General features: G+C 33.5%; 2 protein-coding genes across 2 annotated transcripts; one reads left to right on the top strand and one right to left on the bottom strand.

Moving 5' to 3' along the window:
* Positions 1-25,510: 25,510 nt before the first annotated feature.
* LOC145640167 (protein neprosin-like) lies at positions 25,511-32,655 on the top strand. Its single transcript, XM_081691487.1, has 7 exons — positions 25,511-26,228; positions 26,529-26,615; positions 26,717-26,932; positions 28,803-28,967; positions 29,396-29,449; positions 29,901-30,047; positions 31,929-32,655. The coding sequence occupies exons 1-7, from the start codon at positions 25,836-25,838 to the stop codon at positions 32,304-32,306; spliced, it is 1,440 nt and encodes a 479-aa protein (XP_081547613.1). The 5' UTR covers positions 25,511-25,835; the 3' UTR covers positions 32,307-32,655.
* Positions 32,656-38,226: 5,571 nt separating this feature from the next.
* On the bottom strand, positions 38,227-43,218 carry LOC145641283 (large ribosomal subunit protein mL101 (rPPR4)-like). The gene is made up of 2 exons (XM_081692265.1): positions 42,861-43,218; positions 38,227-39,606 (listed from the first exon to the last, which is right to left on the bottom strand). The coding sequence occupies exons 1-2, from the start codon at positions 43,086-43,088 to the stop codon at positions 38,362-38,364; spliced, it is 1,473 nt and encodes a 490-aa protein (XP_081548391.1). The 5' UTR covers positions 43,089-43,218; the 3' UTR covers positions 38,227-38,361.
* Positions 43,219-72,089: the final 28,871 nt, after the last annotated feature.

Below are 72,089 nucleotides of genomic sequence, written 5' to 3'. Positions count from 1 at the left end.
AGCGTTCTCTGAAGTTGAGCTTACTATTGATGATTCTGGTTATGAGATTTTTAGTATTCATAGTAAGTTATGGGTTAAAGGATACATGTGATATGATAAAAGACGTAAATTACTCGTTCTGTCTCAGATTACTTACATCTAATGTGTACGATTTTCTCATTTTTTTAGAATGATAGTTAGATGTAGCTTGAGATCGTAATAGATTTTACGTCAATTAGTGTTACATTGCAAGTTTGTATGATGTCCATTTATCCTGGACAAGTTATAAATGTTGTTAGATGTAATTTAACTTTTTGGTTACAAATTGGAAGCTATTATAATCAAATCTATAAATGGCTTATTTTAGAATAATGGATTACTGATATAAAATGGGTCACTTAAATATATAACAGGCCCTATAATTCAGCCCAATGTTATTCTATTTACATGGCCTGGGCTACAATAGTCGGCTGGTCGTCAGTTTTATTTGCAATTGGGTTATGTTCTGGGAGAGCTGGGTCCATGAAACCCACTTATCTATCTCCCTTCCACTTTCATGATATCACCTATTTTCATATTTCATCTACTTAACCAAAATATAAGTGGCAAATTATTTATTACGGAGTGCATATCATTCTTTTTTTTTTTTTTGGGAAACGAATCAAGCAAAATGTATTAATCAAGGGGGAGTACATATTACCCTTTTTTTAGGGAAACGCATCAAGCAAAATATATTAATCAAGGGACAAATCGTCCGAAATTTTTCATATTGCATGTACTTAACCAAAACATAAGTGGCAAATTGTTTATTTCATATCACTTGTTCATAACTTATCTTTACGATTACTGTTTACACACAAATTAAAATAAAAATAGTGTGTTATATGAACAATAATTAGTATGTAATTACACTATGGATTATGTAATATGTACAAAAATGTGTTAAGATCAAAACGGATAAGTAAATTAAAATTTTATCGTAAATATTAGCCTATCTTTTATACAGTGAAATTAAAAATATTTTCACATTAGATAGCGAGGAATTCAAATCCTAATACACTCTAACAAGTGTAAAGTCCTAGGCTTTTAAAGGGTCATGGGCATCTAAGGAAGGAGTATAAGAAGGCCTTATGTATACGGCAAAATAAGAAAATCATCATATCAAATATCAATGTAGCAAGTATATCCAAAAACTACTCGTTAATTTTATTTTTTTTAAAAGAAAAAAAAATGTTTATGAAATTAAATTGTTAAGAGTACTTGCAAGTATATAAGATTTTTATTTCAAGGTTTGGTCATAATTATTGGTAGCTATAAACAATAATAAATGTGAATGAAGGCGCACAAGAGAATGATGATGTTTGTGAGAAAAGCCATGATGAAAAAATAACGTAGAGAACGTAACCATGTTCATGTCATATTGTCATGTACATAAAATAAGTAACAAAATCATGATCACACTTGATCATTTTACCTTTAATTTGGCATGGCACCTCATTTTATCATATGTTGCCTAAAGCGTGCCACATATAAACCCCCAAATTAAATTAAATTAAATTAGTTAAAATTTACAAGCACTATTAGCATCTTTTCACCTTGATTAATTATGTGTTTGTACTATTAACCAGGTTGATTTCTTCTTGGATTTTGTGATAATGATTGTAACAAACTGAATTTCGGTAATAGTATTACGACAATGCATGCTGGCTAATAGATTAATTACACACGTCATTATTAATTATTTTCTTTTTTTGGCAGGTTTTATTCTTTTTTCTTGTTGTATTACTTATATACTTTTTTAGTTTACAGTTGAATAATAAATTCGATAAAATAAAATATACAGAAATAGTATTATTAGTGTAAAAATAAAAGGTTTACTCATTACTACAACAATATTTTATGTTAGATAATTAAAAGGAAATTGATTGTAATTATTATACAAGTATTATTTAAGAGCACAAGAAGAAAAAAAATTAATATGAAAGTCACACAAATGATGGCATTGATTTTAATTAGGCTGAAGCATATAACTAAAAAGCTGAAATTGCTTTGTTTGACACAATTATGGTTGCACATTGCCATATTCCTTGAATGAAGCTACTTTTTGCCATATCCCTCGTTTTTTTTATACCTTCTTTCTCATTGCCTTTACAATAGATTCTTTGTGATTTTATTATATGGTACACACATAAAGTTATAATTTAGTTGATGATTCCAGTTTTTGAAGCACAAGATTGATTCACTAAAATTAAAAACTCTCCAAGAAAAAAGTTTCTAATAAAAGGGTGAAAGGATAATCTTGGCTTGGTTAGTATCACTCTACCTATTATTAAGATTCAATGATAAATTTTGGCATAGTGTGTTTGCAATTGTTATAGTGGAACACAAAGAGTAAATATATGTAGATATAATATTTTTTTTTTTTTTTTTTTTGGTCAATGATTGACACACCTGAGACTTTATTACTCCGTATATCTATAATAAAACATAGATACACCACATTTACATATTTACCCTCTATGTTTTGCCAATAAATTATGATCATTAAGCTTTTCATTTGGTGTGCTTATAGTGGATACTAATGATAGACTTTTCACTACATTGGTGAAATAAGAAGCAAATAAAGTCATTTATATATCTATAGATTGGTGTTAATTAGTTTATATTTTCTTCTATATATGCGTTCCCCTTTTTTTACCCTTTGAAAGGTTTTAGTGATGATCGGATAAAAAGATGTTGATAAACTAATTAACTAGAAGGCTTTTTGGAGGACACCAAGAACCAAGTAAAAGGACAATGATGTTTGTGATTGTAACTAGGAATTTGTCTCTAATACTTAATCAAGATGTTGGCCAACAAACTACAAGCTAAGTTTTATTGTTCAACTATATGTGGTTTAAAAGACAAGTATATGATGACTATGTAGCTAGCTTATGACATCTTTGAAATGTGCATGTCAAATTTTAAGGAACAAGCAAGTCAACTTGAGAAAAATTGACTTTATGGAATACTACCCAAAGATAGTAGCCGACATCAAGCATAATGAGCCAACAAGGACTTAGTGTTCTTAATCCTTAGGCCCGTTTTGTAAATCGGAAGATAAATTAAGGTAACGGAGATAAATTTACATCTAAATTTGTAGGAGAAACTTTGTTAAAAAAATAAATAAATAAATTAAAAATAAAAATTATAGGATAACAATTAATGTTAAATCCCGTATGTGGTAGACTGGTAGACGTGGTAGTCGCCTGGTCTCTTTTTCTTCACAGTTTTTCATTACTCAGTACTCCGTATTATCTATTACTGTTTGGAAGCTTGTATTGGATCGATGGTTGAGGATGATATTGAATTAATATAAACATTATATTAGAATATAACTTTGCTTATCAAATTACACTTTGATTTATTCTTCTTATTGCTATTTATAAAATCGGCTACCTTATAGATTATTGTCAAAAGGAGAGAGAGAGAGAGAGAGAGAGAGAGAGAGAGAGAGAGAGAGAGAGAGAGAGAGAGAGAGAGAGAGAGATTGTTGGTGTCATGGTGTGTATATTATTAATTGTGTTAGAATTTTAATAAGGGATTGACCTAATAAGTCGTTAGAAACTAGACCTCAAAATTTGAATGTGAGAAAATATAACTTTTCTCTATTGATTGGATGTGAATAGCATAATTGAAACTCCAAAAATTAAAAAAGAAATTACTAACCTTCCCTCAAGATTATGTGCTTTTTATCTTCTTAGTAAAATCATCTTTAGTGATCTTTATTTCTAAATAGTGGAGTCCTTTTTTCCACATGATGGTTAAAGTTTGAAATTTTCTCTATCAAGTTAGTCAAAGAATTACTCGATGCCTAAGTGACTATAAAATCGATTGGATGCTAGTACTTCAATCCCTTCAATTCATTTAGATCTATTTAGTTGCACCATAATACCACTGTAACATACTTTATAACAAATAGAGGTAGTATATATAACAGATTAAAAATTAAGGAGTAATTGGTAAATTGTAAAATGTATGGATGATAATTATAAGATTGTTACGAGTAATATCATAAAATAATTACAATAAAATTTGTTTTCAAGTGACTTAGTCCTGCTTATTTTACTTTACTTTACAAAATTAATATTTATAAAAATAATTTCTAAAAAATTTCATTTCAATAAAAATAATTTTAGTTCAGCAAAAATAATTTCACTTCAGTTAAATTAATTCCAGGTTAGCAAAAATATTAATTTTAGTTCAGCAAAAATAAGGTCAAGTGATCAAGATTTTTTAAGGCTTTAGTCAAAGAGGAAACAAATTAATGTGTGTCACGGGCAATACTGCATGTCCAAATATTCACATAAATACTGATTAATTAGAACAATGAGTCTAATATTTAGACAGCATGCAGCCACTAAATACTTGGTAGACACAATCAAACAACAGCAGAAAATCCGTTAGTAAATGGGCATGAAACAATATTTGTTACCCAAAAACTTCCTTTGTGGGATCATTTGTAATGATGAATGAGTTTGTGTGACCAAATTCTTTTTGACTTTGAATTGATTTCCAATTGACTAGTTTTCTTTATAGTCATCTCACTCGCAAGTCACTACTCACTAATGTCTAAATCAAGTTAAAAATGCTAAAATTGTTGTAGTTGCTAAATCAAATCATAGAACATGGGTGTTCCATTTTTGTGGGACTCTCTTTATCACGCTCCAAGGATAGAGAACCTATTCATAACCATAACTAGTCTTGCCTAGACAAGTTTTAATATCTAATGATGTTTATTTTGATTTTGATGCTTGAATTAACAAGCTAATTACTATATGTTGTTAAAGTTAGATACTTATGCTAGAAACATCGATAAATACGAGGTTAACGAGAGACTACACACACTTTGAAAGATTGGAGTATAAACTCGTTCATTCATTATTTGGATATGGTTTATATTATTGTAGTTGAATCGGAATGAACTAAATTCAACTTGTAAATATGACCCATCTTTTACTTCACCTTTACTTATACTTTCAAGTGGAATGAGTACATTAGTGGAATGAAATTAGGTTATCTAACATGTCACGAATTTTCATATAAAATAATTTTTAATTTGAGCAATCATCAAATAAATTTCCAAGCAAAAGTTTATAAATTTAAACAGACAACAATCAATTTTGATCATTATTGAATCATCAAAGATCGAACCATCAACTAGTGTCAGTATTTGTTGTTAAAATGCAAAAATATTTATTCTTTAACAAAGAACAACATTATATACACATATTTTCATCATTCATTGACAATGTACTAGCTCCGTACATCGTCCACATGTAGACAAATCTAAGTTTTACTAATTTAGAGGAATAGGTTACGAAATTAAGCTATAATAATGACTTAGATACTTAAAAGTTACCCAAAATAGAAACTGATTGGTCTCAAAAAGAGGCCCGGACAATAACCAATGGACCTCACTTAATGACCGATCAACATAAACCCATTTTAAATGTTCATATGGCAAATAAATTTAAGGTATATTACGGTTCAATATTTAATTAACAAAAATTAGCTCATTTTACAAATTGAAAATTAAATCCAAGACATTACAAATCAGGAAAAAAAATTAGCTACTAATTCGGTTTTTTTTTATTATTATTATTGCAATTAAATCATTACCATAGTAAAAAGGTAAAAACACAAAGCTAATTAGTAATTACCCCTCTTTGGAGCGTGATATGTCATCAAATCAATGAAGCAAAACAACACAATGTTGCTGGTGTCACAAAATAAGCAAGAAGGTTGATTTCAGATGCTATGCTGACAAAAAGCCCACAAACCAAGTGGACCCATTTTACAGTTTTATGTTGGTTTAACTTCACTTGAATCCAAATAAACCACTTTTTAGCTTTCCATATCATTATTATTCAAACCAAATCTAAGCCGCTTTAATCAACAACAATAACATAAAAGAATATTGTAACAAAAGAAAAAGCATATACTATAATCCATGAGTTAAAAGAAACTTTAATAGAAAAGAATTGTATAATTAAATTTTTATTCATAAGCTCTTCTTTTAGTCAATGCGGCAAAACAGGATTCAAATTACATCCAACATAACACCACAAATCCACAATTATGCCTATTTGTGCATTATTATGCTCAATAGTAATCCTATATTTATAATCATACCTACTAAGTATGAATTATATTGATATTATCTTTTCATTTTTTTAAAAATCTTTAAGTATAAATGTTCTTTCTTATGTATGAATGAGTCATCCATATCATATCATATAACTAATATATAAAGCTAAACTTCTAACCAGACCACGAGATAGTCTCATTAGATTCGATAACCTAATTTCAAATTCAAGCCATTAATTAATAAAATATATAACCTTAGTCATATTTAGCGAATGATATATCGAAACTTGATTGTAAAAACTTACAAAATCCTGAAACCATTTGGAAAATTCATGTGAAAACTTGCTCCAAATATCATGTAGGTCAATACCAGGATATTTTTGCATCATCGACTCTTCAAACTTCCTATAAACCTTAAAACGTTAATTATCTAGCAAATTGCATAAAATAACTACCAATTATAGAAATTTGTACCTTTCATATCCTCCTAATAACACCCCACAATTGGAAAGAACATAGTGGTGTGCATGCTTGACTTCTTTCGAATCTAAAAACCTTGTTTGGACACCTTTGCCACGACCTTTGCTAAATTGGAATAATTCTGGTATAGTTGAATCTAGATCATCATCATCAACAACATTGCGTCCTAGATCTCTAGATTTCGTATCAACATGAGGTTGAAAGTAATAAGAACAAAAGTTAGAAATCTCTTCTGCAAGATAAGCCTTGCAAATCGAGCCTTCCACTCGTGCCTTATTACCAATTTTCTTCTTCAGATGATTAAGAAATCTACAAAATAAGTTAAATTGACTCATTCACATGTAAAATTATAAATTATATAGAAGAAACTTGAAAACAATGGAGTGGATTAGGAAAATGTATATTACCTATCAAATGGATACATCCATCTGTATTGCACAGGACCACCCACTTTTACTTCATGTGGCAAATGAACGGGTAAATGCTCCATTGAATTGAAAAATGCAGGTGGGAATATTTTCTCCAACTTGCATAAGATTTCTGGAATGTTTTTTTCTAAACGAGTCACATCATCAACTTTAATAGTGTAAGAGCATAGATCGCGAAAAAATTGGCTGATTTCAGTGACTGCTTTCCAAACATTATCAGGAAGAAGTTCTCTCATTGCAACGGGCAACAACCTTTCCATGAACACATGACAATCATGGCTTTTCATTCCATGTATCTTACAGGCTTGCAAATCCACACATCTACAAAAATCAGAAGCATATCCATCTGGAAACTTAAGATCTTTTATCCATTCACACAACACTCTACGTTGTGCTTTATCAAGAGTGTATGGTGCTTTTGGGAAGATCAAGCTCCCATCATCAGATTCAATAGGCTCTAAGCTACTCCGCTTACAATATCGCTGAACATCTAGGCGAGCCTTATCTGTATCAACTGCGGTATCTTTCACATTCATTATTGTGTGGATGAGTTGATCAAAAAAATTCTTTTCAATGTGCATAACATCTAAATTATGTCGAATCAACAAATCTTTCCAATAAGGAAGCTCCCAAAAGATGCTTTGCTTATGCCACCCTGTCTTAACCTTTTTTTATTTTGTCGAACGGATTTTTGGATCAATGGACTTTGGAATCTCCTTAACCTGCTCCCATAGTTGATGGCCCGTCAATATTGGAGGAGGCAATCGAGTTTCTGCTCTTTTTTTGAAAAAAGCAGTGCGGTTTTTTCTATAAGGATGTGTAGGTGGGAGAAATTGACGGTGACTATCAAACCATGATACTTTAGAGCCGTTGTCTAGCCAAAAAGATCTATGCTTGTCCATGCAGTATGGACAAGCCATCTTTCCCGATGTAGTCCAACCAGATAACATCCCAAACGTAGGAAAGTCACTAACCGTTCATAAAAGGGCAGCTCGTAACTTGAAATTTTGCTTTGTGGATACATCATATGTCATTGTACCTACTTCCCATAAAGATTTCAGTTCGTCAATCAAGGGTTGCATGTACACATCCAAGTTCCCTTTTGGGTTTTTAGGACCCGGAATGAGCAAGGATAAAAACATAAACGGCTTCTTCATACATAACCATGGAGGCAAGTTATATGGGGTAACAATTACTGGCCAACAAGAATATTGCCTTCCAAATTTTCCATGTGCTGAGAAACCATCTGTGCATAGACCCAATCTAACATTACGGGGCTCACTTGCAAAATCCTTGTATGTGTTATCAAGATGTTTCCATGCTTCACTATCACTTGGATGGGCGAGTGTTCCACTTACCCTAGGATTTTGTGAATGCCACTGCATTTCATGTGCAAGGTCTTTAGTCGCATAGAGCCTTTGCAACCTTGGCGCGATCGGGAAGTAGAATAACACTTTGGCCGGCACACATTTTCCACGAGAAGTCTTCTTATAATGCTCCCCCCCACCCCCCACCCCCCCCCCCCCCCCCCCCGCGCATTTCAAACACTTTTCAAGGTAAGCTTTATCCTTCCAAAATAACATGCATCCTTTAGGGCATGCATGTATCTTCTCATGAGGAAGTTCAAGGCCCTTTACCACCTTTTTAGTGTCTTAGTACGTCTTGGACATTGAATTCTCATCAGGAATTACTTCACTAATGAGCGATGAAATACTATCGACACATCTATGGGGCAAGTTGTATTCACACTTCAAGCTCGTAATCCTTGAAGCCATCTCTAAAACAGATAATTGACTTCCTTCATACAATGGTTTTTGTGCGGCCGCTAACATCTCAAAAAACTTCTTAACTTGAGGATTAGGTTCTTCTTCAACATTCCGAATATCTTCATGCATTGGATCACCATCAACTTGACCAAATGCATCAATAATCATGTCAACATACGGATCCGATGGCTCATCAGATGCTTTTAAAGAATCAAAATCCTCTCCATGACAAACCCATTCATAGTAGTCATTAAGAAATCCTTTTTTATACAAATGCTCTCTTACGCTTTCAACATCTAAAAAAGGAACATTTTTACACTTTGAACAAGGGCATCTGATCTTTGAAGATTCTTGAAAATCACGGTGTTGTTTAGCAAACTCAATAATCCCTCGCACGCCAATTGTGAACTCTTTTTTTAGTAGTCGACCTTCTAATCTCTCATACATCCATTTTCGATTCAATTTCTCCATGATCCTAACTGCTAAACGACATTGTTAATCATACACACATATGTAATATAGTCTTCTTATATATGTATTTATTCTTATTATATATGTTACTTAGTTATTTAGGCAATTACTTAGAAGACAAAAGAAAGATAAGCAAGAAAAGGTGCAGCTGTTAAGTCATATAGTGTATACACAATCCTTTTTCTTTATTTTTGAAACAATGGAAAAAGAAGTGTTCCATATTTATTGGGTGGGACAACATAAATATAGAGAAACCAAAAAAAGAAACTTAATAGGAACAAAAAAAAAAAAAAAAAAAAAAAGAAACATATGCTTATAGTGAAACAAGCAGAACAAAACTATGATAGGTACAACTCAATATATTTTACCAACTCTGGGAACAAAATTTCAGAACTGCGGAAACTACATACATCAAAATATGAAGCAGCATAAATATGAGAATAGGATATCTAGTGTTAAGGAAAAATATTAGAAAAATAATCTAAAAATATTATATAAGGTTTTAAGTCAGTTTTTGTCAAGTGGTACAGCTGGAAAATCTGAAAACATGGTATGCTAGTAAGGAGTTGACAGTGTCTTTTCTAATTACATTTTTGAGTTTCAACATGTTTCTATACAGGTCTACTCTTTTAAATAAAAATCATGAGAAATATATATATTTCTATAACTATTATACTACGTACTTACACCTCATTTTTTGTTGATCTCTCTCTCTCACTCTCAAAAAAAAAAATCTCCAATGGAGAATTTGGTAACATGGGCACGCTAAAATCACTTGATATGATAAATTATTATCTGAGAAACACATATTTAAACTGATGCCCCGTCTGTTTTGCTGATGATATAATTTGACTATGTGAAGCACTACAATCAAAGGTGGACATTTCATTTTCAATCTCACACTCAAATCTATGGTGTAGGACCATTAATTATGAGTAAATTCAAGTCAGATTCATATACAATTACATAGAAAGCTAAAGCAAAGGACCATGAACACAAATTACAAATTGTATGATTTATAGCCTTGCATACAAAGATTGTCAGCATGACTTATCACTTATCAGTCACACACAACAGATTTAGCAATGAAATATCCACCATAATTCGCAGACCAATTACAAAATTTCATCCAACAAATTCATATTTACAAAAGAATTAGCAGCAGGGCCAATATTCAGATTGTTAAGGGTTTGGTTATTGTTGACAAAAATCAAAATATATTCCCAAATTCCCAAATAAAATTGGGAAAATTGCAAAAAAACAGTTTCTATTTCACGAGAAGGAACATGATGAGTGACATTTATGTCACTCTTAGGAAGTATTTTTAGAGTCATTTTCGCGTTTATTTTATCTTATTTTCCCTTTCTTTCTCTTGTTTTCTCTTAATAACATTTCTTGTTTATTTGGTAATTTTGTCGTGTTTTAGTTCTTTTCGTAGTTTTTATTAGAATTAGTTTATTTTCGTATTTTATTTGCTTTTGATTTGTTATATTTCGTTCTTTATTTTTCCTTGAAAGTATATTATTTATTTTAATTAGTTTTGAGTCTATTTTATTTCACTTTCTTTACTTGTATAGTTTTTGTTTAGTTTTTATTAGTTTTAAGTTTATTTTGTTATTTATTTGATTTTATTTACTTGTATAGTTTTATTTAATTTTTATTAGTTTAGTGTTATTTCTCTTTTTCTATTTCACTTTATTTTATTCCTAATTTATTTATTTCATTTTTATTTGTCTTGATTTCTCCTCGGTTTTGTGTTTAGGGTCCCGGGTTTCATGTCAAGTGAGTTCGGAGATCGGGGACAAGTGAAAGTGTGTGCAATTCTTTACTTTGATGGCTGCTGCCCACCTCTTATCCATCACCCCACCTTGTTAACCTCCACCACACCAATTCCCCTGCTCCCTCTCGCACACAGCAGCCCACCAAAACCTTGCTGCAACTACCAACCACATCAGCCCACCAAAACCAATCAACATCCCCTACTCCCTCTCCTTCACTCACGCATCAAGCCATCAACCACCACGCATTCCAGCCTTACCACCAACAACACCACACACACCAACACCAACCACCGCCAAAACCGCCAGCATCTCCTAAAACTAATTAGCCACGCACTTCTCAGCCCACCAATTTCATCCATCATCCACCAGAGCAACCCCAACTGCTACAGCAACAGCAGCCGCACCACCACAGCCCAAACCAGCCACGCAATCACACCTCAATTCTACCACCATCACCCAATTGCAGCCGCACCACCACCTTCACGAGCAGCCGCAACAACAACCCAATTATCCCCTGCTCCAATTCACCTCGCAACAGCCCCTGCTCACCCTCACCAACACCAGCAGCCACCCAAACCAAACCAAAATCACCACAGCAGCCCCTCACCAACACCACCGTCAACAACCAGCAACAATTAAGCAATTCGGCCCCTCAATTAAGCAAAATTTACTCACAATTTGCATAATCATTAACCAAATTTCACGAAATAAGGTTAGTCCAATTGCGCAAAAAACCAGCCACACATGATTCAATTATTCGTTACCAAGAAAAACTAAAGTAGCTCGATTGAAATTTCAGAAAAGGATCCAAATAAGCCTTAATTAAGCACACATAATTGCACCCAAATCTCGACAAAACGGAATTCTAGCACCACGATTTCACTAATCAAAAGCATGAGTAAAAACCTAATATATCAAAAGCAAAATTAAGCTTATGAATTAGAAAACAAACCTTAAATTGATGATCAGTGGAGAACGTAAACTGCACTACAATAGAGATTCAGCACACGAAAATAGCGATAAATTTGATATTTTTTTATGAAGAGCAGTAAAGAGAAGAGTATGTAAAGAGAAATAGCGATAAACTGCACTACAATAAGGAGTTATAGTTCTTTTTTTTTTTTTTTTTTTGGCGGCAACAACTTTATTATACTAAGGGTTTTCTTTAATTCTTTCTTAATAAATTAAAAAAAAGTAGCGACAACCGTGTTAGTTGCAATAGTAGTGCAATTTTTAGAAAAAAAATGATTTCAAAATTATTAACACTGGCAACTACAATTTAGTCGCAAATTATTATAAGAGTGTCGTAAATTAGCGACTGCATAGCAACTATTATAAAATCGGTTGCAATTTTTTGCGACTACTCGTCTATTTCAGTTGCAAAAATACTTTTAGCGACTGATTATTATGGTAGTCGCAAAAATCAGTCGCTAATTAGTGACCGCATAGCAACTACTGCAAAATCGGTTGCAAAATTTGCAACTACTCGTCTTTTTCAGTCGCAAAAATATTTTTTGCGACTAATTATTATGGTAGTCGCAAAAATCAGTTGCTAATTTCCCTTTTTCTTGTAGTGCCTTAGTCACACCTTGAGATGCCAAGTTGGTGATTGGAACCATCGGTTGTAACTTTTTATTACCGATGCAATAGAATTTAAAAATAGTTATGTAATTGAACTAAAATCATTATATTATGGAGACTTTATAGACCTATTGGTAGGCTTGCTATGGTTCCAAACCACTTCATATAACTTTAGGGGACGCACTACACATTCAATCACTGTACATTTGGAAAAGAATTACGAAGTTGGTTCAAAAGCGAGAATTGTAGTCTTTAGTGACCTTGACAAATTTCAAGCTTGGACCTACATTTGTGATTTATATTTTAAGTAAGATAAAAAATACTCTTGTGAATATATGTTTAAAGTCGTCTCATTATATACTTATTGAGTATCAATTATAATTTATACTAAATTTAAAATTATATGGAAGAATTCATCAAAGTTAATTTTCTACATTGCTTGGCAAATGTGCGTGTCAACCAAATTGGGGCATTTATTTTCAGAAAGAGGGACTAATATCAACCCAATTTGAATATATATATATATTTTTTTTATCTAAAATCATCAATAATAATATAGATTTATTCCCATGGTATACATGAAAAATTAGGTAAATAGAATAGGGCTAAGACCTTGTTCGACAAAACAAAGTATGAGAGTAATTGTTACAATAGTTGTCAATAAATTTTAGTTGGAAGAGATATATCTGATTAAAAGTAAGGGCATGTTCATATTTACTTATTTTCAGTTCAGTTCAGTTCAGCTCCAATCAGTTCAGTTCAGTTCAGCTCCAATCAGTTCAGTTCAGCTCAGTTCAGTAAATATGAACAGGCCCTAAGTGTTCAATAAAGTAGAAATTGATTAGTTGTCGAAAAAATCAAGAGCTAATTTTAATTTTCTAAGGTTAAGATACAATACAAGATATTATTTTCTTCTAAAAAAAATTACTTCGACCACTGAACACTACCCCCACCATTACATTGTCACATACTTAATTTTTTATTAAATTAAACAAACCATAAAAAGCTACTTAAAAAAATAGTTTTGAACATGTCCTAAGTAAACACACCCAGGCCACTCGGATGCCTTAATGACTCTATCTCACAAAGCTCTCACTTTTTATTTCATTTTTTTCGTAATATCTAATCACTTCTATGTCATTACAAATCTGTAAAATTTAATTGAAAATATATTAATTTGGTATTATTTTAATTATAACGATACATAAGATTTGCTTTGCCTAGTTTATCCATCCACACATAAGGTTAAAAACCATGAATTAATTAAATAGTTAGAACTTAGAAGAAAATAACAAATTACGGCCATACGCATGCATGGGCATAAGGGCATTATGTTGCATATATTCATGCAGGCATAGTAACGCTCTATAAAATAACAAAACACATACGCATGCCAAAAATAATCGCATGCTTTGGCCCCTACACTAAACAGTTTTTTTTTTTTTTAAAACACAAAAACAAAAACAAAATTAAGAAAAATTATTTACCTTTCTTATTTCCTGGAAAACGACAATTCAAAAGTCTGAAAAATTATGTTGCTTGTTAATCGGCAATTATGAAGTGAAAATACCTTAATATCTATTGATTTCGTTTCAAGTTCCTTATGTTTATATCGTTGTCATTCTAGTCAGCATATATGTAATAGAGCATTAGGCAAGAAGCAGCAAGTAGGATTAACATAGTTTTTTGATCAATTAGTCGATATGAATATAATACTTAGAAGTCACATTATATATATATTTTTTAGGTCACATTATATATATATTTTTTAATTTTTTTTTTTAAAGTGGGGGGACAAACTGTCCCCCCTTGTCCTACCCTAGTGACTCCACCGACGGAACCCTTGCCTTCACCACCGGAACACCACAACAATTGTCGAAGTGCCGAAAATCAAGCCCCACCACCACCCTAACCCACTGCCGGAAAAAACCACTCCTAATTCCACCCTCAGCCCTGCCTAGATCCAATTGCGACCCACCCCTTGCTGGTGACGTGAAACCACAAACCTTAAACCAGCGAAAAAAGATTGTTGGTGGCTAGTGTGGTTTCGACGGAGATTGGGAAAAGAAGGTGGTGGTAGCGTCCTTTCCTTTTCTTTGGTGTAGGGATCTCGGTTTCGACGATGAAGGAGGGGTTATGGTAGGTGGAGGTGATGGCCGGTGATTTTGCCGGTGAAGGAAGGGGTTTCGACGGCAGTGGAGTCACGGACGCCAGTGGTGGGCTGGTGGCTGGGTTAGGGTTTTTATTTATTTATTTATTCATCTTTTTTTAACATTAATGACTTAATTTGACACGTGTTTATCGTGGGTTCTTCCATAAAAAAAATCCGTTAGATGGTGGTGAAATCCAATTTTTTTGTTTTTTTTTGTAGTGTTTCACTCCCTGCATTTTTTTAATCGCATCACTTTCCTTTTATGGGTGTCTTTTTTTTTTTTTTAAATGCATCACTTTTATATTTGGTTACTTTATACTATTTTATCATTTCTCTCTCTTACCTTAAAGCCCAGTCAAATTATTTTATCATTTCTCTCTCTTTTATGGTTCCCACTTAAATAATAAAAATATTTTCCCTCTCTCACATACATGCTTTCTCTTTCATTGTCCCATCTTAATTACTTTTACTATAATAATTTATTTACCTACTCACAATATTATATTACTTTCCTAAAACTTCGTGCATCCTAAAGTAATGAAAATAAAAAAAAAATAAAAATAAAAAAAAAACGGAGGGAGTATTAAAAGATCGAAATTTTGTGGTGTTATAATCCAATTTTTGAGAAATTTGTGGTGTTATTTTATTATTCTTTAAAATTTGTTGAAACTTTTGTAGAGATTTGATGCGCACAATAAACTCGCTGCCCATGGCATTGCCTTTCTACCTTGTGTATCCTGCACTATTGAAATGATCAGCCAATGAGCTTAATATGTTAATGATGAGCCTAAAGTATTTGATATTACTCCCCTAACCATTTTGTTAAAGAAAAGCTACGAGATTTATATGAATCTGTGAAAACGATAATTAATTGAAGGTAGAGGTGTCAAATCGAGTATTCAAGTCGGATCATGTCAGGTTTCATGTCATATTCAAGTTGGATCATGTTAGGTTTTATGGACTTTCAAGTCAGGTTTTGGTTAGGTTGGTTCAAGTTTGATTCAAGTTATAACAAGCGTTATACCCTTTCAATTGCAATTCGAGTTTGACTTTATACCTTTTCGGCTGCATTTCAAGTTCGATTCGAGTTAATTTTGGTTTGGTTTCCGTTTGATATGCGTCAAGTCGGGTTAAAGGCAAGTTTATTTAAAGCAAGAAAATTTGGGTCAGATGAACTTTAGGTGGTCAAGTCATTCTTAGACTCAAGTCAAATTTGAGTCAGATTGGATCATAACAAGTTTTGATAGATTGAATCACAATCAAGAGAGGTCATTCTTATGCTCGGATCAAATGCCTTGGATTGAGTCAAGTTAAGTTTGGTTTGCTAGAACCCAATAACAAAACAAAACACCACGAGTCGGATCTGGTCACTATGGTTCAGGTAGGCAGTAGGTTGTATTAGGTTATTATTGTTTTAAAATTTTATCAGAGTGTTATTTCGGGTTCAGATTATTATTAGGTCATGTTAAATCGGTTATTAGTTGGTTAATATCCATTTGGTTCAGCAACAAGTTGTGATAGGTTATATTCAATTTCAGGTTCAAATTAGATTTGGATCATTGTCAAGCTAAGTTAGGTTCAATCGGTTTTTAGTTAATATCAAGTTGACTACAAATTCTGTTTTAGGTCAGAAATTATCAAGATAATTAATTGTCAATTAATGTCAAGAGTCCATTTCAGTTCAGGTTACATGTCATTGTTTTCAGTCTTTTCACCTATGAGTAAGATATATATACAGATCATTGTCGTTATTTCAGAACGGGTTTTCATGTCAGGTCAGATTTTGACACCTCTTGCGGAGGGTGTAACTATAAGGCCCGTCATAGCTCATAAAAACAAGCATGTTAAAGCCTCAACATGTTACACAAAATACCCATACCAAACTTGTCACCTTTAATGATTCTACATACTATGATCCGAATATTCAATGATTCTACGTACGATCCGAATGATCATCAAGGCATCAACCCATCTAGCTCTACGTATTTCTTTGAACCACGCACCACAACACCATCTACATGTATTAGAGGTGATAAAAAATCGGGCCGAGCCGGGTCTTAACACAATTTCTCTTGCCCAAACCCGTAAAAAAGTAGCGGGCTTCTCGGGCCAAAACGGGCTTTTTCGAGCTTTTCGGGCCGGGTTCAGGCTTTTAAACTAAAAATGCATTTTTATGCTTACCCAAACTCGCCCTATTTTCGGGCCGAGCTAGCGGGTCGGGCCAATGTTGATCACCTCTGACATGTATGTAACTAGATCAATGCCTTGTATTTTTCAACTCTAGAAAAGTTACATAAGATCCAAGCAGCGGCAAAGCGTCAATTAAAAAGAGGAAGGTAAGAAGATCGATCCTACTGTACGCAATATGGGTACTAAAATACATTCCCGGCTAAATAATTAAAATATCGGACGTAAGCTTGAATCAATTCTGGAAGAGAAATATTTTTGTTAAATTATTAATTAGTGTATACTAAGTCATCCACCCCTCCACGCTGTTCAAGCTATAAAACAATTCCTAGATAGATGTTGAATATCTTTAGTTTGTTTGCGTCAAAGGTTGCAAAGGCCATTTTGAATCAAAACACCCTAACTTTTGACATGTCTTAACACAAACCTAAATTTTCATTGGATTCACACATATACTTAGGGCCTGTTCTCTTACGTTGAAATTCAGTTCAGTTCAGCTTAGTTCAGTTTAGTTCAGTTCAGTTCAGCTCAGTTCAGCTCAGTTCAGTTCAGTTCAGTTCAGTTCAACTCCTAATTTCCTTCTCTTATAAAATATTCATTTCAGTTCAGTTCAGTTCAGTTCAGCTGAGTTCAGTAAATGAGAACAGGCCCTTAGATTGATGATATCTAGATAATAGAATTCAAATAGGTTAAACTATACCTCATATTAAAGAGATTTAGATAAGATGCATGTTAAAAGAAATCTATAACTATTAAAAGTGAGAACTTGACAAGTTGAAAACTCCTTAGTAATAGTGTGATGACAATTTTGCCCCTCAAAAAGTACAATTACTATTTTACCCTTATTAAGTTAGCTGGTGATCTGTTTGCTCCTTTTCTTTTGCTTTTTTGCTTGTTGGTGATCTGTTCCCCACCCTTTCTCTCTGCCAAAATGCTTAGCTGGTGTTTTGTTACCTATTGATCACTTTTCCCCTCTCCCCTTAGTCTTTACCCCAGATTCTCAGTCTTTACCTCAGATTTCAATCTCTTTCCTCAAGGTGAGTTCTTTGATTTTCTCTTAATTAACGAATTGTAATTCTTGTAAAATTTTGATCTATTTCAATAATTTTCGCTTTTGATTTTATGCTCGATTTTGCTTTTGTTAAATTCGTTGTTTCTTCCAATTTTCATTTTTGATTTTCATGTTTGAGTATTGATTTCGCTGAATTGTAGCTACGTGACTTTCTTATCTTTTTTCTCCATTGAAGCAACTTCCAAGCCTTTTCCGTTCCTCCATTAAAGCAAATTCTGAGCTTTCCCCTTTACTGAAGCAGCTTACAAGGTCTAATAAAAATAAATAAATAAATAAAAAGCAGCTTACAAGGTAATGTGATTTTGATTTTCAATCATCAATTTTCCATTTTAAAATCGGATTTACTCTTTGTGAATTATTATCAGATTTACTTCGATCTAATTTTGAGAAAAAAATGGAAACCAATTTTATTAATTTTTGTGGGTTGAATATTATAGGGTTCAATCTGATCGAAAATTAATGTCGGGATCTCTTGATCGATTTGCTCACTTGCATTCTGGGTATGTCAAATTCTGATTTTATATACTCCATTGAAGCATACTCTCAGTTTCCCAAGTGGCTAATGTTCTTTCTCCTCCATTGAAGCAAATTCAGAGGTGATTTTAATTGCGGTTTTTGGCTTTCTCTCCTCCAGTGAAACAAATTCAGAGGTAAGATTTTCTTTTTTTTTTGTAATTATTTTTTAAATTTAGGTTTGGATTGTTTCAAATTGATTCTAAATTTTGTTGATTTTATTTTTATTGGATTTGGAGCTGGTTATGTTGGTTGGATCGGGAATTTGATCTTAAAATTATTGGGTTTTTATGTTTTAGGGTTTGATGATTTGAGAGTTTTTGGTGAAATGTGGCTTTTGATTTTCGCATTTTCTTTTGATTGATTGGTTTATACTCGGTTATTTGGGTTATACTATTGAATTATGTATAGTCAATTTGGGGTTTTCGCTTCTGTTTTCATTGTTTAAAATTGATTCTAATTGATTGAATTTGGAGCTGGTTAAATTGTTTGGATCGGAATTTGATCTTGAGATTATTAGTTTTTATGTTTTAGGATCTGATGTTAGTTTTTATGTTTTAGGATCTGATGTTTTAGGAGTTTCTGATGAAATGTGGTTTTTGATCTTTTCGTTTGCATCTGAATGATTTACTCTCGATTTTTTTTGGTTATAATGTTGAATTCTGTGTTTTTATTGTTTTTTTTAGTTGAAATTGGATATCTAGGAATTTGGTAATTGGCTTGAGTTTTGTTTTTATGGACAGATTTCTGGGCAATATAAGGCAGCTGCAAATATGTCGTCCTCTACATCCATGCACCCATGCTAATTCACCCCTTAAGTTCAGGAAACCTGAACCTTTTAGCAGTACGGAAGACCCTTATGTGGGGAATAATTTCAAGCGTTAATCCCCTAGCTTGAACCCCACTGTGATCATACACTAAAGTACGGTGGCGTCCAAAAGGGAAGAAGATAGAGCAAAAGAGTCGCCAACAAGTTTTTAGGAACTTGTAAACCGATCACAGGGTGACGGTTACACCCCTTAACGATCCAAGAGATCGTCAACTCCATAAGGTCTTGAACCAAATAAGGGTTCGGGGATGAAGGTACAAATCCAACCTAAAAGAGATTGAACCTGCCCTAATAATAGGCCTCTACTTTATTCTGATCGTATTCATGTGCGCTTTCTGACTAACATGCAATCAATAGGATTAACCCTAAACCTGTTTATCTATGTTGGTTGAATTTAATGCACAAATAAAACTATTATTGGCGATCACTTGAATTATAATCATATTAACCCTAAACAAGATTATTAATTATCTTATTAAGCGTGATTACAAGTACAAATTCCCTTTAAACATGCATAAAAGGTGTGATCAAGCAATAATAATAAATATCAAGCAACATAATAATAATAATCATAATAACAATAACAAATTATAATTAAAATAATGATAATAATCATGTTAAAGCATAACATTAATAGCAAGATCCTAGGCATGATACTAACAAGATTAATAACAAACCCTAGCATGTCACTAAGCAATAAAAATCAAATCTTTAACCCTAACATGATACTAACAATCATAAACATTAGGAAGAACATAGAAGACATCGTAACAATCATATTTAATATTAAAGTTACCCTAGACGTGATACTAGGAATCATAATAAAAACCTAAGCATGATTTCTACATAATAACATCAATAAAAACCATTAAAGCACTTACTTGGATGCCTCGTACCTCTTTCTGATAACAAAATACACGTGTTAGTAACTTCAAGGAAAATAATAAACAAACAATTAATTTAAATAATTGAAAAAGAGATTTGGGACCAAACCCTCATAAATTAAACCTTTCACGTCTAGGGCGAAGACAACTTCAAATATGGCTAGGTGTTTCTAGATCTAATGAATGCGGAATTTTGTATTTGAGAAAAGCTAGTTTAGAAGAAGAGAGAGAGAGAGTAATCAAGAAAATCTTGATGAGAGTTGGTGGATTGTAGATGAAAACTGGTTCTCGAAAACGGAGTTTTTAATACGTTATTTATAGAGAAAATCAGCCAAAAAGATAAAATATCAAAACAGAGTCTGGCGCACAAAAAACCGAACCAGCGCCAACGCTGGCTATTGGCGCCTAGCGCCAGGCGCTACAGCTGGCGTTTGGCGCTGATTTGGAAAATTACGCGTTTTCTTAAAATCAGATAAAAATTACCGTACAGGAGGATAAAATCGTATTTCCCTCAAAAATGCTCTTTGATTTTAATTAAAACTCTGAAAAGTCAACAAAAGTCAATTTATCAATGCTAATTGAATTAGGAATGAAAAGAACCTTCTAGAAGAATCTAGAAGACTAAAACCATTCCTAATTGCATTAGGAATGATAAATCATATTAGGCCCTCCCCTAGATCATTGGGCCGCATATAAGGCTCAAACCGAGCTCAGTTTGGTAAATTGGCCATAACTTGCTCAATATTCATCGAAATCGGACTTATAATATATCGTTGGAAAGCTCTTGTCAAGCCCCATCCAACTACATTACCATTGGACCCATATCATGGACCAACCAAACTGGATTGGCTGTTTTCTTAAAATAAGTTTTCAAAAACAGAGAGAAGAGAAAAGAAATTAAAACTATCCGCAACACTAGACTTTCCACACTTTCGCTTCATTCGATTATGATTCGACGTGAAAGGTACTCATCACCGGGTTTGGTTTTGGGGAGACACAAATGGGTGTCTCACCTTATCACTCTCGGTCTTTTGAGGAAGGCCATCTCCATCTCTCTTGAGTTGAGGAAGCCTACAAATAACTTTTCGACATTACTCGCATTGGAGCGGCTTCTGGGTTTTCACTGCTCCATTGAAGTAGCTTTTGAGGTAAGTATAAATTATGTAAAAAATTATACTACATATATGTGGTTGATTCTTGTCAACTACGTTCTTTTGTTTGGTCTCACCTGCAATCTATGCTGTAATTCCTTTTTAACTTATTATATATATATTTTTTTTTTTTGAATAGTTTTTAACTTATAATTTAGTATTGCCTTATTAATAGGTAGTGGCGCTTGGAGGTGGCTCATTTGGTACAACTATGGCCGCTCATGTTGCAAATAGAAAAGCAGAAATGGAAGTCAGTATGCTCGTGCGTGATCCTCATGAGAAACCATCTCAATTGGTAAAGCCTTGGCTTGATTCGCTCAAAGACTTGGCTCTCCACGGGAGTATTTTGTATTTAACCTTTTCATGGTTTCATTGCAGTAAATACTTTCCAAATCATAAGCTACTAGAAAATCTTATTGCCACAACTGATGCCAAATCTGCTCTGCAAGGTGCTGATTTCTGCCTTCATGCTGTGTCAGTGCAGGTTTCCAATCTTATATCCATTAGTTTGTTATTTTCTTAGTAAACTTGTATGCCGCGTGCAGTTGTGTTTGATTGAAGAGTGAGAATGCATGGTTTTATTTCTGTTGTGCACATGTGGCCTAATCGGCTTTTGTGTTTCAATCATACAAGTTCCAATACGAGAAACTAGGAAAGCATTAATGAAATATAAATCATCCACCAAAGTTGATCAGTAAAAATCCAAGTTTTTGAAAAAAAAAAATCATTTATGATTATGATGCTTGACTTAGTAGTATCGAGCCTTAGTTATTTATTTATTATCCTCGAGGGTGTGGTGTTGGGTGAAGAGCAAGTTTTGTGTATATTGCCTCTCATGGAAATAATTCAGTGAGAATTAGTAAAGGTTTTAGCGGTACCATGCTCATAAAATCATCTAAAAAACCAGTCACCCTAAATTGTACTCCCTTCGTTCAGAACTAATACACATACTATTTTAGATTTTTGAGTTGCCCGTTATATATAGTCAGATTTTCCATTTTTAGTAATGGTTTATGCCACTACTTCAATTCAAGCGACAGAAAAATTAGACTCAACAACACAATACTTATATTGGGTCCTTTTGTAAAATCATGATCATAATATTGAGGGGTTGGGAGTCTTGGGACAACATGACACCTTGTTCATTGCTTGCAACGCTTCTCATTTGAACTTGCCAGAATGCCAGCGAGTCTCTCGAATTGGTTTTGAAAACATTTAAACCCGTCTCCTCACTTTCCATCATCTATGGATGTGCACCAAAAATAGCAACAATAATGATCTACTTGGGCTTGTTTTAGTGATTGCAGTTTATCTTCATTGTCAGTTGTCTGTAATTACTGAGTTTATTGCAGGTCGAGGAAGTATGAAGCCCGTGAGCTGAATTTTTTTGTTGAAGTCTATTTTCTTCCTGGGGCAAAGATCTTTGTGATTCCATTGTAGTTCTGCTCCTTGCTCCAGAATTTTTACTCGTAAGTGCAGTGAACATATTGATACAGTTACCAGCTTAATTAATTAGAGAGAAACTCAGGAACCTACGGCGATGTATAAATCAAATTTAAAGTAGAAGACATTGCAGAGTTTTATAGTGTTGAAATATCCAATTGTATACCCATTTATGTATCATTTAAATAAGAGATTCTTAAATAATAGTTGCAATGCAATGATCAATCTTTTGGATTAGTTTACTGCAAACTGGTTAGTATGTGTTTTTTTCCTGATTATTATTACTGTACTATGTGAACAATGCTCTTTTTTACTATAAAAAGCTCCTAACCAAACACCCCCTTAAAGTTAAACTATTCGTCAGTTTTCATTGCCAATAAAGGTTTATATTCTATGATAGCAAACTTAAGTGTATAGCTGGCAATCCTTACATTAATCATGTATTTTATTATTTTTGTATGTAGAAAGAGCTACGAAGTTCAATGATGTACATGAGATTTAATCTCATGATTTTACTCATATTTGTATTCTATCATTTTGGAATTTTAGTTACGTTTAATAATGGAAGAGATAGAAAAAAAAAAGATATAGGGACAACAGAATTGCAAGAGAGTTGAAAGAGAAATAAAGAGAGTGATGAATAGAGAATAGGAGTTCGGTCAGGGGTTATTTGAGTAATTCGGTAAGGGTTACTTAAAGAGTTTGGTCAGGGTTACTCGGTTAGTGGTTACTTGAGGGTTCATTCAGGGGTTACTTGAAGAATTACTCAGTCTGGGGTTAGTTGGTAAGAGATTACTTAAGATAGAGAAGGAGAGGAAAGGGAGATGGAGAGAAAGGGAAAGGGAGGTAGAGAAACAAGGGCCAAAATCGAAAAAATCATTGAAAGAGAGAAAGGGAACTAGGAAAGTGAAGGGTTTGAAAAGAGAGACAAAGAGGGGCTAAGAGATAGGGCAGACCGAAAGATAGAGATACCAGTTCAAAAGAGATAAGGGGTAGGATAGAAGAAGGGATAAAGGCCTAAAGAAAAAAAAAATCAGCAAAATGGGAGATAGAAATATGGGTTATGAATGAAAGAGGATGAGATAGAGAGAGGCTAAAATAAAAAAAAAAGGGACAGGAGAAATGCAAGGGGGTTGGAAGAGAAATAAATAGAGTGATAAATAGGGAATAAAACTAAGAGAAAAGGATAGAGAAAGAGTATATGATAACAAATTCCCATATTTTTTACACCTATGTACTTATCTTATATTTCTACCCATTCGAATTGAAAAACCCCTACGTGCACATCGTCTTTTTTATCAGGCAATTGGCCTAATACCATAAACGATCAACAAGAATGCACTATAATTATAATACACATTATAAATTATTGCTACATAAAATACTACAATATTATTAATCTATTTATAATCATAACATTATATTTGTGAATGCAACACACAATATGTCAATATACAACAAATTAATTACGCAAAGTGCCAAATTAAACTTTTCCGATTCACCATATGAAGCGCGCGCATCGCGCGCGTGGAGCTCGAAAACTAGTTATGATAAACATAAAAAGTCAAATAGAACGAAGCTTTAATTTAACCTAGTGAGATTGTTGGAGAAATTAAACAAACTCTTGTGATGTACTGATATACAACTTTGATGAACAATTGCAAAGACCAATTGTCATGTTATGATGCACTATGTATACAAGTTGACCACACACAACCACACAATTAAGTTCAACAAGCTCAATAAACCTAACACCAATAACCTATTACTTTCTATACTTTCTATGTTCTTTTTAACTTGACCTGTTTCTTTTATCACGATTGTCAATGCACAACATTAATGATCAATATTTTTAATTCTCCATAAGTAAAAATTATAAAAGTATATATTATGATATTACTTATTGAGATGAATTTAAAAATATCCCACATGGATATGTTTTTTCTTACACATAATTCACAAAAGACGGTCAAAGGAGGGGTAATAAATAATGTAAAAGTCAAAGCGGGTCAAGTAAAAAAAGAACGGAGGAAGTAAAACATAAATACATATCTCGAACTCCCAAAATTATACATGAACTCCTCCATTATCACCATCTCGATCTATATTTACTAGTTTTGTGCAAAATTATCCAAATCTAGATGGCAAATACAAAAAACCAATTTTTAGGAATGACTAACAAAGTGGGATAACTTTGTTTTCTAGTGCTAAAAAACCATATTAAACCCTGTTAACACTAAAGATAATTTACTAGATTAGAGAGGATGACACAAAGAACATCTAGGGAAGTGAGAAAGAAACCTCCCTTAAAGCAAAACAGCCCAACTTTAGAACCTCAGAAAATCTCAGTGTAATTCCTATTTGTCTTCAAGACCCAAGCAAAGAATAACACCAACAAAATTAAAAATAAAAATAAAAAACCAAAATATTTCTTAGATTAGGACCATATTGTAATTGCCTATAAAAATAACCACAAAAAAGCTAAAGTTTTGCAGTCTATGTATTGGAGACTGGAAACATAACCCCACGCCCCATTCTCTCTCCTCTTATGTTTAATCATAAATCAAAATCATAATGTTTAGATTTCATAAAAACTTTATATTATAAATTAATTTTAATTAAAATATAACATGTTTTGATCATAACACCCCATTGTATTAATACCTCCAACCCATCTCCACATGGGTTATTCAACAATATAAACCCAACCCAAATTTTCATTGGATTCATACCATTTTTAATTAACCCAACTCATATTTTCTCTCTCCTAAAATCAAGAAAGTAGTGCAGTTATTATAGAGTACAGAAGCAGTAGAATAGAAGCAAGTATTCATTTTGTTTGTCATTTTAGCCATTCTAAACCTTGGAAATAGTGTTTTAAAGATTGTCATTAAAACCCCCCAAAAAAATTAAATTTATATTACCCAAAATATACATATTCTTGTTTATATATTTATAAACTATTTCTTGGTGTCATATATTATGAAATATGGTTGTAGAACCAAAGAGAAATAAACAAGGAAGCCAAGAAGAAGAAGAAAAGGAAGGTTTCTTGTACCATTATACAAGAAGAAGACAACATAAATGTGGACAAAATATGAGAAAAAGCAAAGATTATAGTAATATTTCTTCAATGGGTGTTATGGAATATAGTTGCTGTTTGTTGAAGATTTCCTCAATCATTCCCATTGTTGGTGTAATGTTGCTACTTGTTTGTTCTTCTCTGATTTCCCCTGTTTTATCGACCTCGGAAACCGGCATTGCCAATGATAAACCAAGAAATTATACTCAGAATTTTCGCCCTGGTGAGGAAGCTCAGAAGTTAAAAAGAGTCAGACAACATCTCAAGAGGATCAACAAAACTCCAATTAAAACTATTCAAGTATTTTCTCTTTTTCCTTCTCTCTGTTTTCCCCTGTTTTTTGTTGGAATGATATTGCATTTATGTCATTTTTCAACTTTGCTTAAATAGTTTGTATCATCAAACTTTCTATTTTTAAACTATCCATTTCTTTGCTATGTTAGAGATAAAACTGTGAACAACTGAACATTCAAATTCAGCTGTCGCATTACTAGTTCAAATTACACTATCAACGTGACAACTAATATCGAATCCTTGCAAATACTACTAGCATGGTATTATATGCATTATTAACATTTTTTGTTTTGGATTTGGTGACAGAGTGTAGATGGGGATCTTATAGATTGTGTATTAGCACATCAACAACCAGCATTTGATCATCCAATGTTAAGAGGTCAAAAGCCATTGGTAAGTTTCATCATTTTTGGAAAAATAATCAATATGACTTTATATTATTGTCATTGTTAATTTTATGATTAATATGTTAATATTATGAAAAATGTTTGCAGGAACCACCAGAGAAGCCAAAAGGGCATGAAAGAGAAGGGAAAATATATGAAGAAAGTTTCCAATTATGGCATGTAACAGGTGAAGCATGTCCAGAAGGAACAATTCCAATTAGAAGAACAAATGAAGAAGAAGTGATGAGAGTTAGCTCTGTTAGAAGATTTGGAAGAAAACCCAGAAAATTTGTTAGAAGAGATTCTACTGGTTCTGACCATGAGGTAATTTTTATTTTTCTTTTTAATTATAAATGGTCTTGATCCCCTCCAAAAATATTTGAAAATTTATATAGAAACCATAAAAAAAAAAAAATGTATTTTGAATTAATTTTACTTATTAATAAAAGTACTCTCTCGGTCTCTCTAAGTTCTTCCTAAATTGATCATTTTTATGAGAGAATCACCGTCCAAATGTTAGAGGGAATTTTTCTTCTAATTTTAATGTTCGAGTTTGTTAACTGTTAGGAATATATGGAAAATACTATATTCCTAACATTAACAAATAACATTAGAGAAATATAGAAGTATAAAGGGTATCTCCTGAATTTCGTAATGTTTTTGGAGAAATATAGAAGTATAAAGGGTATCTCCTGAATTTCGTAATGTTTTTGTTAATATCATTTATGAGTAATTGAATAGAATTTAGGATTACTAAAAAAATTAGGGGAAAGAAAAGACATAGTGCTCAAGTTTGTCCATCATTATCACCACAAGGGTCATAGTGAACACAAGGCAAAGGGGTCAAAAGACACTGGAAAAGAGCTTATTAAAGTTTGTTATTGTCCCACTTTTTTTTCTATGAAGAATTTAAATTATTTCTTAAAAAAAAAAAATCGTAATCCCTATTTCATTGATTTAGCCTTGCAAGCTAAGATTACAATGTACTAGCAATAATTTTGATTTCATAGATTGGAATTCAAATTTCATAATTATTTTTTTCATAATGTTAGTCACTCGAGAAAAGAAAACAAACAAAATCATTAACGTTTCACAATGTCTAGTGTCTATAACCTCTACTCCTCTAGGAAATAAGCGATTAAAATTAGTTTAAGAGGTGCTAAAAGAAATTTTGTTATATTTTCCTCAATGATGAAAATTAGTGTACCTAACAATAATACATATAACACGAACATTGCAATCATTTTATCCGGTATAAAAAGACTAATTCGTTTTTCGCCTTTTTATAAAAAGAATCATTTCATAACCATTCATGAAAAAATACTCCAAAAAGTAAAGTGTTTTAATCATTCCAACATCTTTTTATACGTAAATAAACACAAATAATTTACAATAGAAATTTACATAAGGTATCATTCAGAAAAAACACACAAAAAATTACTATCTGATTTTCGTTTACAAATAAATGAGGGTGTTGACTATTGAACCATGTCGTCATATCAAAATTAATTTACCAACCCTCCCAAAAAAAAAAAAAAAAAAAAAAAAAAAGTAAAAATGAAAAAGAGGAAAAACTTAAATGTGAATCAGAAATGTTGGTAAGACAGGATTTGAGCAAACTGAGTGACTTGATTTTTTATGACTGAAAAAACGAAAGGAGAAAATTTATGATAGTTGGTTGTTCTTTAATTTCAACTCATTTAATTTTTAGACAGGTTGCTTCTTGTAGTAACTCCTCACTCTCATGATTTTCTTCATTTAGTTTGCTTTCATATATTTGTCCCTTGTATAATGACTTCAAATCCATTGCCTTGATGACATTTTCTGCAACTTCATCCATCATTATATACCATGCTTTCAAGATCAACTGTATAATATACACATACTTCCCCGTCTCCAAAAGTTTTCTACTCCGTAAGGTTTAGATACTGTTGACTGTTTCACAAAAAAGTCAAAACAAAAAAAACTTTTAAGGTCGTTTTTTATTTAGATATAGTATATGTATATACATTATTTAGTCGTATGAATTTCCGTTTAGATAGAATTCCACGTATTCAAATTAATCAGGTTTGGCTAAGCGTAGCCCTTAAAAACGACTAAATTGATATAACGTCGTGTGATAACTAACTTTGAATGACACGTGATTTAGTAACAATTAATGTACTGAACATCTAATTGTTGTGTGATTAAACAGCATGCAGTGGGATATGTATCTGGACAACAATATTATGGAGCAAAAGCAAGTATAAATGTGTGGTCTCCTAGAGTGGCTAACCCCTATGAATTTAGCTTATCTCAAATGTGGGTCATTTCTGGTTCATTTGGTGATGATCTTAATACAATTGAAGCTGGTTGGCAGGTATATATGTTATTTATTTCCTTCATTTTAATTTCATGACTTGTTTTTTGATTAAATGTATTTTATTCAGGGTATTGATATAAATATTAGTGAAGGTAAAGGCTAACGAACGCCCCATAGATGTTGGATAAGCTAACTAAAAGTAAAAGATTAAATTAAAATGAACATTAATTACACCTATCCACGCGTGATTTTGTCATGCTTTCCTAAGTATCATTTTAGGCAATATTTTAAATGCTTATCCAACGCCCTGAAAACATTCGTTAATTAATAATCACTTCAAAATTAAATTGACATTATTTGAAGTTGGCAAGTAGTGTTATTATGGAAATTTATTGCTGACTACTTCACATCCAACTACCTTCCAATTACTAAATAGGGGGTCAACAACATTCGTGGCTAAAACTATGTATTGAATTCTGTTTCAGGTTAGCCCCGAGCTCTATGGTGACAATTATCCTAGGTTCTTTACTTATTGGACGGTAAGTCACATACTCAAATTACCCTTTTTTCATCTACTCGTTTTATTTTATGTTTTATAAAGAAACTCATTCAGTAAATAACATTTTTACATTTCTAAATTTACATACAGTGTTGAATTTTGTGGACCAAAAGACCAACACGATGAATGGTTTTTGTTTTTCTTCTTGTGCTAGTTATGACAGAACTTGAAAATTAAATTATTAAATCCTATCAACATATAATGTGACACTCTATTTAATTTGATAGAGAATATATATACGAATATATTAATATTCTTGCGATATTATTTTTGTTTTAGTGTATATAAGAGTAGATTATTATCGTATTAATTGTACATATCTCTAGTAGAATGGAATGTGCACCTTATAAATGTTACATTAATGAGAATACCCTAATCGAGGAGAATTATGTTACATAATCTTACACTGATGCCTGTAATTGATATGGCAGAGCGATGCGTACCAAGCCACCGGATGCTACAACTTGTTATGCTCAGGATTTGTTCAAACTAATAGTAAGATTGCAATTGGAGCTGCAATTTCACCAACATCTTCATACAAAGGAGGACAATTTGACATTAGCTTGCTAATATGGAAGGTAATCAACTTTATCATGATTTTTTAAACGCTATAGGAGAAATATTTAAATAGAAATCCCCAATTAAATTAGCTTTTTAGTTCCAAATCTTTGCAAAAAATAAGGTAATTAAGGAATTGTGCTTTCGACAAAGATACCACAATTAACAATTAAAATCTATTTCCAACTTTTAAAAATTGTGACAATTTTTCTCCGTCATTCTGAAATGTACATGAATGGAGGGAGTAATTGAAATATGAAGTACATCATAACATGAATAGGAAAAAGTTGGCAAAATGAATGAACAAGGACCACAATGATGCTAGTCATGAAAATGCCATAAAAACTTCTCATTGAAGGCTAAGAGTTTACTCATTTGCTAGGCTTTGTTAGACATAAGGCACAAACAAACATGCCTAAAAGCACCAATTATACTTTAGGAAAGAATCAGGATTTATATAACTTTACTTACTCTTCATGGAAACATCATCAAATCTTCCTACCTAAAAATTCTTTTATTACATCTTTGTTTCGAATTTATATTGCATGCGTGCACTAGATTAAGTTAGTGCTTTCTTAATTTTTTTTATTTTTTTTTAAAAAAAAATATACATATAGATTAGAAAAAATATTTTAAATAATTATTTTGTTTTTTATAAAAAAAAAAAAAAAGAAAAAACTATGATACACTTTGTCCCTTGTGTTTTTTTTTCAACTTTGCAAGATTCTATTCTCTTTCTTCTTTTGTACATGGAAAGTTAACAAACGAATAATACTTGTATAGAAAGTCATCAAAATTACTTTATTTTGAATATTAGATGAAGAAATTGTGAAATGGATTGATGGTAAGACTTTCTTAAATAAAATTATGGATGATTTTGCTATTCTATTATTTGAACATTCAATAATTAATAACAGTAAGATGTTTACAGTTATTAAGTTACTGAGTCCAACAATATACATAAACTATTATAATCCTCAATTTGATGTAAAATTTGACTAAATGTAGGTGAAAAAGTTAGGATCGAGAAGGGTCATTTAATAGTTGGAACATTTTATAATTTAACATACTTTAGTTAGAATTATTTTATAATTATCACTAATAGTTCAAGTTATTATTTTCCTCAAAAAAAAAAAAAAAAAAAAAGAGTTCAAGTTATTATCGTTGTATGTAGTTTTTCAAAATCTTATAGAACAAAAGTATATAATAAATAATAAATTTATAAAATGGAATTGATGTGGTACCACAAAACTATGTAAAGATTCTTCATTCTTGTACAAGTATTTCTTAGTATATTAGAAGAAAAAATGTCACAAATATGAGAAAGAATTAATTATCAAACACTTTGGTTTGTAAAATTTTCAAATACACGACTATATGTTTTACCGTTGTAAATACAATTTGTTTATGCTTAATTATTACTTTAATGAACATAGTGTCTGAGTTCGAGGCCTTAACCATATCAACTTAAATTAATTATAGTATAATCTAGCAACTTAGTTTGTACGGCTAAATCACTTCTATGTTTTCCCGCATCAATTTCGCCTAGTTGTTGCTACCATGCACATGGGTTAGATCTATATATAAGATCATGCATATAACTTTTCTCTTAATATTTACATGTAAAGCATTACATATACATCAATGCATATAAGTAAATCACTATAATAGAATCCACTAGTGTACGAGTATTCCGATTATGAATAAGAAACTAAGAATGAAAATCTCACAATAAAAAACATTAGGTGATTGAAAAATACATGCAGGACAATGCCACACGTCATTTATTATTGCTATTTAGGGATATAACGTTATTATATGTGTTATCTCTGGAGTTATGTTTTAACATATTTTTGACTTAACGAACATTGTAACCCATTTTGTTATCTCTTCTTTTTCAGGATCCTAAACACGGAAACTGGTGGCTTGAATTTGGATCCGGGGTGTTAGTCGGGTATTGGCCCTCATTTTTGTTCACCCACCTAAGAGACCATGCAAGTATGGTACAATTTGGAGGGGAAATAGTGAATTCAAGGACAGGAGGTTTCCACACTTCAACTCAAATGGGAAGTGGTCATTTTTCAGGGGAAGGCTTTGGAAAAGCATCCTATTTTCGGAATTTGCAAATAGTAGATTGGGGTAATAGTTTAATTCCATTATCCAATCTCAAAGTTTTGGCTGATCATCCAAATTGTTATGATATTAGAGGTGGTATTAATAATGTTTGGGGTAATTATTTTTATTATGGAGGGCCTGGAAGAAATGTTAGATGTCCCTAACAAAATTTTCAATCACAAATATTTTTTTTTTTTTTTTTTGGGTGCCTTTATCTTGGGGTTTGGTCAAAATTGTGCATGGGGTTTGGGCTATTCTATAGGTTTTTTTTTTTTTTTTTTTTTTTTTTTTTTTTAAGAAAAGTTTTGGTCCGTAATTAGGTTAATAGGTGATCCATTAATCACACTGCTTTTAGGAAGCCTTTGTATAAATTTTATTGCGGAAGAAAGGAAAAAAAAGTGAATATAATATGGTTTGTCCTTCTTTATTTATCGTCTTTGTTCCTTCTTTTCTTTTTTGTTTGTTTGTTTGATATACGAAGTATATACATTTTATTTATTTTTTCTTAAAAATAGTCTATTTATTAACGGAAAATAAAACTAACACGTAGAACATATTTTAGTGATATAGAATGACACGTAATTTTTTGAGCTATGTGGAGTTTTTTTTAAAGAAAATGTGAAGTATTGGTGATAATCCGATAGAAAAGGCTGAAAAAGATAATCGATCATTGATGATGCGATGTGATCTTGTGGCAAAGTACTTGAATGGCATGAATTCTAATAATATCATATTGGCCAAACACAATTATTACAAGTACTTCAATTGCTAGGACATGCTTCTTTGAGTACTTGGAAACGTGAGATTATATGCTGTTTATATTTTGAATAATTATTTTTTCTAAAGAAATTAAATCATGATTTACAAGCAAATTACTCATGATGTATACAAAATTTAGAGTGATCCAATATAAAAGCTAGCCAGGTATTATTAACAAAAAAAAAAAAAAAAAAAAAAAAAAAAAAAAAAAAAAAAAAAAAACTAAATTCTACCTCTAGTTATCGCTTATTATCCTACAAAATTCTTTGATTGATTATGATTAAATTAATATTAATAATATATAACTTTGCATATGTCCTTTCTTATATGCAATATGTGCTAATTGAATCTAAATTCTTTGGTTTATAATATTTCAGTAGTGTATCACTCATATCTATTGGTAAGTTGATACTTGTATAAGGCCATATACTGCGTATTTTATGAGTTTAATTGAACAATTGTGGTCACAACTAATTGTACATAGTACTTCATATGAAGTAAATTTTTATTGTAAACAAAATGTATGGAATGTGGTCTAATCTATTATCATAGATAAATAGATTAAGTTCATTATTGTATATACGCGATCCATTCAATTATATTAATTAGCTTTAATCAAGTAAATAAGGAATTTATTCATAATTTCATGACTATCCAAATGTAAACACAAAAATAAGTTAGTGCTCATATGTTAATTATATGTTATATATAAATGCCGTTCAAAAAAAAAAAAAAAATGTTATATATAAATGGACATTGAGACATTGATAGTCGTGCATCAATTTACACGTATAATACTTATTTGTAATCCTTATAGAGTCTTTTGTTTTTTGTTTTTAATGTATTACTTTGACTTTTGCACTATTCACATACTATGGATGTTGACTTAATTTTTTCACCTTTATAAAATTAAAATAGATATTATTATATAACATATCATTAGATTAGTCATGTGCCTAGTTTCATAATATAATTTTGTTACAATTTTTACTAATATCTAATTAAAGATATTAATGGTCAAAGTTGTGTCTCAACAAATATACCGATGTATTTTTTTTTTTTTAAAAAAAAGAGTAATAGTTATGGAATAACAAACCATGTCAAAAGGTCATAAAGTAGTCCACTTTCAATCCCAATAGCACAAGATTGTCTATTTTTGACACACCATAGCAACTACCCCAACAATAACTCTTAGTATCGTGATGTTGGCCTGCTGGTTACGGTGTAGAGTATGAACAACCTTTTTTTAATTTTTTTTTTTTTGACGAGTTGATTGTTTCTATTTATGATGTGTCAATTCAAGTCCTTTTCAACATAAAGATGACAATAAAGGCATGAATATACCCTAATTAAATCGATAATGGTTTAAATTCTCTACTCGGTCTCTTAGAATAATCTCAAAAATACGTACAATCCAGCTAACAATCTTAAGCGGTTTGTTCTCTTCAGCTTAATTTCGGTTCAATTCAGTTCAGCTCCAATCAGTTCAGTTCAATTCATAATTTTCTTTTCTCATAAACAATTCAATTTAGTTCAGTTCAGCTCCAATCAGTTCAGTTCAGCTCTAATCAGAAGATTCAGAACAGATTGTAAGCTAGCTAGTTTCCTGTTTCACCTAATCGAAAGGCCTTAATTAATAACTAATTGTGCTTGCTAATTAAGTAAATAAATACTTGGACAAGATAATTGCAAGTGACAAAGGGTGTAATTAAAGAGAGGTGTAATGAATGCGAAGTACTCCATAGTATTAATTAATTGGGAGGCATTTTGGCAGCAAAATTATCGGACTTTCATGATGAATATTAGTGATCACAACTGGACTACGAGGAATGATACACAGAACAAATTAAATGATATAATAAGCCTTCAATTTAAGTCAAATTTGGTACGCCACGTGTATAGAATTAAATGTCTCCCATGAAACTGAATCATTACTTAGGAAAAGGACACTATACATACATAAACTAGAGGAAGCATTAGATTTTACACATAAATTTCGATCTGGTAGATGTATAAGATATATTTGATTAATTGAGTACAATAAACAAAATGAATTAAGAAAATTTTGATTAATGAATCGGACAAAATAAAGGCTCATATTAAATCAATGTCATTGCTTGTGTTACTAAGGGCTTGTTCTATTCAGCTTAATTTCAGTTAAGTTCAATTCAGTTTAGCTCCAATCAGTTCAGTTCAGTTTCTAATTTCTTTCTCTCATAAAATATTCATTTCGCCTGGCCACTATTCAGATCAGTTCAACACCTATCAGTTCAGTTAAGTTTAGTTTAGTTCAGCTCATTTCAATTTATCAAAACAGACCCTAATTACTACTCCGTATATGCTATTGAGTTAAAAAAATGAATATATTTTAATACAAAGTACAATTAATCAGCACACAACTTCGATCAACCCCCTGCAAGGTCACCATTGAGTTGAATGAAACAAATAAAACCTATACATCGAGCCTTAGCTATATATTAGCATAAATTTTTGATAAGTTTGTTGGTCTTCTAACATAGTATTAGAACCATGTGGGAAGAATTAAAAATCAAGGGTCCAAATCTCATCCTTGATCCACCCTCCTTTTAATTAAGTAGAATATTTACCATTAGTTACTAGTTTAACAAAGATTCAAAGTATGTATGTAATTAACTGAAGTCACGAGTCAAATTAGTTGGTCAACTTGTTTTCCTGCATTTTTTTTTTACTCAAAGTTGTAATAAATTCATTCCAAGAATTTTTAGATTTAGGGTCAAAATTCTGTGGGTTAAGTTAACCTAGCTTCTAGTCTTTAGGTGAAATTAAATCTTATTGAACTCTAAATATAATTTAATAGATCTTTTTGTATGTAGTTAAAATTATGAGATACACATATTATATACTCCCAATCAAAATAATTAGTTTAGTGCGGAGTACATACAACTTCTTAACTTCTTTTCAATAAAACTTAACTGTCGAGTTCCCATAAAAACACCGGTCTTTAATAGAGTAATCATAGTCTGGTAATAATATACTGATGCTCAGTTGACCTTAAATGAAAGTTGTACATTAAAATTACAAATCCTTTTTCATTATATTTTTTTTCATCATTTGCCTAAATCAAGGGAACCAATCATGTAATTTCCACTTTATTTTCTTGAAAAAACAGGAAATTGGAAGCATCTTTTCCCACTTCCAATAGCAAAATCAAGAGGTCGAGTATGAAATCAAAGCACAAATATACTACTTATTACCATATGTACATTATCACTCACGACAACATCAAAGAAACTGACCCAACTTCGTAGCTTCAACGGCAAGTTGTTTTTGATAAGATTTATTTATTTATTATTAAGGGTGTAAAGTCAAACTTGTTACAAAATTATTAAAAAATGAAAAGAGAATTATCTAATGATTTTGACTTGGATTTTAAGCGACTACATCGGATCATGTAGGAGTATCTATTGAATTGTAATTAAAAACAATTAGACAAACAAAGCCTAAATTAATGCATAGCATGGGGATCGGAAGTTACGGTGTTGCTTAAGTATATATGTACGTGCTATTTTGAAGCGTAACTTCCGGTTGTTATGTTGACTGTTGGCATTGGATCGAGATTGATGTTATCTTTAGTCGAGTTTAATCCAATCCATCAACGGACAAGAGTGTTTTTCTGTATACAATTAATCGAGTATTATATTTTGTGTATGGTAAAACAATGTATGATTGATTGTGCGGTTACTATTCTCTATATAAATGATATTTTGTGTATGGTAATATGGGAATTGTATTTGCGTCAATTGAAGTTGTGATTACTAGAAAATGGGAGTTTATGAGCTAAACTAGCTCAACTACAAAGCAATTTGGAGTGATGTGGCAATCACAAATGTTTTACACTGCTTGGTTTGATTAAGATGGGTCTGGATAATTATTACTACGTATTTGGGCCATGATTTTCCATGTATCATATTTTGAAAAAGTCCACTAGTTGACTTAGACCATGAATGTTACTAGCAATTGCATTACTTAGTACTGACAGAATTTTCCACAATGTAATCAGACGAAAATACCACCAAAAAAAATAAAAAATAAAAAATGTTTGGTTTTAGAGATACAATTACATCATTCTTAGTCATAAATGATACCATGACCATAGGATATTGCTTTCCTCATTTATCTCACTAGCTTAATATCTAGTTCTCCATATGTCAAATAGTTTGTAATAACATGCCTTTGTATTAGCCTATATAGGGTTCGAGATGAGCCTCGGCTTAGGAGCCTGTAAGGGGAGTACCTCCACCTGACCTCAATCGAGCCCAAGGCACACACTTGGCCATAGTGGTTCTCCTCAATCGAGCCCAAGACACGTGCTTGCCTTGGCAATGCTACGACCCATAACTTAAATCTCGGATTACTCAAAATCTACTAATCTGTTCGATTTTGTAGATGCTATGCTTTCTTGTTATTGTGAAGTGAAATTTGCCATTATAATGATTCGTTAACCCACCAATATATTCTAACCTCACTGGTGGGGTGTATTCGGCAGTGCTTTTAACATTATCCATTATTTCCTTCTATGATGTATGTATTCCATTTATGTCTACCATGATACTTCTCAACCAGTGAGCTTCCTCTGCGGCTCTGCCATTGTCAAAACAGTCGATATTTCTGCTATTATACTACAATTCTATACTTTGCTGACCAAGAACATGATACACAAAATTGTAAATACGTAGTAGAATAATTTATGCTACATGCACAACTGGAGAAATTACACTTTTTATTCATGTTTGTAAAGAGCTAGAGATGGAACAAGCGTTGAGATCGAGTCGAATTTTAAATCATATGAGGTGATGAGTTGTTCCGGTTGGATCAAGCAACATTCAATTCTATTTTCAATTACTTGTAGCTCATTATGACAAATTCAATCAGTAGTCATACTTTTCAACATCAAATCAACTTCAATTTCAATTCGAGTATAGAATTAAGTCATGCAATTTTAGATACAGATCACGATAGCGACAGGGAACTTGGTCCAAATCAGTTTTTTGAGGTGTAAGATGACTAAGATGAATATAGATAACTTTATTTCAACAATATGTCGGAAAATGAATTACCAAAAATTCACTCACAAAATCCCAGGACCTAAAGATACAGTTACATAAATATTCTCAGGCATACTAAGTTGCAAGTATCAATATCAATCAGTGAACCAGAGAGTTCGGCCATCAGCGTACATGCTACGCAAAATTCCATTCATCTCACATGATGCAGACTGCAGAGCCAACAACAAAATGTAAAGAATATACCTGCTGAACTGCTGATAAACAAATTTGGGAACAACGATTTTGCGCAAACACATCCAAGAGAGAATTAGCCACAAAAACAGGCCATATCCATTATTGAAACAACAGTTGGCATAATAGCTATCAACTAGCCAAAATTTGTAAGAGCAAGAATTACAGGTGAAAAAAGGGAGACTCATTCAACGGTAATTGCCTCAAGCAACTTCTTACTTGCCTCATTCACCTCTACATTTTCCATCTTCAATCGGCGATGCAGAGAAGGACTAGTCTTTCCAGCGGCTGCATATGTTCTTATCAATGATTCATATGCTTCTGCCCCCAAGTTATCCACAGCATTTCTCACAAGCTCCAGAAAACTTTCAGCCCCATCAACATCCTTATTTTGTTCAAAGAGCTGCATCATTGCATTGATTATTTCTACAGGTGGAACCCACTTAGTCCCATCTCCCCTTCCGTTGCTTATTGCATTTTCAACACAATCAACTGCTGGCTTAGTTTCCCCTTTCTTCAAATGATAATCCAGAAAGATCTCCCAAGTTTTAGCATTAGGTTTAGCCCCTCTACTTCCAGCACACTCTTTGAGCTTTTGAGCCTTTTCTAACAAACCATCTTTGACGTAAGCTCCAATGAGTGCATTTGTTATACGAATATCATAAAGTGTACAGCCAGATTCCCATTCCTTGAAGCATTTCTCAGCACCTGGTATATCTTTCAAGTTGACCAAAACCTGAATCATATTCAAGTAAGCAATATTTGGAGTTTGAGGAAAGGCAAGCCTTAAAGAGCGCCAAACACGATAAACCTCAACCAAATTCCCAGTTCTACCATATAGAGTAATGAGAAATTGGTATGGTGAGAGTGCTTTTGAAGTGTTCCGCTTCTCAAGCTCCTTAAGAGCATTCTCAGCCTTGTCCGACATCCCAGCATCAACATAAATTGATGCTAGATTGCTGTATGTTGTCCAATCTTCGGCCACGCGTCCATCCCGCTTCATCTCATCCAAAACTCTCTCAACTCCATCAATGTCATTGGAAGCTGCTAAAGCTCTCATCCAGACATTATACGTGTATACTTGTAGCATAATATTAGAGGCCTTCATTTCTTGTGCCAGAGCAGGTACTCTTTCAGGCTGACCATTTTTTGTGTACATAGTCATCAGGCTGTTGTAAGACATGGCTGTAATAGGCAGACCGAGTTCCTTCATCTTCTCCATAAGTGCTTCAGCTTTATCAGAGTTCAAATCCTTGCAGTAGCAATTAAGAAGGGCACCATAACACTCTATGTATTTTGATGATTCAGGAAGATCAACAAAATAATTCTCAGCGGCAATAATGCCGTGAGTCTTGGCAATAAGATCAAGGTGGATAGCTTGGTCACTTAATGTCATGTTCATGCCCCTACTAGCCATAGTGTCTGAGAGCTGCATAAAGGTAAACCACGTCAATTTACTACCATAGAACCGTGGAGAATTGTGATGAGAAAACAAAATCGGAAAGGTAAAAGATTTGGAAGAAAGGATCAGCACTCATTACCAGTAACAAGAAAGCATGCAATTACAACTATGCTATCATTAGATGAGCTTATAATATTCCTATAATGTTATAGGCTGGGTTGCATGCATGATTAGATAGTCATAAACTTGGTTTTAAAAAGGGCGCCTCTGGTGCGCCTCACTCCCTGGGAAATGGGCTTTAGCTAGGTGAGGCTCAGTCACCTACGGAAGGCGCGCGCCTCGTGCGCCTCAAAGTGCCTTTGGTAAGGCGCGCCTTTGCGCCTCTAGGAAAATAACTAAGATTTAAGTTATAAATTGAAGAATGATGGACATTTTTTCAATTCAGACTACCTTAGCTTTAAATATATCATTACTTAATTTATTATGAATCTTTTCAATTGGTATTAAGTACTATCAAAGTAAAAAATAATTTGAAATAAATATATAAATACATGCGCCTTGCATACGAAAGGTGCGCGCCTTGCATACGAAAGGTGCGCGCCTTGCGCCTTGCGCCTAGGCTGCAAGGACCATTTGCGCCTTGCGCTTTTTAAAACTAAGGTCATAAATATACTACTGTCTATTAGTATACTTAAAAATCTTTTTTTTTTTTTTTTTTTTTTTTTTGAATACTTCATAATCATATCAATATATAATGTTATTCAAAAAAGTAATTATAAAAGAAGAATACTAACAAATGAACTTATGAATTCTGGAGTAAGATGAGTGAATAAATCTTTGTTAGAACCTAATTTAACTAAAGGATTCCATTACATAATGTTCCATCAATATTTTATTGCTTATATATCCTGCAAATTATTAAGCTCTCCACCAAATGATAAGAGCTTTTGATTATAGTATATGTGAGACAGAGGAAGGACAGGAGACTATGAGAGCAATCATGGCAGTAGAAAAAGTTACGCAGAGCACGTAATGGAAATTTGAATGCAAAAAGAAATATCTATTAACACAAAAATGTAAAAATTAAACAATATTCCAAAGGTATTTGAGAATGCTATAACGAATGGGTGATTCACAGGATACCAAAAGACAGCTCCAAGTCAACAAATGACAACACCAAAGCCTTGATTTAGAAATCTAATAGACTTAAGAAGGTCTAGAAAACAGAAGAGCGGGGTAGTAACAGCAAGTAGGGGTGAGCAAATCGGGTACTCGGTCAAAATTTTACGACCCGAACTTGGAATTGGTTGGAACCGGGTCCTAAAATTCGGATCCGGAATTGAAATTGGTTCAACAGGGTCCTAAAATTTAGGAATTGGTATTAGAACCACCGGGTACCGTTTCCGGGTACCCACTTATGTATGTAATTGTTAAAATATAATACAAATTACAATTCTTATTTTAGTTAGGTTCATTTTTAGCGTTTAATACTTATATTTATATATGCATTAAACTATTTGTATTTATGTTAGCTATTAATAATACTTTTTTAATTTACAAATTAGATACATTCAACATATTTTTATTATTTAAAATTTATTTAGTTTAGCATATATTAGGTAACCGGGTACCCAACCGGTTCCAGTTTCAAAAAGTTTAGAATTAGAATTGGTTATAACCGGGTTCTTAATTTATTACCTGGAATTGGATCCGGACCCGCCGGTTCCTAACCGGTTCCGGTTCCAATTCCGGATTTTTGCTCACCATATCCTGAGGGTAAAAAGGGAGAAGCGCATCAATTTCATCTACAGTTCTTCCACTGCAGTGGGATGTTTTCTTTTCAAGGATAGCACTTTGCATACTAGAACCAAAGTTACTCTAAACTAACTCTATTATTGTTAATTTTAGCCATAGGTTCTTGTAAACTGATTCTTTTATGTGTTTAAAACTTTTGTATTCCTAATTTCTTATATTAGTTTTCTAACATGATATTATCTAGTTCACATTACAGCCTTATATATTTATTAGATTCCAATTGCACACAGAAATCAAACTCTATAAAATCCAGGTCATTTTAGAGTACTATACAGGAATATACAGATTTATGAGGTACAAGGGTTCAAGGGCATCCAAGGAAAAAGGAAAACCGTACTGGACTATCCTACACAGAGTTCCAAAGGTTTTGCCTCTTAAAGGACCAAAGACCGGAGATCAATATTTAAGATTGTCTAATTCCGAATACCAAAACTTTTAGCGCCACATACTTTGTACGGAGTATAAAATTAAGAGTCCATTTGGACACAGAACTGTTAACATGTAAAGATTGTTGAGGAGAAAACCCCTTGTTCACAAAATATACAAGTAAAAACCATAGTCCCCAAAATTGTAAACAATTCAGCATTAATTATGAATTAGCATTCATCTCAATCACTCCAAAATTGTAATCAATCCAGCAATAGTTATGAATTAGCATTCGGCATTGGTAATGAATTAGCAATAACTTTGCAAAAGCGCTACATCATAGGGAAACATTAACCACAAATATCCAAGCAATGCACTTTGTTAAGTAAATAATCACGATAATTCGAAACCAGACTATCTTCAAATCCCCAACGCCTTCTGCACCTCATAAATATGTAAAAAGTACCTAATCCAAATAGACCCCAAACTTTAGGGGTAAACCAAAAGTCGATCACTACAGTCTACCACTCGAATAACTATGGGTGGCCGTAACAAGGCAATGCTCAATATCCCTACATTAGGTTCTACCTTCTATGTTACTTGTGCTAGAAATCGCATATACGTAGTAATACATTCTGCCTCCCATTTCCGAGAAGAAAGGGCAGCAACTATTCGGCTTCTAAGCAACAAATCCAAGACACCAAACGAACATAAACTATGAATTCTCAGCTTCGGCATAACCTCCCCCTACCCTCTTCTCAAAACCAACAAAGTGTCTTCAAGGTCAGTAACTACAGCCACCCAAGCTCCCACATGACTAATGCAACGCAACGATCAATCAACAAATCATTCATCAACTGTTTGCATTATTAACTATACATAACTATACACAAACTGGAGCTTAACAATAAAAAACTTTCAAAATTAAAAAAAAAAAAAAAAAAAAAAAAAACCCTACCCATTTGCATTAATCTTCTGAACACTCACATATTCAATTAAAAAACAAGCCCCAAAAATGCACAAATTAAGCTGAAAAACAATCAGAACAAACCCAAAAAAAAAAAAAAAAAAAAAGAGGAGAGAGAGAAAAAACGAAAGACCTTAAGAGCAGCATAATAATGCTTGCGTTGTCGAAGCTTCTTAATGGTATCACCAACTTCCCATTTGTAAACTTTCTTACGACTTTTGAGGAACTCATTCAATTGATGACGAACACTAACTTCATCTCCGCCATCTTTAAACAGTCTACGATATAAAGCTTCTTCTACGTATCTCTTTGATCTGTTTGCAATGTTCTTCGTCTTCCCTTTCAATGAAATCGACGCCATTTTTCCCCAGATTTTCGAATCGGAAGAAATTGGGGAAATTGGGTTTAATTAAGTTAGGGTTTAGGGGTTTTCGGTCAGTTTGTGAAGTAGAACTATTTCATTTTAGTCAATTGAGAGAGAATGGGGTAACATTGGGCCTATAACATGTCCGTCTGAAGTAATGGATTCATCAACAAAGTTGGGCTGAAATTATATGTTGGCTGATTCGAATTAAATCTTTATTATGTACTCCATCCGTTCCTTTTGATAGTCATTTATGTCATTTTTTGTGACCCAAAATATTAGTCACATTTGCTTTTTTCAAGTATCATTAAAATTATTATTTTTTTACCAAAATTCTCTCCCATTTGCAAAAAAATTTGTGCAAATTTAACTTTCTCATGTACTTTAATTGCTTTCTCTCTCTACTTTTTTGCATACCCAATGTAAACTTACTTTTTCAATGTACTCTTGTTACTTCTTATTTATGTTTATTAATTCCCATGATTTTCTACCAAGAGTGACTATCAAAAGGGGACAGAGGGAGTAGTAATGTAGTATATAAATTATACTACGTATTTAGGTTTTCCTAAAAAAAAAAATATTGTACTACGTATAAATTATATTTAGTGTGAAAAGTTTTACCTACACCTGATAGCTGACACCTCCCGACAGGGAACACTGCCTGCAAACACTGCCTGCACCTCCCACCTTCCGCTTGTGCCCTTCCCCTATCCTTTTCATCTACGAATTTCTCGTAAATTTCTATAATATGTCCATTTCTGTATTGATAAATGTTCATTTTTATATCATTATATATTCATTTATTTAATAATGAATATTCAGTTCAAATTAATAAGTGCCTCAATTTTATTTTTAGAATCAATAAATAAATAACATAATACTAAAAGTGAATCTGGCATGACTCTTAGCAAGCTCTAATTAAAAAAAAAAATTGCCACTTTTACTTTTTTTTTTAATTACAACTCTTCATAAATATTAATTTATAATTCTTTCAATTTGGTAACTTTATAGGAAGTACTACGTATATTCTATATGCATTCATAATGTTAGTGGGTTGGTAGGAGAAAGAAATAATGAAATAGTAGTATATCCTTACTATATAAAGAAAATATTGTGATTATAGTCTACTCTTTCTCTATATTAAGGGTCTGTTCTCATTGACTGAACTCAGCTGAACTGAAATGAACTGAACTAAACTGAGTTGAAATGAACTGAATTGAGCTGAACTGAATTGAACTGAAATGAATATTTTATAAGAGAAGGAAATTAGGAGCAGAACTGAACTGAATTGAACTGAATTTCAACGTAAGAGAACAGGCCCTAAGGGTATCACTTTTCAACTATTCTGTACTATACGCCTATACAACCATTTTTTAAGTGCATTACATTCTTTTTTTGAACATCTTCTCTTATTATTTTTTTTTAGTGTTTTAATTATTTCTCTTATCTCACATTTCTTATTTTTTTTTTTTTACAAACTATTACTAGTGCCTCACTATTTCTTTTATACGTATTATATTATTTTATATTCACAACATACCTAGCTTACACACTATTTTAAGGAAATCTTAATTTGCATATAACCACCTTTTAAATATTTTTTTAGCAAAAAAAAATGTTTATTTTTTCATATAACCACCTTTTTAAACAGTTATTGCAAAAGCCCACCAATTTCAAAAATTTTGTTGCAACCTACCACATGTTCAATGTAAACAATTGGTGGATTTGGCTAAAAATGGTGGTAAGTTGCAACAAAAAATTTAAAATTAATAGCCTTTGCATCATATTTTTAAAAGGTGGTTGAAAAAAAAAAAAAAAAAAAAAGTTTGCTCAAGCAAATTATTTAGCCTGAGAATAAACATGTCAAGAAGAGGGACTGATATATTAATAAATTAACTTTAAAATGCTAATTAAGAAATTAAGGCTCATTTAAATCACAAGCTAGTAGCTAATCATTGGTACATAACTAGCTAAAAAATATCAACTTTTAATCATAAGCTAATTTGCTAATTAGCTTACCATAAGGCTAAAAAGGCCTAACTGATGATCAGTGGCGGAGCCACTATAGGTCCTGGTAGGGCACGTGCCCTACCAGATTTTTTTTCTAAAAAAAAATTACTAAAAATGTATTTAAAAAAATACAAAGTATATTATTTTATAAAAACTTCCAGTAGCCTAGTGGTTGGAAACTTGGAACATCGAGCATTACTTTGTTTACCCAAGGTCACGGGTTCTAATCCTTACATTATTTTTTTTTATTTTCTTAGTGTCCTTATTTTTTTTCTGGCTTATTGTCCTATTGTAGAACGTAGATGTGTCTTGAATTTTTATTATTATTTTTTTGAAATTTTTTTTTAAGAGCATGATAAAAGTGTTTTAGTAGTAGGTGCCCTACCATTGTTAAAATCTTGGCTCCGCCACTGCTGATGATATACTTCATAAGTATAATAAATTATAATATAGTGGGTCGTATGATAGTGATATTATATCAAACATATAAATAAATCACAGATTGATTAATTTTAATATATATATGTGCGCCAATTATATAATTATAGGTGATTCTTTACTTTTTACGTCCTTATACAAACTTTTTTTTTATCAAAGAATCATCAAAGAATCGGATAGATTTCATTTTTTTTGTCAAAAAATGACAAGCTTCACAAAAATGGGATAACGTACTAACGTTGTTACTTCTTACTAGGGGTGTCAATTCGGATGATCGGATCGGGTCTAGGAATTCTAGCACTTTGTTTCACTCTCTATTTTGTTTTACCAAATTACAGTTATTGCTACTCCTACTTCGTATTCCCTCGGTTTTTAAATACTACGTATTTGCTCTATTTCTACTTTTTACGCTATTCATTTATCCTACTTTGACTAATTTTTCTGATTTATACTTTGACTACTTGTGGATACTTGTTGGAATTGTCTCAATGAATAGATTATTAAATTTCAAGGGTGGGCCAGACCTCAAGGCCCAATGAAGCAGTATTCCAGCATTTTAGGCCCTCGTCCTCAACATGCGTATGCAGCGTCACAACAGTCCTATGTCCCGACCGATATAGAATCGGCAATGCACACCATGACATTGAGCCAACCCGATCCTTCGTGGTATATGGACACCGGTGCAACCTCGCACATGACATCCTCAAATGGTAATCTCTCGTCTTATTTTAATTTGAGCAATCATCCTAACGGTATTGTTGTTGGTAGTGGTCATACTATTCCAATTCGTGGTTGTGGTCATACTACATTGCCTTCCCCGGACCCTCCTTTATCTCTTAATAATGTCCTTCATGCACTCAAACTCATTAAAAATTCAATTTCTGTTAGCAAATTCATAACTGATAATTGTGTGCACTACTAAAATTCGGCCAAATTGCGACCATTTATTTACGACCGCCATAAAAACAGTCGCAAACGTTGCAATTTGCGACCGTTTTTCAAACGGTAGTAAAATTACGACCATTTTTCAAACGGTCGCAAAATTGCGACCGTTTTTGCCCACGGTCGCAAGAGTATTTAAACAATTTTTTTTAAAAAAAAATCATGTGAAAATAATTGTAAAAGAAAAATAATCTATTACGACCGTGTAAAGCGGTCGCAAATTTCACAAATTGCGACCGTTTTATAAAGCGGTCGAAAATTTCACAAATTGCGACCGTTTATAAAACGGTCGCAAATATAAAAAATTGCGACCGTTTCTAAACGGTCGCATGCAAATACCAAAAAAGCGGTCGCAAAAGGGCTAATATTTTTGTAAAAAAAATAGGGTATAAAAGGATACCCCCATTCACCCAAACCCTAACCGTCTCTTCACTCACGTCGTTCTTCTACTTTTTCTTTCATTCTCTTCTCGTTCCTTTCTCTCTCCTCTTTCCTTATCTTTCTGTTTCCTTTTTCCTTTTCTCACGCTCCTCCATCTCTCTTATCATTTCTTAGCTTTCTCTTTCCTTTCTTCTTCTTAAGTCTCTTTGCCTCCATTAACCGACGCTTGCACCACTATTTCCTCCATTTTCGGTCTCTTTTTCTACTTCATTTTTTCTTTTTCTATGAATTTTCATCAACAAAGTATATCGGGTGTTCGGATTTTCGTCAACAAATGAACAATTATGGTGTTTATGGTCAAATTGGACCATAAAAATTCCAGATATGGAGTTTTTTATGGTCCAATTTGACCATATAAACTCAAAAATGAAGAAATATGAGGAAAGGTTTGTGTTTTACTTCATTTTTTATTCGATTTTCCATGTTTATTTTTATACAAATTTTGTTTGATTTTATTTTCGATTTTTGTTTTGAGTTTTTGTTCGATTTTGTTGATTTTGGGTTTAATTTTTAGTTTAGTTGATTTTGTTTGATTTTGCGAACTTTGTTCATATTTGGTTAGAATTTTGTTAACTTTGTGATTGATTTCGAATATTCCTTGATTTTGTTAATTATTTCGGTTAATTTGTTTAAATTTTCGCCGATTTTATTCGTGTTTTGTTGATTTGTTCATGTCTTCATTGATTTTGTTCGTGTTTTGTTGATTTGTTCATATTTTCGTTGATTTTTTTCGTGTTTTGTTGATTTTGTTCATATTTTTCGTTAATTTTATTCGTGTTTGTTGATTTTGTTCAAATTTTTGTGAAGTATAGTTTGATTTTCGTTAATTTTTGATAATTTTGTGGGGGTTTTAGGGTTTTTTTTTATAAAATCAAATGTTTTGGGTTGGCGGCGATGCTTGGTAAAGGCTGTTTAGGCAGGGTGATGGTGGTGGGTTAGGTGGAAAGTGGCGGTGGGGCTGGCTTCGAAATACAGTCAGTGAGTGTTTTTATTTCTTTTTTTTAATTAATCAAAACAATTTGCGACCGCCAGAAGCAGTCGCTATTTTCCAGAATTGCAACCGCCTAAACAAACGGTCGTAATTAATTTAATTTGCACCGCCAAAACCAGTCGCTATTTCCCAGAATTGCGACCGCCTGAATGGTCGTAATTATATTAATTTGCGACGATTCCTCATACGGTCGTTGAAAATACTGAAAACGGTCGCAATTTTAATTGAGACCGTCAACCAGTCGTAATTTTTTCGTTTTGCGACCAAAGGAATAACGACCACCACATTACGACCGTTGACGGTCGTAATCACTTTTTGCGACCGTTGTTGCTATTTTCTACGACCGTCAGAGGCGGTCGCAATTCGGCTTAATTTTAGTAGTGGTGTCTGTTGAGTTTGACCCTTATGGTTTCTCTGTGAAGAATTATCGGACGAGGATGCCAATAATGAGATGTGATAGTAAAGGGGACCTTTATCCACTCACTAGCATTTTTTCAAGTTCTACTCCATCCACCTTTACTGATTTAGCTTCAACCTTATGGCATGATCGTTTGGGACATCCGGGTTCTTCTATTTTAAAGGCACTTTGTAGTAATAAAAACATTGAATGTAATCACACTCCTAGTTCTCGTGTTTGTCATTCTTGTGTACTTGGAAAACATATCAAATTGCCTTTTATGTCATCTCAATCTACTACTTCTATGCCGTTTGATATTGTTCATAGTGATCTTTGGACATCTCCTATTTTAAGTTCTTCAGGTCATCGTTATTATATGCTTGTTTTGGATGATTATTCTAAATTTTTATGGACTTTTCCCTTAGCTACAAAGTCGGATGTTTTTAGTCATATTTCACATTTCCAAGCATTAATTCGCAACCAATTTGAATCGGCAATTAAAACATTTCAATGTGATAATGGGAGAGAGTATGATAATGGACCTTTTTGGGCATTATGTGAGTCTAATGGCATGTCTTTTCGTTTTCATATCCTCATACGTCTTCACAAAATGGAAAGGCCGAGAGAAAGATAAGATCCTTGAATAATATTATTCGCACCCTTCTTGCTCATGCTTCTTTACTTCCGTCATTTTGGCACCATGCCTTACAAATGGCAACATATCTACATAATATTCTACCAAGTAAATTGCTAGAATATAAGTCCCCTCTCCAAGTTCTTTACTAAAAGGAACCTTTGTACTCTCATTTGTGTGTTTTTAGGTGTTTGCGTTACCCCTTGTTTCCCTCTACTACCATTAACAAATTACAACCTCGTTCTACACCTTGTGTTTTTTGGGGTATCCACCGAATCATAGGGGTTACAAATGTTATGACTTTTCATCTAATAAAATTATAATTAGTCGGCATGTTATATTTGATGAGAGTAGTTTTCCTTTTGCTAAGTTGTATAGCCCCCTTCCCATGCATATGACTTCTTGGAAAATGGTCTTAATTAGTTCATATGTTATTCACCATCTAACCTCTTCTGGACAGCCCAATTTGGCAAATCCATCCACCCAGCCCAATTCGGACTCTCCCACTCCAAATGGGCCACCAAATTCTCCTACTCTTGGCAGCCCACTTCCCTCCTCTCCACCGAATTCTCCAACACAAAGCAGCCCACTTCTCTCTTCTTTTCCTACCCCATGCGTGCAACCTACTGTTAGGCAGAATAGGAGTCACTTGGACCGTGGGCCTGTTGTAGGGAATAATTTCAAGCCTTTAAAATCCCACTAGCTCGAACCCCACTGTGATCATACATTAAAGTACGGTGGCGTCCAAAAGGGAAGAATATAGAGCAAAAGAGTCGCCAACAAGTTTTTTAAGGAACTTGTAAACCGTTCACGAGGTGAAGGTTACACCCCTTAACGATCCAAGAGATCGTCAACTCCATAAGGTCATGAACCAAATAAGGGTTCGGGGATGATGGTACAAATCCAACCTAAAAGAGATTGAACCTTCCCTAATAATAGGCCTCTACTTTATTCTGCTCGTATTCATGTGCGCTTTCTGATTAACATGCAATCAATAGGATTAACCCTAAACCTGTTTATCTATGTTGGTTGAATTTAATGCACAAACAAACTATTATTGGCGATCACTTGAAATATAATCATATTAACCCTAACAAGATTATTAATATCTTATTAAGCACGATTACAAGTACCAATTCCCTTTAAGCATGCATAAAAGGCGTGATCAAGCAATAAAGAATAAATATTGTATCAAGCAACATAATCAATAACAATAAATATCATGAATAATAATTATAAATAAAATAATCATGACAATCATAAATCATAATTAAAATAATAATAACAATATTCATAATCATGTTAAAGCATAATAAAAATAGCAAGATCCTAGGCATGATACTAACAAGATTAATAACAAACCCTAGCATGTCACTAAGTAATAAAAATCAAACCTTTAACCCTAACATGATACTAACATGAATAAATATTAGGAAGAGAATAAAAGGCATCATAGCAATCATATTTAATATTAAAAATACCCTAGACATGATACTAGAAACATCATAGTAACAATATAAACATGATATCTACATCATAAATCAATAAAATCAATTAAAGTACTTACTTGTATGCCTCGTACCTCTTTCTAATAACAAAATACACACGTTAGTAACTTCAAGGAAAATAATAATCAAAACAATTAAATTAAATAATCGAAATAGAGATTTGGGACCAAACCCTCAGAAATTAAAACCTTTCACGTCTAGGGCGAAGGCAACTTCGAATATGGCTAGGTGTTTCTAGATCTTGCGAATGCGGAATTTTGTATGAAAAAGCAAGAAAGAATGAATGCTAAAGAAAGAATGTTTTTAATTAAGAATTGATGAATGAAAACTTGTGAATGAAGAGAGTTGGTGAATGAAAGATGTAGATGATGAAGATAGTTGGTGTATGAAAACGGAGTTTTAATACGATATTTATAGAGAAAATCAGCCAAAAAAGATAATTTAACAAAACAGAGTATGAAGATCGCAAAACAGCATTGGCGCCAACCCTGGCTAACTGGCGCTAGGCACCAGTGGCTAGCGCCAGGCGCCAATGGCTAGCGTCTGGCGCCAAGCCTGGTTCCAGGCGCCAAGGCCTGGGGTTGGACGCCAAACTGGATTTCAACGCGTTTTCGAAAATCTGATAAATTTACCGTACTGGAAGATAAAATAATATAATTCCTTCGAAAATGCTATTTGATCTTGATTAAAACTCTGAAAAGTCCTAATCGAATTAGGAATGAAAAGAACCTTATAGAAGATTCTAGAAGACTAAAACCATTCCTAATTCCATTAGGAATGAAAAATCATATTAGGCCCTCCTCTAGATCATTGGGCCGTACATAAAGCTCAAACCGGGCCCAGTTTAGTAAATTGGCCATAACTTCCTCAATATTCATCGGAATTGGGCTTATAATATATCGTTGGAAAGGTTTTTGCAAACCCCATCCAGCTACACAACTATTGGACCCATATCATGGACCAACCAAACTGGATTAGCTGTTTTCTTAAAATAAAGTTTTCAAAATCAGGGAGAAGAGAAAAGAAATAAAACTTTCCGCAACACTAGACCTTTCCACACTTTCGTTTCATTCGATTATGACTCGACGTGAAAGGTACTCATCACCGGGTTTGGTTTTGGGGAGACACAAATGGGTGTCTACAGAAGCCCCCACTTTGACTGAGTTTGGAGCAACGCAAGTTTCGAAAACAAAAGTCAAAGTATCGATAGAGACGGAGAATGATTCAGAACGTTCTGCGATCCTAAATCACTCTTGTAACGCCGATACCTGCAAAACTAGCATTAGTTAAACAGATAAAAGAGTTAAGAAACGCGTATCTTGCACCGTCGAGCACACGTCTCTAAAAGTAACCGATTGCAGCTACTTCTGTTGTTTTGATGACCTCCTACAAGCTAGAGAATGCCATCCCGCTTGAAAACCGCTACGCCCGTAACTGCTTCCAAATTAGAAGATTGCTTCGCCTGAAACTATCCTCTCCGCTATGATAATATTCCACGTCCAAGGGAACATCATCGAAGATTATTCCTCTTGAAACAATCCCCATCCGCATTGATAATATTCCACGTCCAAGGGAACATCATCGAAGATTATTCCTCTTGAAACAATCCCCACCCGCATTGATAATATTCCACGTCCAAGGGAATACTATCGAAAATTATTTATCTTGAAATAATTCTCATCCGCATTATGATCATCTTCCATGCCTAAGGGAATATGATCGAAGACAACTTCGCCCGAAATTACCTTCAGTTGTTTGTGACAACTTTCCACAATCCAGGGAACGCCACCTTGCTGTTTTGATGTTCACTCGTCTCTGAACAAAGAGCTTCTTCTTGATATGTTCACGCGCCTCTAAACGAAGAGCTTGATAATAGGATGCCCACGCGTCTCTGAGCAAAAGAGCTTGAAAAGGATTGTCCACGCGTCTCTGAACAAAAGAGCTTGATTGATATTCCCATGCGTCTCTGGAGCAAAAGAGCTTGAAAATGATTGTCCACGCGTCTCTGAACAAAAGAGCTTCTAATGGAAATGATCACGCGTCTCTGAACAATAGAGCTTCGGTGCTTGAATGTTTGTTGCGATAATGTTCTGAAGAAAAATTTCCGAAGACCAACGTTTGTCGATTTCTAAAGCTCACCTGAACTTTGCTTTCGCTAAAACCAGTATGTCGGTGTCTCCGTGATTAGGCGCTTTAAGCTAAGTGAGACGATCTTTCATCAGGTCGACCCCTTATTGTGATTGTAATCAAACTGACTACTTAATCATGTCAAATTGCTTATAGGGGCTAACTAGCGTACCAAGGAACCCGAAATTGCTGTATGAAGTCGAAATCACCTTTCTGAGAGGCTTCGAGCTCTGTCGTTGCTGAGATATTTCTGGCGCCAGGCGCTGGAGTAGGGTCTTCCCTGTTCTGCTGCACCTGTATTTATTTTTGACTATAGAACTTTGCCAATTTATTTAGCCATATTAGGGTTGACCTAAGGTTTAATGTTGCTTGACTCAATAACTTGACACGACTCAAGGTATAAACTTGACTCGTTGATCGACTGACTCGAGGTTGACTCGACTCAAAGTGAAATGACACATGTGTTAGACTCAAATCAAAGTGATATGACATGACATGACTCAATGTGTACATGAATCGTGTGTGCATTGTAATGTGATCGTGCGACTCGAAAAAATGCAAAAAAGCAAAAAAATTCCGTCAATTTTGTGGAGGGTACCGAATTTCTCCCGAAAAGGAAAGACGCAAAAAAGAAAATCAAAAGTTTGAATATGCATGTTGAATGAGCTTAGTCAAATGTTGTTTGATACTATCTCTCAAGGTTCAAGGATTAATTCATCCTAGGCTATCTCAACTGTTGACTCCATGATGAAAGTATTTGGGTAACTTAGGCACGGAGGCTAAGCACTTCATACTTCTATGTAATGACAATTATGAGTGATGAGTGATGTGACAAGGCATGCTTCATCATTATGTTAAGATTTCGTGACAAAGGGTTCCTAAGGGAAATATATTTGGTCATGTATACGTGATGTGTGTGATAGTGACACTAAAGTTAGGCCGCAAGAGCTAAGTGTGTGAAAAGATATTATTTATTAAAAGAGTCAAATGGTGGTGACTCTTAAGCTAGATAAGCTAATGATGTAGGGATCAAGCCCCCAAGTCTAGCTCTAAATGAATAGGGATGAGCACAGGGGATCCCTTGATATGATCATGGTGTAAGTGTGTGAATGTGAATATGAATGCATGTTTATTACGGCCGCACCTCGATGTGAGGTTGCCTACGTATCCGTTAGGAATCAGGCCGAACGTAGCTCTAGCCAAACCTCGCACAAGTGTGTATACCTCAAAAAGGTCTTTTTAAGGGTTGTAACGTGGTTAGGCTAAAGGCTGAAGAAGAAGGGGATAAAGGCTCAAGACCCTAGATAAGCCCCCAAGGTGTGCAACCTTGCTTTTTGAATCTTTGTATTTTTATACTTGAGTTTCTACTCTTTGTTTTAGCTCTCTTTGCTTTAGCATTTATTTTTATAAGTGTGAGCAATCTCGATCATGCGGTCTATCACTCACTTGGCATTCATGTTTCTCAGGCACGGTACCGAGCACTCGATAAGAGACGCAATCTGAGACGTGTTCTTATCGAAGATATTTTCATATCAAAGACATTGGAACACTTGCCCTTTTGTACACTTTTATTTATATTTGCTTTTGCTTATTTTTAATTTTTTTGATTCACTCAAGCTTAGAATTGCATAAGTTACACACCATCCCATCCCAAGGTTAGGTAAATGTAGGTTGAAAAAAAGAAAGGTCTATCGTTAGACGAGGCTCAAAGTGGTTTATGAAGAAAGGATTTGTAAATTAGAAAGGCGAAAGAAGATATGATGTGGCTACAAGGGGTGCCTCAAATCATTGGTATACCTTGTGCTTAGCTCGACATGGATTTTTTTTTTTTTTTTTTTTTTTTTTTTTTTTGCAACGCAATGTGATGATCATATGCAAGGAAATAAATGCTCATTTTTATTAAAAGAAAATAAATAAAGAATCTACAAAAATTAATCTAAGGGAAAAGAAAGGTGTCTATGCTAGACTTATTGGGGAAAGGAAAAAATGAAAAAGAAATAGAAAAAAAGGTCATGAAATCTTCTCATTGCAGCTCGCCTCTTGTCTTGTGTTGTTCGCTTCATCATCACCCGGTCTTCTCGCTAGCTAGAGGCAATGGGATCTTGTTTGCTTCTATGAGATCTTGAATGAGGTTTTGAAACCTGTAGCATTCGTCAGTGGTATGACCGTTTCCTCGATGGTACTTGCAATAGGAATTTGAATTCCATCTCGAAGATCGATTTTCTGGTGTTGGATCCTCGGTAGGGCCAATAGGTTTGATTAATCCTCGATCATAGAGACGATCGAAAGCAGCATTGTAAGTCATTCCAATGGGTGTAAACTCTCACCTGGGTTTTCTTTTAGATCCTTGATTATCTATGGCTAAGACATCATTATGATCAAAGGTACTAACATTATTACTGGAGTGGGCGTTTTCGGAAAAAGAAGGATTGTCGTTCTTCTTTCCTTTCCAGCCACCGTGGTTACTATTGTTAGTAGCTTTTTGCTTTGCGAGGTCATCTTCGTTTTCAATACCTATGTCATAGACGGCTTTGAAGGTATTCAAGTTGTGTTGATATTTTAAGTTCTTTGAATACTTTTCTTGGAGATTCTTGACAAACATTCTCACAGACTCCTTTTCGGTGGGGACCTCAATCATCTTGGCGGAAGTTTCTCTCCATTTATTAAAGAAAGAAGTAAAGCCTTCATTCTCTTTTTGTCTTAGCATCTCAAGTTGTCTATGGTCGGTTTCAACTTGGATATTGCACTTGTACCTATCAATGAAAGCGTTTACTATCGATTCCCAGGTAGAGGTTTTCTCCTTGTCAAGGGAGAAGAACCATTGTTGGCAAACGGTTTCAAGAGATAGTGGGAACAGAGAGGGGAAAACCTTCTTATCGATACCCTTAATGCTCATTATAGTTTCAAAAGCTCTTAGATGGAAGTAAGGGTTATCTGTTGCCTTGAATTTAGGGATGTCAGTGGCGTTGAACTTATGCGGAAGAAGTTCCTTGTCCAGCGAGACCCCTTGTGAACTCATGCCCTGAAATTTATAGTCATTAGATAGCTTCCTCAAACTTTCTTGCATGAGGTTCATTTGTTGTTGCTTCACGGGATCATCCACCTTGAGTGCGAGAAGATTCAGAGTCTCAGTCACAGTAGCCAATTGGTTCTTAAGATCATTGACTTCTTCTTGAGTTGCCATTATCTTCTTAGCCTTCCTCTTTTGACGAATCGGTTTATCAAAAAGCGAGACTTGAATAAAGAGGTTGTCCTTAATTAATCGCCCTTCTCTCCTCGACCAAGTACTGTGGGAAAGGAATTTGGGGATACTTATTGTTAATTATTTGACTCAAACTTTATTCAACATGCAATGGATGGAGGAAGTGAAGAAAAATTGGAATAGAATGTGAAGAAGATTTAGATAGAGGGATATGAAGAATTAGGAGTAGAATGTACCCTCAACTCAAATGACGGAAAGACCGACTCATGTATGAACCTGAGACATGGCCATGGTGATGTGTACTCAAAGTGTGTGCTAAGACTAGTGAGTGTAGGTGACATGTTGAGACTTGTGTGTAAGACCATGGGGCTAGACTATGTGACCAAGACTCGATTAATGACTTGACAAGGTGTTATTGACAGCGAAAATTAACCGAATTAATTAGTAAACTGGTTAATTATACTTTAGGTAACGACTCGACAAATAATCCGAACTGTCGGCCAAGCGACAGAACTGGCGTCACATTATGGTGGTTGGCGCCAGACAATTTAGTAAATGTCTGGCGCTACACACTATAATGTGGCGCTACAGCTCAGACTTTGGCGCCAATATTGGAGCTTCGGTCTGGGACTGTTTTCGGTATTATTAGTCAACTGGGGTATGCCTAAAGTCGTACTAGGTCAATTTCGATTAAAAAAAAAGACTTTATTGACTCAAATTAATTAATTAATTGATTAATTAGGCAAAGTTCTTTAAATCACTAATTTTAGTCTCAACCCAAATCAACAAACGGTTAAGAGGAACATAGAATATATATATGCACAACAAATAATGCACAATTAGTCAAGTAGGCACAATATGATGCAATGAGTTCGCAACCTAACCATGGCTTTAGTTCTCTAAAGTTCGGGATATGGTTTAGTCAATAGAGGGTCCATGGTTAATTGTCCGGATGCACCGCGCAGAAGCCTAACCGTGAAGGGTTAGCGCGTGTGGATGGGACACCGCGAGTTTTAGAAAAAACTCACTTCCATGGTTTGGTGAATTCAACATCTCAGATGTACCCTTTGTTGCCAGGAGCGTTCAATCGGGTAGATAGAGCATGAATTCCCAGAGGGTTATTTCCATATGTAGAACACATATGGGTTTCATAAAAGTGAGAAAAAATTCAATCAGGAAGCAGGATCGAGCAAACAATACGAAAAACCGGTCGAAATTAGAACGCATATTTCTGGCTCGGTATTGGGGGAAATTGGCGCCAGCAAACAGAGACTGACGCCAACTTTTAACTGTAGCGTCTGGCGCCAATAATGGCGTCTGGCGCTATGGCTAAAAGTTTGGCGCCAAGCTCTGGCCCCTGACGCTACTTCCCACATGCCTCAGCAGCTTTCTGTGCTCAATAAAATCATCCAGTTTCGCGCGGTGTTATTTCAGTCCTAGTTGTGAAAGACATTTCTCAAATTTCCTACGTGTAAAATCCTATATTTTTGACTCATTACGGATGGTCTTTCCAATGAGAACCTTTTTATGCATATGACAATAATGTTAATCAAAATTACGCACATGAAATACTTAGAACTTTTCGAGTCTCATCCACTCATTCTAAATCATTGCCGAAACAAATTCAGGAATTAAAATAGAAATCCTCCCCAGCGGAGTCGCCAAAAACTGTAGGGAATAATTTCAAGCCTTTAAAATCCCACTAGCTCGAACCCCACTGTGATCATACATTAAATCATTGCCGAAACAAATTCAGGAATTAAAATATAAATCCTCCCCAGCGGAGTCGCCAAAAACTGTAGGGAATAATTTCAAGCCTTTAAAATCTCGAACCCCACTGTGATCATACATTAAAGTACGGTGGCGTCCAAAAGGGAAGAATATAGAGCAAAAGAGTCGCCAACAAGTTTTTTAAGGAACTTGTAAACCGTTCACGAGGTGAAGGTTACACCCCTTAACGATCCAAGATATCGTCAACTCCATAAGGTCATGAACCAAATAAGGGTTCGGGGATGATGGTACAAATCCAACCTAAAAGAGATTGAACCTTCCCTAATAATAGGCCTCTACTTTATTCTGCTCGTATTCATGTGCGCTTTCTGATTAACATGCAATCAATAGGATTAACCCTAAACCTGTTTATCTATGTTGGTTGAATTTAATGCACAAACAAACTATTATTGGCGATCACTTGAAATATAATCATATTAACCCTAACAAGATTATTAATATCTTATTAAGCACGATTACAAGTACCAATTCCCTTTAAGCATGCATAAAAGGCGTGATCAAGCAATAAAGAATAAATATTGTATCAAGCAACATAATCAATAACAATCAATATCATGAATAATAATTATAAATAAAATAATCATGACAATCATAAATCATAATTAAAATAATAATAACAATATTCATAATCATGTTAAAGCATAATAAAAATAGCAAGATCCTAGGCATGATACTAACAAGATTAATAACAAACCCTAGCATGTCACTAAGCAATAAAAATCAAACCTTTAACCCTAACATGATACTAACATGAATAAATATTAGGAAGAGAATAAAAGGCATCATAGCAATCATATTTAATATTAAAAATACCCTAGACATGATACTAGAAACATCATAGTAACAATATAAACATGATATCTACATCATAAATCAATAAAATCAATTAAAGTACTTACTTGGATGCCTCGTACCTCTTTCTAATAACAAAATACACACGTTAGTAACTTCAAGGAAAATAATAATCAAAACAATTAAATTAAATAATCGAAATAGAGATTTGGGACCAAACCCTCAGAAATTAAAACCTTTCACGTCTAGGGCGAAGGCAACTTCGAATATGGCTAGGTGTTTCTAGATCTTGCGAATGCGGAATTTTGTATGAAAAAGCAAGAAAGAATGAATGCTAAAGAAAGAATGTTTTTAATTAAGAATTGATGAATGAAAACTTGTGAATGAAGAGAGTTGGTGAATGAAAGATGTAGATGATGAAGATAGTTGGTGTATGAAAACGGAGTTTTAATACGATATTTATAGAGAAAATCAGCCAAAAAAGATAATTTAACAAAACAGAGTATGAAGATCGCAAAACAGCATTGGCGCCAACCCTAGCTAACTGGCGCTAGGCACCAGTGGCTAGCGCCAGGCGCCAATGGCTAGCGTCTGGCGCCAAGCCTGGTTCCAGGCGCCAAGGCCTGGGGTTGGACGCCAAACTGGATTTCAACGCGTTTTCGAAAATCTGATAAATTTACCGTACTGGAAGATAAAATAATATAATTCCTTCGAAAATGCTATTTGATCTTGATTAAAACTCTGAAAAGTCCTAATCGAATTAGGAATGAAAAGAACCTTATAGAAGATTCTAGAAGACTAAAACCATTCCTAATTGCATTAGGAATGATAAATCATATTAGGCCCTCCTCTAGATCATTGGGCCGTACATAAAGCTCAAACCGGGCCCAGTTTAGTAAATTGGCCATAACTTCCTCAATATTCATCGGAATTGGGCTTATAATATATCGTTGGAAAGGTCTTTGCAAGCCCCATCCAGCTACACAACTATTGGACCCATATCATGGACCAACCAAACTGGATTAGCTGTTTTCTTAAAATAAAGTTTTCAAAATCAGGGAGAAGAGAAAAGAAATAAAACTTTCCGCAACACTAGACCTTTCCACACTTTCGTTTCATTTGATTATGACTCGACGTGAAAGGTACTCATCACCGGGTTTGGTTTTGGGGAGACACAAATGGGTGTCTACACCTGTTCAATCAGCCACGGCCCAAATGAGTCCTACCCATACAGAAGGCCCAAGCGCAAATCCGGGCCAGCGGCCCACTGCTCCTTTGAACCCCCAAATTCACCATCCAATTCCCTTTTCTTCTCCTATCATGACACGCAGTAGATATGGTATAGTCAAGCCTAATCCGAAATATAAAAATTTCAGTGCTACAGTGACCACGGTTACGAAATCACCTTTACCTCGTAACCCAATTTCTGCTCTTCGTGACCCGAATTGGAAAATGGCCATGAATGATGAATTTAATGCTCTTATTAAAAATAAGACGTGGGAGTTGGTGCCCCGTCCGCCTAATGTTAATATTATTCGCTCTATGTGGATTTTTACTCATAAGGTGAAATCTAACGGTGATTTTGAGCGGCATAAAGCCTGTCTTGTAGGTGATGGGAAAACACAACAGGTGGGCATTGATTGTGGGGAGACTTTCAGTCCGATGGTGAAACCGGCCACTATTCGTACAGTTCTGAGCTTGGATTTGTCTAAATCTTGGCCAATTCATCAACTTGATGTTAAGAATGTCTTTCTGCATGGTGAGCTTAATGAGACAGTCTATATGCATCAACCTCTTGGTTTATGTGATACGACACATCCTGATTATGTTTGTTTATTGCGGAAGTCATTATATGGTCTTAAGCAGGCAACCCGGGCATGGTACAAGAGATTTGCAGATTTTGTTGCTTCTATTGGTTTTACTAATAGCAAAAGTGACACCTCTCTATTTATTTATCGTCATTGGTCGAATACAGCTTATTTGTTATTATATGTTGATGACATAATTCTTACTGCTTCTTCTCATGTTTTGCGGTGTTCTATTATGTCTCTTCTTAGCTCGGAATTTGCTATGAAGGACTTGGGTCCTCTTAATTATTTCCTTGGCATTGCTGTGACAAGACATAAGGGTGGATTATTTTTGTCACAACGCAAGTATGCAAAGGAGATTATCGAGCGAGCTGGTATGTCTTTATGTAAGCCCTCGGCTACACCGGTTGAGGTGAAACCGAAGGATAGCTCATCTGGTTCTCCCTTTGTTGACCCCACGTTGTACCGTAGCCTTGCTGAGGCTCTACAATACCTCACTTTTACGAGGCCGGATATCTCATATGCGGTCCAACAGGTGTGCTTACACATGCATGATCCGAAGGATATTCACATGTCTGCTCTGAAGCGGATAATCCGGTACATACAAGGTACTCTCGACCATGGTTTACATTTATATACTTCTTCTGTTTCTACACTCATATCATATACCGACGCTGATTGGTGTGGATGTCCCGATACGCGACGATCTACCTCTGGTTATTGTGTTTATTTGGGTGATAATTTGATTTCCTGGTCATCAAAACGACAACCTACTCTTTCTAAGTCTAGTTCTGAGGCAGAGTACAGGGGTGTTGCAAATGTTGTTTCGGAGTCGTGTTGGCTGCGAAATTTATTGCTTGAGTTACTTTGTCCGATTAAAAAGGCTACATTGGTTTATTGTGACAATGTGAGTGTTATTTACCTTTCGGGTAATCCGGTACATCATCAGCGTACCAAGCACATTGAGATGGACATTCTATTTGTTCGTGAAAAGGTAGCTAGGGGTGAAGTTCGGGTTCTACATGTTCCTTCAAGGCACCAAATTGCGAACATATTCACGAAAGGACTACCACGAGTACTTTTTGAAGATTTCAGAGATAGTCTAAGCGTCCGTCCTCCTCCCGCTTTGACTAAGGGGGTGTGTTAAGATAATTATGTAAATAATTATCTTGGTCAATTGTAAATATTCTGTTATACTAGATTAGTGCTAAGTATATTCTGTTAGCCTATTTTATAGCCTTGTTTATAGCCTTGATTAGTGGCTTATGTGAAGCCTAGTAGCTTGTATATATACACAGCATTATGGAATGAATTACTCATGGATTAAATTCCTTTAATTCTACTTATTGATAATTAAAGATATTATTAATCAAATTTTAGTATTGACATACGTGTCCAAGAAAAATGGAGCAAGTATTTTTAAAATGAAGGGAGTATATTTTTGGTGGGCTGTTTTACGCCTTTATATTACATCTAATTAAAGTTTTAAACACGTGCTTAAGTGATTGGATTTATTGCAACTAAGCACGTTTTAAACCATCCACTACATACTTCTATACTAAACTGAGAAACCAATAATAAAAAAAAAAGTATTGTAATTGACTAATTGAGCATGTTTATAATCGATGTCAATTATGTTCGAATTTTCTATTCTTGATCTTAGGCAATTTCAAATCCTCTTTATTTTGCATTTTTACCAATAGGCTATTAGGCTCGTCTCTTTTTGGAACTGTTAATGATCATAATCATACTTTTATGATATCAAGATAAATCTTAATTATTACTCTAAGCACAAATCCACTGCACATAATAAGACGATAGTTTGGCAGCATGCACATAGATAGTTTCATCACAAAGTTAAACTATCAGATGTCTTCGAAGAGACAAAAAAAGGTTATAGTCTTATACCTTAATCAATAATTCAATATAGATTTTTTTTTTTTTTTTTAAAAAAGGTCTAAATTTAAAAGGTAAGAATTGAGATGGGTAGTTGTTTCCAATTTAACTCCGCTTATTTTTATTTACAACAAATGAATTTTTTTTTTATATCTTATATGGAATATCATTTTGTTGAAATTAATAAGAACAGAGGTAATAGAAGAGTTAATGCAAAGTGTGGGTGGATTTTATGTTTTGTCAAAAAAAAAAAAAAAAAAAAAAAGTTGGTGGATTTTTGTATTACTTTCACAATCATATTGGATTGGACTATTGGAGGCATGATAATATTAAATAATACAAAAAGGACCCATAAATGAAGTGATGAATGGTGATTGAGACAATTTCTCATGTAATTTTAAGAATGAAAAATTATTCAAAAAATATACTAACATTCTTAAAATAAAAGATCATACGTCTAAACTAACATAATAAATAAAAAATAAAATTATAAAAAAAAAAAAAAAAAGTTGGATTAGAAGATTGCCAATATAGAAGAGAGGGATTATTGGTGCATAGGTCGTGTAAAGCTAAAAAACCCCATGGAATTGAAACCTTTGGCTTTCCTAAAATATTTGGTGAGTTTGTTTGATTGTGAATTCACCCGACTCACTTAAAAAGTGATAATATGAAACTTTTAAAAAGTTAAATACAAGAGAGTCCACTTTACAAGTTCCAATGAGATTCCATTCCAAAATCATATGACAATAGAAGGAGTAGCCTCTTAGTCTTATAAAGTGTTTGACTCTCTCTTCTTTTCTCAACGTGGGGAACTTTGTTAAAGAATAAACCTCTCAAGTGTCACCACATGTAAGTGTCCCACATTGGTTGAAGAAAAGATAATTAAACACTTTATAAGGCTAAGGGGCTACTCCTCCTATTGCCATATGGTTTTGGGATAGAACCTCCTTGTACTTGTGAAATGGACTCTCTCTCTTGGTTTGCGAGTGCAGCCCAGGCCCGCGTTTAACATGGTATCAAGAGCAGGATATTTTTCTTGATTTTTTTTTTCTCTAAAACACCATGACTGGTGATGATGTGCCACCACCGACCAAAACTGAACCTAACTCCCCTTATTATCTAGGTCCTCAAGACAGACCTAGAGATTACATTACTCCTACTCGTCTCAAAGGCAACAATTTCGATGAATGGGCGACCGATATTCAGACAGCCTTGGAAGCCAGACGCAAATTTGAGTTTCTTGACGGTACAATTACGGTGCCACAGCCCCCTGCTCCAAGTCCGATTGGACAGCCTTGAATGCTATGTTAATTTCTTGGCTTTCCAATACTATTGACCCCGAGATTAAGTCTTCTCTGTCGAAATTTAGAGAAGTCAAGCCGTTTTGGGACCATCTACAACAACGCTTTGCTCAGACCAATGGCCCCCGAATTCAACAACTCCGATCATCTCTTGCGCGGTGTGAACAGAGCAAGACCATGGCAGTCTCTGTATACTATGGTATCAGAGCCAGGCCCACGGTATGAGACCTCTAATGGTTTGAGTATATTGCCAGGCCCAAAGTTTGGGACCTTTAATGGCATTAAGTATTCTGGGCCAAATTGAATTGGATCAAGTGATCCTTGAGTTAAAGGGACCTTACATGTGAGGGAGAGTGTTGAAGAATAAACCTCTCAAGTGTCACCACATTGGTTGAAGAAGAGAGAATTAAACACTTTATAAGGCTAAGGGGCTACTCCTCCTATTGTCATATGGTTTTGGGATGGAACCTCTTTGGACTTGTGAAGTGGACTCTCTCTCTCTTGGTTTGCGGGTGCAGCCCAGGCCCGCGTTTAACAAACTTACATGTGTTATTTGATAGAATATACTTCAACAAATGTCTTGTAAGGTATGAAATATCCAATAACTTATATTTGTCTTATTGTAAAAATGAACTAAGGCAATACCTTCTCCGCTCTTAGCTTATTAACATCAAGAATAGAGAAGTAATGTTTCCCACACATAGATAGACGATGTATTAATCAGTGTTGCGTAGGGTTTTTCGCCTTTATTAATCCTCCAATCACTCCAACTTTCTACTTACTCCATAAAATATATATGAACTTTTGTCTGTCTAGCATCTAAATCACATTCCAAATTAAGTATCATAATATTATAATGAGATTCTACTATACATGCTTTACTATACATCGTCCTCAATTATTAGAATTCCAAACATTCTATAAGACGAAACCTTAAATAGAGAATCCTAAGAAGAAAAAAAGATCATACTCCTTAATTAGACTTTATCAACCTCGTACTAATACACTTTTTCATGGATCAAAATCTTCCAAACTCATTGGATCCCTTCGATTTCGATCCAACCTCACTAGATGATAATCTAATGCAGCTTATCAATAATGCTTTTCCACAAACCCCACAAAATCATGATGTTCAAGCTGCGTTAAATACTTCAACTGAGAATCATCAATTCACTATTAGTAACTCATCATTTCATTCTTCAGCTCATCAACTGCCTCACCATAATGTTGTGGAGTTTAACTTTGCCTCACCTCCAGCTCCAGCTCCAACTCCAACTCCAGCCCCAGCCCCGGCCCCTAGTAAGGATGAGGCCAGAAAGAAGAAAGCCAAGGCCGTGGAAATAGAGCGGAAGAGGAGGCAAGAAATGTCCTCCCTCTACCAAGAACTTCAGTCCGTACTACCTCCTGGACTTTTTAAGGTTAGTACGGTATTTAATTTGTATGGCCGAAATACTTTTTATTTTAAATTGAAAAGGTATTCAAGAATTAAAGAATATTACAGTAGAATCTAAAAGTCTCCCAACTTCATTAAAACGCAAGGTTATTTTGACTATTAGCACCTTCATAAAACCACTTATTAGCTTTTACTACCTATATAAAAATAAATTTTTTTTTATCACTAACAAATTTTCCAAAAATTGGATTGTACCATCAACTAACGGATTCCGTCATAAATCCGTTAGTAGGGCTCACCTTTTTGATGTTTCCTCTTCATCTCCCCCGATCTTCCATGTCAGCCACCCGCCAACGAGATCAAAATTTCAAGTGGGGCTAGGGAGGGGTCGGAATTTGGTGTTGGCTAAGGAGAGGATCAAAATTAGGTGGTGGCTAGGGTTTTAGGAGTGCAAAGTTTGGTGGTAGCTAGGGTTTTAGGAGTAGTCGAAATTCGGTATGAGGGGTTTTATGGGTGGTTGAAATTCGGCAGCTAGGGTGTTGAGGTCTGAAATTAGTGGAAAGGGGGTTGAAATCTGGTGGTGGTGGCTGGTGCGTTGCGGTGGTTGTGGCTATGTGGGACTGTTGTGTGGCGAATTGGTGATGGAGCTGGTTGAGTAATATCGATGTGGCAGTGGGGCTGGTAGCCAGACCGGTGGCGGGGCTGGTAGTCGTCCGACGGTGGGGCTTGAAGCCGGCCTAGCGGTGGATGGGAGCCGGTTGATGGCTGGTTTTTTTTTAAATATTTTTAAAAAAAAACAATATTTTGTTTTTTTTTTTAATTTTTTTAAAATAATTTACCAGATAATATGGTGACACGTGTATATGGTAGGCCTCACTAACGGATTTATGAACGGAATCCGTTAGTTGGAGGTAATAAAAGCCAACTTTCATTTTTTTTTTATTTTTTTTTTTATGTAGTGGTAAAATATAACCTTTTTTTTATGTAGGTGGTAAAAACCAGTAAGTGGTTATTTTGGTGGTGGTAAAAGTCAAAATTTTGACAATTACCACCTTCTGTTTAGTCCATTTTAGCAATTACCACCTTCTATTTTTATTTTTTTGAAAATTACCACCTTCTATTTTCAAAAACATCAAAAGTTACCACCTTCTTGCCTCCCAACTACCACATGACATCATTTTGGGCTCATTCTTTCCCTTTCCTCCCTATTTCCCTCACATTTCTCATTCCTAACTCGATTCTCATCCCCCCCCCCCTTTCACTTTTTTTCTCCCAAACAATCAAAAACACTTCAATTCACTCCTCCAAATCAAAATTGACGAACAATTATTTGTGGTTTGGGGGAAAAAAAAGTGAAAGGGGAGATGAGAATCCAAATAAGAATGAGAAATGTGAGGGAAATAGGAAGGGAAGGGAAAGAATGGGCCCAAAATGACGTTATGTGGTAGTTGGAGGACAAGAAGATGGTAACTTTTGATGTTTTTGAAAGTAAAAGGTGGTAATTTTCAAAAAGAAAAATACAAGGTGGTAATTGCTAAAATGGACATAACAGAAGGTGGTATTTGTCAAAATTTCCAAAATTAAATTATAAATTGATTAATAAGGTTCTTGATGGAGTATAAAACATATTTATTAGCCTCAACCATGCATCCACTTAAGTTTTTGGTTGAATTGGTCTTTTAATTGATGGTTGAGGCCAATGAATATGTTTTATACTCTATCAGTTATCTATATATACTTTGTTACAATGGTTTGAAAAACACACGTACATTCTTAATTTTATCAAATTACGATTATTGTTATCGATCTGTTGATCAACCAAAGACGACTAAGACCATATTTCCTAATATAATTCGATTGCTGCAGAAGAGGAGGATGGCGACTTCGGATCTCTTGCAAGTGACAACAAACCATATAAACAACATGGAAAAGGGTATAAAAGGACTAAATGATAAAAGAAATGAATTAATGAGAATGATGAGATCAGCTGTTGGAAGTTCAAGCAATAGTAATAATTCGAAACAGCAGCAAAATCATTATGTCATAGTAAAACCTTGTAAAGATGGACTCATAGAAATCATTGTTAGTACTAGTGCAATGGATGACGACGATCATGAGAATAACAACCGAGGCTTTCGCCTTTCGAAAATTCTTCGTTTACTCGGTGAAGAAGGGCTAAATGTGATCAATTGCTCATCAGCAAGAATTGACAGTAATTTGGTTCACACCATACAAGTGCAGGTAGTTATATATGTATATATTACTTGTAATAGAGTATAAAACATATTCCTGAACCTCAACCATCAACTTAAGCATAAAACATAATCATAGGCATTGGCGGATCTATGAAGGGGCATGGGTGGCACTGCCCCCCCAAATTTTTTATTTTTTTATTTAAGTAAATATATAAATTTATAGGTTAAATACAATTTTTATGCAATAAATAACATTAAATTAGCTTTATCATAGTGGTAATACATTGAGTTTGGACTAAAAGTCTTAGATTCAAGGACGAAGAGAGTACTATGTACTATATGTATATCTAGTTAGTATTGGTAGTTGATGTTGTTATTCTAATTGTAAGTAACTTGGATTCTGCAGGTTGATGATGGGAGAAGCATTGATCTATGTCTACTGCGGCAGACATTGACGGATCACTCGTGAATTATGAATTATAAAATCATAGGAAGCACGTATTGTATTGTATTGCATTGCATTGTACATGTACGAGCATTTTTTAATTTATTGTAACTTGTAAGAGCATCTTAGACTAGTTTTTAAGGACAATAAAGATTTGCAGTTTTGCAGTTTATAGACTAGTATACTGCAAATGTTTGGAAGAAAAAGTGTGTACAATAGTAATTCCTCAATTACTTAATTAATGTACTTTGTATTTGCTATACTATTCTAAACAGTGTGCAAAGCTAACAAATCTTTTCCTTTTTCAAAAATATATAACAAGTACAAACCTTTCGTCTTTAAACAAATCTTATTGGACGGTTACTAACTCATTATTTCAAGTAATTGTTTCAGAAATAATTCTATTTAGGGCCTATTCTGATTTACTAAATTGAACTGAACTGAACTGATTGGAGCTGAACTGATTGGAGCTGAGTTGTTTATAAGAAAAGGAAATCGGGAACTGACTTGAACTGAACTGAACTGATTGGAGCTGAACTAAACTAAACTGCACTGAAATTAAGCTGAAGAGAACAAGCTCTTAGTTTTTTTCATTAAAAAAAACTGCTTAGCTTAATTTATTTTTCAACTTCATTACAATTTACTCCGTATTTCATTCAGCTCAAAAGAATGAGCCTGAATACAATATAGGTGGCCGTTTGGTATGGTGTAGTTAATAGACAATTATGGTCCGTGACAAAACCAGGAATTTCAAACCAGTAAACAACCTCTAAAATTGGGATTATTTCAAGAATTTAAAGTTGGGATTATTAAAAGAAATGGAGCAAAGTTGGGATTATTAATATCAATTTTTCCGACAAAATATCGATTATGATGAATTAGCAATTAATAAGTACGATTTTTCAATGGAGAACAAAAGATAATGTATTGCAAATTGAATATCATTAATTAGTTTGGGCATAAATTGGGTCTAATTTTGTTAGGATTTAGGGGTTTTCAGTCAATTTGTCAAGTAGAGCTAGTTTTCATTTTGGTCAATTAAAAGAGTATGAGATAATATTGGGTCTATGAGCTATGAACTGTCCATCTGAAGTAATGGATCTATTAACAAATATGGGCTGAGGTTGATTCGAGTTAGGAGGGCCCATTGAAAAAATAGTTTTGGAAATTTAAATTAAGGTAGCTGACAAACACGATATGCACACATAGTTAGCCTTATTCAGAAATCTCTTTTAATTTGGTTTTATATCACAATTTTTGTTTTAAAGAATATAATTGCTCACACACTATTTATAGAGTTATCACAAACTTTTTAAAAGGTACGAAAGAAAAAACGTAAAAATAAATAAATAAATAAATAAAAAGTTATGCGGGTAAAAACAAAAGAAAAAAATATCACACATGCGATTTACATGCATAAATAGGGGTATTTATGTAAATAAACATTTTAAGATATATATAGTTGACGTAACATTATTCATAAGCATTTTATTAACCTTTTAATAAGGTAGGAGTTTATAAAAAATAAATAAATAAATAAATAAATAATAATAATAATAATAATAATAATAATAATAATAATAATAATAATAATAATAATAATAATAATAATAATTGATAAAGTATAAACATATTCCTGGGCCTCAACCATAAGGTTAAATTTTTGGTTGAGTTGGTCCTCTAATATGGTATCGGAGCCAGCGTGACACAAAGGAAAAAAAAAAAAAAAAAACCAAATGTTTGAAAGTTAAGTTTTAGTTGTGCAATGTGCCTGTAGCATAGCCACAAGTTTATACATAATAGATTGATTGGTAACGATATCATTACATAATATATGGGTGTTAGATGTGAGAAGTGGAGCTTAACAGTGCATTTAGATTGAATTTGGTCGGTATTGTAATATTCATGTGATCAATAAAAAAATATGATGACAAAGTTGCGATAGATGCTCTAGTTTGATTACCTTGCACGTATTATTAAACTTAATTGAAAATTAGAATGCTTAAGACACGTTTAAGGACTAATAATATAATTTTTTTTTTTTTTTTTTTTTGAAGAATGGTTAGTGCGTTATTATTAAATCATAAGAGAGTCAGCAAACACATACGGGGTAACCTCACTTGGAGCATGGTTTACCCAACATTGTTCAACACCTAGTGGCACTAACCTAGCAAGGTGGTGAGCTACGAAATTACCATCTCGCTTTACATGAGACCAAAAAACATACGAAAAAAGAGAGCTAGTAGCAATGATATCTTCTAGAACACTATCCACAAAAGTGAGATCAAAAGAGTTCTTCTTGAGCTTTAACACCATCAATTGACCAAACTTCGGGGTTGATTAAAATTTTTCCGGCCAAATAAATGCATGTGACCACTTAATTTTTAAAGGACGTTTCTCGCAAATTTTCCTATATATATATAAGGGCCTTTCTCACAAGGTCGGACACTTAAAATTAAAGGACGTTTCTCGCAAATTTTCCTATAAATTATATTCCAATAAAAAATTTGATATCTTGTTATTAATTATGTTTAATGTCATATTTATGTATAGCATTAATTAGAAAAAAGGTTCACATATATTATAAAAAAAATGTTTTTGTGATCACTCCACCAATTCAAATTATACACACACTCTGTAATTTTTTTTATTTTTTATTTTAAAAAGAAGGTAAACTTTTACCGTCTGTATTGTTTTAATTTTTAATATACATTTATATAATTAAATATGCCACATTTTACTCAATCTTTGTACTCTTAATGTTAAAACATGTGTGGAATACATACTTCAATTCGTATAATAAATTTATTGAGTCGGTGAAAAAAAATGTGTTGTATATTCCATAACACAAATGAACATATATGCGTGTCTAAACAATCCAATGATATTGTCGTAAGTTATTATTCATTGAATCATAACTTAGCGTAGAGACTAGGAAGCAGCCGGCAGCAAGTAGTTCATCTCCTAGATCCACAAATTTGGCTAATACCAAAGCCATCGATCAAGTTGTGCGCAACTTAGATCCAAATTCAACAAGATCGACTAGGGTAAATTAAAAATTCGGATCAGCTGATTACAAATTCCTAGGCATATTATAAGTATCATGAATTGAAAGATCTACCTTAAATAAAGAGAGATTGATAATACAACCTACATACTACCTCCGTTACATATTATTTGTTACGATTAAACATTTTTCTCTTTAATTTATGTCAAATCGTTGCAAATTATATGTAACGGAGGTAGTATTCAAAATCTGTCAAATATTATTAGGGTAATGCTATATGCAACCCTAAGGGTTACATATAAGCATTTAATATACTTTCTTTTTTAGTATTAAGTTGAGAATTTATCAACAATTCACGAAAAAATTAGTGTAATAAATATTTATTTATTTTCAATTCTTTTCATATTTAGCTTCTTATATGCCGCCCTTATATATCTTTATCCATATTACCATGTATTATTATTGTTACAACATGCATGAAATAAAACAACAATTTCTGTTGGCTAGAGTAAGCAGTAAGCGAAGGCGTAAAGTAAAGGCATTTATGTCATGCGAAAGTGCACATGAATTATATGATCACGATAATATAAAAAAAGATAGAGTATATTGCACCAAAAACAAAAATAATGTTGTAGTGAATGATCTTTTGCTTGTACGGAGTAACATTTAGATTACCTACTAATGCTTTATTTTGTAGTACGTTACCTACTATGAATAACGTATCCTATTGCATTTCTGCCTTTCCTAAAATATATTTGTATTTTTTTACTCGATTTTTTTATGGATTCAAACATAAAAAAATACGGAGTAAAGATTAGAGCAAATCAAATATTTTGTTTTTCTTTTGTGTAGTTGCGTAGCTTGTGTTTTGTATATATATATTTGTATTTTCAGGTTTTCCTATGTTAACTGTTAAGCATGTTTTGTCTCTATAATGATTTTCGATTTTTCATAAATGGCCGTTTATGGTGGCTGGTACGAAATACATATTTTTAACCAGGCCATCTAATCATCCTATATCATTATCTCTGGTAAATGATTTGTCAAATTAAATGACTGAGTTTTTCAGTTAAAAATTACATGAGATGTTTTTGTCGGTTAACAACAATTCAACAAGCAACTAATTCTTTCAAAAAAAAATATATATATAAATACATACAATAATTAAGAAAAGATCATTGACTTGAAAAGTAATTAAAACAAAATTAAAAATCAACTAATAAGATAGTCTATACAAGTGATACATACAACAAATTTACACAATAAGACTTCTAATTGAACTAGCAAACTTGTCAAATAATGTCGCGATATAAATAGTTGAATACTTGAATGTATTATGGAAAATTGAAATAAAAATATTTGGAGTTCAGACTAATAAATTAAAATATCCCAACAACCTAATAAATGTTTACATTTTTTATTTAGCAAACATGAACACTATGAAGTACTCTATATACAAGTAGTTGTAATAAGAAATGTAATTAATTAATGGTAGTTAAATAACATTTAGATTAAAAGATGAAATTTTAATTTGACTAGTGCATTATTAATTTATTTTTCTTTGTCTTATGGAGAAGATTTGAATAAAATGTAAATGTGGTCCAAATCCAACGTAAGAATGACAATATTACTTCCATTAATATTCATGTTATTTTTGGGTAAGAAGTTACAATATTAGGC

Source organism: Chenopodium album, chromosome 1 (genome assembly GCF_948465745.1).
Source record: "Chenopodium album chromosome 1, dcCheAlbu1.1, whole genome shotgun sequence".
NCBI lineage: Eukaryota > Viridiplantae > Streptophyta > Magnoliopsida > Caryophyllales > Amaranthaceae > Chenopodium > Chenopodium album.
Note: the sequence above shows the minus strand (reverse complement) of the source record. Positions and strands in the feature narration are given on the sequence as shown.

Coding starts and splice junctions, on each gene's coding strand:
- LOC145641283 (XM_081692265.1), bottom strand. CDS start 43,088: ATGGCGTCGATTTCATTGAAAGGGAAGACGAAGAACATTGCAAACAGA. Junction 39,607..42,860: donor ATTATTATGCTGCTCTTAAG/GTCTTTCGTTTT, acceptor ACCTTTATGCAG/CTCTCAGACACTATGGCTAG.
- LOC145640167 (XM_081691487.1), top strand. CDS start 25,836: ATGGTTGTAGAACCAAAGAGAAATAAACAAGGAAGCCAAGAAGAAGAA. Junction 26,933..28,802: donor CTACTGGTTCTGACCATGAG/GTAATTTTTATT, acceptor GTGATTAAACAG/CATGCAGTGGGATATGTATC. Junction 30,048..31,928: donor TTAGCTTGCTAATATGGAAG/GTAATCAACTTT, acceptor CTTCTTTTTCAG/GATCCTAAACACGGAAACTG.